This window comes from Panicum virgatum, chromosome 9N (genome assembly GCF_016808335.1).
Source record: "Panicum virgatum strain AP13 chromosome 9N, P.virgatum_v5, whole genome shotgun sequence".
In the NCBI taxonomy this organism is placed as follows: Eukaryota; Viridiplantae; Streptophyta; class Magnoliopsida; order Poales; family Poaceae; genus Panicum; species Panicum virgatum.
This window is the reverse complement of record NC_053153.1, coordinates 23446172-23517758: the sequence shown is the minus strand read 5'-3', so window position 1 is coordinate 23517758 and position 71587 is coordinate 23446172. Positions and strand designations below refer to the sequence as shown.

At 49.4% G+C, this 71587-nt stretch overlaps 2 protein-coding genes and 1 pseudogene across 4 annotated transcripts; 1 reads left to right on the top strand and 2 right to left on the bottom strand.

Moving 5' to 3' along the window:
• Positions 1-31242: 31242 nt before the first annotated feature.
• On the bottom strand, positions 31243-35505 carry LOC120692496. The gene is made up of 8 exons (XM_039975814.1): positions 35487-35505; positions 35191-35246; positions 34698-34761; positions 33792-33918; positions 33342-33508; positions 32438-32732; positions 31771-31934; positions 31243-31673 (listed from the first exon to the last, which is right to left on the bottom strand). The coding sequence occupies exons 3-8, from the start codon at positions 34723-34725 to the stop codon at positions 31516-31518; spliced, it is 939 nt and encodes a 312-aa protein (XP_039831748.1). The 5' UTR covers positions 34726-34761; positions 35191-35246; positions 35487-35505; the 3' UTR covers positions 31243-31515.
• A 13858-nt stretch (positions 35506-49363) lies between these two features.
• On the top strand, positions 49364-52803 carry LOC120691294. 3 transcript variants are annotated; one of them, XM_039974340.1, is made up of 4 exons: positions 49364-50698; positions 50792-50970; positions 51242-51431; positions 52242-52710. In XM_039974340.1, exons 1-4 carry the CDS (start codon positions 49447-49449, stop codon positions 52367-52369), a joined length of 1749 nt encoding a protein of 582 aa, XP_039830274.1. In that variant the 5' UTR covers positions 49364-49446; the 3' UTR covers positions 52370-52710. The 3 variants fall into 3 exon arrangements, with proteins under 3 accessions (XP_039830274.1, XP_039830273.1, XP_039830272.1); XM_039974339.1 differs by having other exon boundaries at positions 49365-50258; positions 50301-50970; XM_039974338.1 differs by having other exon boundaries at positions 49442-50970; positions 52242-52803.
• Positions 52804-54236: 1433 nt separating this feature from the next.
• Positions 54237-67015, bottom strand: LOC120688868 (annotated as a pseudogene).
• Positions 67016-71587: the final 4572 nt, after the last annotated feature.

The window sequence follows — 71587 nt, the reverse complement described above, 5'->3', positions numbered from 1 at the left end:
GCAAGAACACCCGGGCGGGCGAGTACATGCCAATTCCCCTCACCAAGGACAACAAGGGATGGCATTCCTCATGGTTCTATGTTAAGAACCATGGGGACGCTCCCCTCCCCGCTTATTCTGGCCGATTCCTGACGGACAAGCCGCCAGTGTGGGAGTACGGCCCGAAAAGAAAGGGAGAAGCTCTCTGGCTTTCTGGCCACCATCAAGCTCCTGAAGAATCAGGGCTTGACTGGCGCCGGCATGGTGGGCGCCTACCACAAGCGGCGGGTCGGGCCCATAATGGCGCGAGCACTCGCGTTGGATGAGATGAGACCCGACGCGCCGGTGGAGGCGGTCGCCCGGACGGTGATGGCGGTCGGTGAGATCAGTGACGCCGAGGTCACCCAACGGCTCCGAGAGGCCTTCGACAAGCCGTACCCCGTGTTCCCCGTCCCCGGCCATCCGGCGATGCGCCCGGAATTGGGGTTCGCCCGATTCGTAAGTGCTCTTCCTTTGGGTCTTCCTTTTTTTTTTGCTCGTCAAACCTCTTGGCTGTGGGACTCCCGCCTGACGCTCATAGGACAGATACGACTTCCGCCTCTCCAGCGCCCCCTTCGCCCGGGGATGCGACCCGGCGGGCGATAAACCGTACCGCCGCCGAGAAGAGGAAGAAGAAGAAAGATGCCAAATGGGATTGGAATCTTGCTCAGCAGGACCGCCGGGCGGAACGCGAGTGGCGCAAAAGCGCGGCGAGCAGGTGGACAGTGATGTCGAGTCCCCCGAGGAGCCCGATTGGAGTGCTGATGACGGCAGCAACGACGACGACGACGACCATGACCGTGAGGAGCTTATTGATTGGGTTCTTCTGTCGCAGGAGGAGGGAGAAGGGAGCGGCGCTGGAGACTTGCCGGCGCCCCCGGACGTGGGGGTGATCGCGGTCCCCCTCCGTCACAGGGCGTGACTGCCTATTCAGGCGGTCCGATCGTCGACTCGCCCGCCGGCGCGGGGGTAGGAGGTGTGCCGCTCACGGGGATCACCACGACCGGCCCGCCTTCAGCCTCTGAGGTCGGACGCAGAGCTTCGCCCTCCCCAACGTCCTCTACGGCCGCCGCGGTCCTCGGGGCGCCGCAAGGTTTGTGGCCTCCGCCCAGCGTGCTGGGCAAGCGCCAGGGGGAGGTCGGATCTTCAACGGCTGAGCCTAAGCCGAGGAAGCCCCGCCCGACCGCAGCGCGGTGAGTGACTTGCCGCTCAGTTTTCTTTGGAATGACTTCGATTTGCTTATCCTTTGTTGGTTCCGTTTATTTCCAGCCCATTGAGCAGGCTCGACCCTCTGTCGGCGGCGCCCCAGAAGATCGTGAGGGTGCACCGGCGTCAAGCCCAGGGAGATACGTCCCTGGCGGGTACGTCGTCGGTGCGCACCGTGTCGTCAGAGATGGTGACACGCGAGGCGCCTCAGCGCACGGCCTCCGCTACCACAGAAATCGCGACGACCGCCGGAGACGCATTAGTCGCGCCGAGAGGAGGGGCATCCTTCGTCGGTTCAGGCCCAGGGGCCCAGCTGTCGCGGACGAAAACGGACCCTCCTGCCGGCACGTCAAGCGCGTCACAATCCGCCGAAGCGTCACTCCCGGGTGCAGAAGGCACGGTGTCGCACCCTCGGAGCGCTCCCACAACCGCTCGGAGGCCACCGCCGTCGGCATAGGTGGAGATCTCCGGGCGCCGCGCCGCGAGGAGCTCGTCGGTCGAGCCGCTGTCAGGGCCGGGCTACCGCGTCGTGGGCTCGTCCTGGGGGACCATAAACGCGCAGACCTCGGCTGACGGAGGGCTTGCTCGGGGCGCGGTGATGCTCGCCATTGCCCAATCGTAGGAGCTCTGTAGGCAACTGCATGAAGTTGTGGCTCTCGCCCTCACGGTATGTGTTCTGCCTGCTTGTGATGTCGCTCTTCTCCCTGCACGCCCGAGATTCATGTTGATATTGCTCGCAGGCCCGCAACCTGGAGTATGAATCTTCGTCCAGGAGGCTCCAGGAGGTGACGTCACGGGTAATTGTCGTGCACCGGTCCCTCGACGACGCGAACACCCAAGCGCGGGCTGACGCGGAGGAGGCGGAAAGGCTTCGAGGCCAACTGCGGTCGGCTGCAGAGGCCCGCGGTGCAGGAACGCGACGCGGCCAAGGGCGAACGCGAGGCCACGGTCCGGGAACGCGACGCAGCGGTTTAAGGTCTCGACGCCGCCACCAAGTCTGTCGAGGGCGCGAGGCGAGAGCGCGACGCAGCACGCGGGGAGCTCCAAGGCAAAACTCTTACCTTGCTCCCTTTGTTCAAGTAGGGGTTTGGTCTTGGGGATCCGATCCCTGTTCCTCGCCCTTGCCGCTCTTCGCAGGTGCCCGCGATGAGGCAGCCAAGCTGCGCCAAGAGCTCGCCGAGGCTGTGGATTTGCAGAAGAAGATCGAGGCGGCATTGACGGCCGAAGCAGAACGGCTCCGCACCGTCATCGATAGCTTGAATGGCACGGTGAAGCAGCTCCGAGGCGCGGAGGACCAGGCATCGTTCCGCGCGGTACACTCTGCATTCTCCATCGCACGGAACTACTACGACAATATCCGCTTCGACCTGGTGAGCGAGGGGTACCCCGACGGCTACACCGACGAGCAGCTGGAGCAATTTGACGCCGAGGTAGAGCCGTTTGCCCGGGCCCTTGCAGAGAAATTGAAACTTTGATTAGTATCGTTGACAGCAGTATTGAACAGAAACTTGCGTACATACAATTGGTTTTGTAATAGCTTTAAGTTTGTCGTTTTTATTTGGGAAAAGGTGGGATTTTTTGTGCGGCCGCCCAGGGTCGCTAAGTTGAGGGGGTCTGGCCATAACGGGAGCAGCGCCCTACGGCCAAGAGTGAGCGAGCGTTGTAGCCTCGGTGGCGTTAGCTACGCAATCCGACCCTTGGCGAACTCGTTTAAAAAATGCCGTTTAAAAAAGTCTTTCGAACCAAAATAAAGAAGGAATCATATAGTCATATTCCTTTTCCTTTTTATCAAAATGGGTTTTGCAAATGTGACATTGCTGATGCAACCTTTCCTTAATCCTTATACTTATTTTCCCTCTCCTTTCTTGACTTGCCGTTTGTATAACGCTCTGTTTCATAGTTTTAGATCTGCACCGATATTGTAGTTATGATTTTTTTCATGAATATTTTTCATGCAGAATTGTATCTCTATGATAAATTTCGTGTTCAATGTTTCCAACCTATGAAAATAACCATGACAAATTCTTAATGTTTTTTAACATAGGGCATCATGTTCTCTATCCACTCACAAAATTTGAACTTCAAGTTCAAAGAATACACGGAGAAATAAAAAGGAGCAATCTTAGTAGGGACAGATTGGACCAATTGAAATTGTCAGAGGAGTAAATTGCGCCTAAATTTTGCTCAAGGGTTTAAGCGGATAAAGTGAACTGGTAAGGGGAGTAAAATGGACTCTATTTAATAGCCATAAAATTTTTATGAAACCTTCTCTGAGAATGGCATGATATACAACTATACTTTCCTATCAAAGGCAAAGGTATAAAACCATTTGCGGTTCGATTTTGCAGTCCAAAATCTAGTCAGCTGTTTATGTTCCATAGCTGTTGTGTTAGGTTCATCTCGTGGCCTGAGAAGAAATACTACTCAGCCAGGCCCTTGCTGACATTCTCTCTCTTGTGGTCTTCCACGCTCGTCCGCTAGGCGCTGAATTTGGAGTAGATTCGATTTAATTTTCTAGAGTTCGGGTATAAATAGTTCGTTCACCACAGTGTGTGAATTGAACCGAAGATGCGCACAGTTCGACATGATGACGAACCTGCGGGTGTACAAGATAGAGTGCGGGTGTCTGATTTGAGTATGAAGGAAGGTATGGCTGGAATATGATTAGATTGATTAGGGTGCAAAGCACGAGTACATGTACATATAGACAAAGATGTCTAGGTATATGAAAATATCCTATCAGGGGATCCTTGCCTATCCTAATCAACAGATGAAATCCCAGGGGGGTGCACCTAGATAGTGCGGGCGCCCCAACCCTAAAGGCCAATATGGCCGGCACAACCAAAGGCCCATGGGCCAGCTTATACAACTCTCTAACATGCCCCCGCAGTCTGACCGTCGGTAGCACGAACGTTCAGACTGGACCTGAACTCCAAAAACACTGATGACGGAAGTCCCTTGGTGAAGATGTCGGCGTACTGAGACGATGTCGGAACATGCATGACGCGGACATCACCAATAGCAACACACTCCCACACGATGTGAAGATCGATCTCAATGTGTTTGGTGCGCTGATGCTGAATCGGGTTGGAGGACATGTAGACGGCGCTGATGTTGTCGCAGTAGACCAACGAAGCACGCCGAGGAGGTGCATGAAGCTCAATGAGAAGCTGGCGCAGCCAAGTGGCTTCTGCAATGCCATTAGCCACTGCGCGATGCTCAGCTTCGGCACTGGACTTGGAGACTGTATTCTGCCGCTTCGACGACCAGGAAACCAGGTTGTTCCCGAGAAAAACCGCATAACCCAATGTGGATTTGCGAGTATCCGGACAGCCTACCCAGTCGGCATCGGAGTACACAGTCAGCTCACTCTGCGAAGACGGTCGAAGGAGAAGCCCCAGGTGAAGTGTCCCTCTGATGTAGCGCAGGATACGCTTTTAATGCAGCAAGGTGTGGCTCGCGCGGATCATGCATATGCAAGCAAACCTGCTGAACAGCGTAAGCGATATCCGGCCTGGTGAAGGTGAGGTACTGCAAGGCACCTGCAAGACTCCGGAACTCAGAGGCGTCCTGAACCGGTGGACCATCAGCCGCCAGCTTGGGGTTGGTGTCCACAGGAGTGGAGCACGGATTGCACTCAGCCATACCAGCATGATCCAGAATGTCAACCATATACTGCCGCTGAGAAAGAAGAAGGCCCGAACCACAACGCTGGACGTGCATCCCCAAGAAGTGGTGAAGCTCACCCAGATCGGTCATGCTGAACTCCTGCTGCAAAGCCTGAATGGTGCGCTGAAGAATAGCTGATGAGAAAGCTATGAGAACGATGTCATCAACATATAGTAGCAAGTAGATCGTGTCGGTGCCGCGGTGTCGGGTACCACGATTAGGGACACCCTAATCGGGGTACTAAGATCGCTTTTAAACACAAACACATGTTAAGACGACTGGGCCCACGAAGGCCTCCTTCCAATCTGAAAGAAAGGAAAGGACTCAACAAAGCCCAGCATGCGGCCCATTCGCACCCCTCTCGGGCCCACGGGACGATCTCTGCCTCGCTCGAGGGCTCCTATCGAGACCCTCGATTGCGCCCCGTATCTCCGCCTCGCTCGAGGGTAGCGGAGCTACCCTCGAGCAAGCAACACACCTCCGCCTCACTCGAGGGTAGCGGAACTACCCTCGAGCATGCGACTCACCTCCGCCTCGCTCGAGGCCACCCCTCGGCATAAGGACAAACGGCCCCGCCGCTCAACCGCTTGCCGTACGGGGGAATTAAAAGCCGACCACTCCTCCACGGCGCCCAGGACAGATGGTGTCAGACCGCCATTCCTCATGATGGCTGCGACCGGAGTCCCATCCGCCGACTTCGGTCACTGCTCAACACTGTCCCCGTTACTATTCTGCCAACTCCGGTTGACCGGACTCCACCTCATCATACGCATGGCCCCGGACTCGCCTCCTGCTTGGGAAAGGACCCGGCGATGCCACGTACCCCTCCTCGAGGGATGCTCAGCACACGCAACTGAAGTCCCGGACCTCCCCCCTCGAGGGGTCCGGGACCTCCACGTGTCTCCCGGACCTCCTAGAGTGTACGCCAGCACTCCGTCCAGGGGGTCCGGGACTGCCGCGTGCCTCGCCACCGCTGGGGCACGCAGGACCCTGACATGCAGGGCCCACGGAATGTCATATCTGGAGGCCCATACACCCTACAATGACGACCACGCCACCTGCAGGGGCTGGCAGCACGCCGGCACGATCTCCGCGGGACCAAGGACGATATCCAGGATGACTGCCACGCTTGACGCCATGCCACACAGTGTACTTCCTACAGTGTTCGGTCACTGTACCCCCGCGATTCAGGGAAAAACTACGACTTTCACGCTCCCACTCATGTACACCGCCCCTCCTTGTGACTATAAAAGGAGGAGGCGGGCTTCCTTTAAACTTACGACTAGCGGAACGGACTGGCTGACTCCCTTCTCGGACGCTTCTGGACATCAGCTACCGCGGTCACCTACACTCACGATCATCGCCATACCCGACTCTTTTTCTAGCAGAGACCTGGGAGCTTCCCTCCCTCTCTCGACTCGCTTGTACCCCCTACTACAAGCACTCTGGGTGCAAGATAATACAGTACCCTCGCACACCCCCCTTTGCTGGACGTACGGCCCCGCGGCCGGAACCAGGATAAACCGTGCGTTACTGTGTTGCCTCTTGCATCATCATCTGGGACGAGGAAACACGCAGCATTTACTAGTTGGGATCTAGGCCCCCCGGGTCTGGACGCCGACAGTTGGCGCGCCAGGTAGGGGCTCTGTTGCGTGACACTTTTCTCTCTTGTTTCCTCTTGAATCTACAGGGATGGCGGGCAGATCCAACCCATACCCTATGGGTGTTTCGAGTCCGCTCCTAGCGAGACACGTGATCTGGTTCGGGAGTCTCGAGTTCAGAGCAACCGGCAACGGTTACCTCATACAGCTCCTCTCGCCCAGACGCAACCTCGTCGCTCCGACACCACCAGCCCAGCGCAACAGGCGTTCGGGCCACCGTTTGCGACAAGCACGCGGGGAGCGGCGCCGTGCGGCACGCCATAGCTCCCCCATGTGGGTTGAGGCTGGCATGTCACAACTCAGCATCATGGCCAACAGGGCCACCGCTTCGTCATCACGTGCCTCGGCGTCATCTGCGCCGGCACCGTCACCTGCTGCAGCACTAGTGCCTCCCAGGGGGGCTTGACCTCGCCGTTGCCCTTCCCCTTCGGGATGCGCAACGCTACCGTCTGTGCCTCGTCAACCAGCGCTAACTTCACCAAGTATGAGGATCTGTCGGGTCATCATCTTCTGTCGATCTGCAGCCTCATCGCATCGAATCCTGACGCATCCTACCCCGAGATGGTGAGCTCAATCGCCAACGACGTCAACTTCTTCATGAACAACTTCACGGCCGAGGAGGCCGAGGACTACTCCGGGGTTTGCAACCTTGATGCTCTCCGCTCGTTCCAGCTGGCGACGGCTTATTGCCTCACCTGCTCCGAAGACTCCAGCGAGGGGGATTACAATCCTTCCCGGGAGTGCCTCATGGTCCAGCTCGCGGACGGGCAAGACGACAACGCTCCGGGTGATGACGGGAACGGTGGGGCAGATGCGCAGGTGATCCAACCGGTGGTGCCGCCTGCAGCCCCCTCTTCTTCGTCAAGCTCGGCGGCGCGGCAAGCACAGCTGGCACAGCTCAAGGAACTTCAAGCCAAGCTCGACGAGCAGCGTTGGCAGACCCAGGAGCTGCGCACCGCACTCAAGCAGCAGCGTACCGCGCGTGGTGCACATGCCCAGGCGGCGGGACTTGTTGCCCGGGAGCGCATCCTGACCGACGACAACGTCGACAAACAGCCAGAACTGAAGACGGCCGGCGAAAAACTCGTCGCTGCGGCCTATCTACTCCAAGCTATGCCCGAGCCATCGACGCCTTCGGGCCGCAACCTGCGCCGCGAGGCACAGGAGCTCATCGAGCAAGCTGCCGTACAGCAGGCCGAGAGTTCTGCGTCTTGTATGCGCTCGAAAGCCCCGGAGCAGCCTGACGGGACTGCGCACCAGGACCGCGTGGTTTCTGTGCACACACCACCAGCAGGGAAGGGCAAGGCAGCCATAGCGCCCGGTGCGAAGGCACCCTCAGTGCACGAGCGAATCGGGAGAGTTCCCTAAGGGAGCGAATCCGTGACACGCGCGGGCATGCCGGCGACGGCGACGCCCGCTGCATCATTGATGGCAGAAGATACACCCCTCGACGGGGTGGACGTTTCGACCCCGAGCACGACAGGGGTGAGTCACCGGAGCCTCCGGGCACTCGGGTGTTCAGCCGGGAGATCCGGACTGCATCTTTTCCCCCGCGCTTTCGACAACCCAACACCCTCGTCAAGTACTCGGGCGAGACCGACCCTGCAGTCTGGCTCAACGACTACAGTCTAGCGTGCCAGCTAGGTGGCGCGACGGAGGACGCGGTCATCATCCACAACCTTCCCCTTCACCTTGCTGACGCCACACGAATGTGGCTCGAGCATTTGCCCGCGGATCAGATCCACAACTGGGCCGACTTGGTCCAGATCTTCGTGGGCAATTTCTAGGGCACATACGTGCGCCCTGGGAACTCCTGGGACCTCAAAGGGTGTTGTCAGAAGCCCAACGAGTCCCTGCGCGACTACGTGCGGCGCTTCTCCAAGCGATGCACCGAGCTCCCTAGCGTCACCCACGTCGAGGTCATCAACGCCTTCCTCGAGGGTACGACATGCAGGAACCTAGTGCACGAGCTTGCGAGAAGCCGACCCGCCAATACCAATGAGTTGTTCGATGCCGCAACCAACTACGTGCGCCGGCGAGGAGGCTGTTGGTGCCATCTTCGACGACAAGCCGAGCAAGCGCAAGGACGATGCGCCCGCGGGGGAGGAAGGGAAAGAAGCTGGCCCCACCGAACCAGCACAGGTCGGGGCGGGCAGAGGACTCCTAGTAGGCCTTCGCTGCCGCCCCAGACCGCAAAGGACCTCAAGGCCCCCCTCGAGGCGGTGGTGGCCAGTTCGATGACATGCTTAAGAAGCCGTGCCCTTACCACAAGGGCCCGGTTAATCATACCCTCGAGCAGTGCGAGATGCTCAAGAAATACTACAACCGTGTCGCGCAACGCGACGAAGAAAAGAAGAAGGATGCGGGCGACAGGTTGAGATGACGAGTTCCCCCTAGTGGAAAACACCTTCTTCATCTTTGGAGGAGCAACAACGAACATGACTTCTCGGCAGCGCAAGCGCGAGCGCCGGGAAGTTTTCTCCGTCACCAAGGCCACGCCATCCTACCTCGACTGGTCGAAGGACACCATTTCCTTTGGCCACGAGGACCACCCCGACCATGTCCCGCACCCAGGACGATATCCGCTCGTTGTCGATCCCATCATCGGCAACACCCGCTTCTCCAAGGTGCTCATGGACGGAGGCAGCAGCCTAAACATCATGTACGCCCACACCTTGGAGCTCATGGGGATTGGACTGGACAAGCTTCACCCCAGCAAGTCGCCATTTCATGGCGTTGCGCCGGGGAAGCGCGTCCAACCCCTCGGCCAGATCGATCTGCCTGTCTGCTTCGGCACGACAGCTAACTTCCGCAAGGAAGTACTCGCCTTTGAGGTGGTGGGGTTCCGGGGATCCTATCATGCCATACTTGGTCGTCCCTGCTACGCCAAGTTCATGGCCGTCCCCAACTACACCTACCTCAAGCTGAAGATGCCGGGTCCAAAGGGCGTCATCACCATCGGCTCTTCGTTCGAGCACGCCTACGAGTGCGACGTCGAGTGCGTTGAGCGCGCGGAGGCTCAAGCGGAGGACGAGGCCCTCGCAGCCACCCTCGACAAAATGGCAAGCGAGGCCTTGGACTCCACGCACCGACACGCCGGGAGCTTCGAACCCGCCGAGGGTATCAAGAAGGTGCCCCTTGACCCGAGCCACCCCCACGACAAGGTGTTGCAGATCAGCGCCACCCTCGACGGCAAATAGGAAGTGGTGCTCGTCGATTTTCTCCGCGCCAACGCTGATATATTCATGTGGAGCCCCTCGGACATGCCTGGCATACCCAGGAAGGTCGCCGAGCACTCCCTTGATGTCCGACCCGACTCCAAGCCGATGAAGCAGCGCCTGCAACGCTTCGATGAGCTCAAACGCCGAGCGATCGGCGAGGAGTTGCAGAAATTTCTGGCGGCCGGATTCATCAAGGAGGTATTCCATCCCGAATGGCTAGATAATCCCGTATTAGTGAAGAAAAAGAATGGAAACTTGAGGATGTGCGTAGATTATACTAGTTTAAATAAGACATGTCCGAAGGTTCCCTTTCCTTTGCCACGAATTGATCAGATTGTAGATTCTACTGCGGGGTGCGAACTTCTATCCTTTCTTGATGCTTACTCCGGTTACCACCAAATCAAGATGAAAGAGTCCGACCAGCTCGCGACTTCTTTTATCACACCTTTCGGCATGTACTGCTACGTTACGATGCCCTTTGGCCTCAGAAACGCCGGAGCCACATACCAGTGGTGTATGCTCCACGTTTTCGGAGGCCATCTCGGGCGGAACGTAGAGGCATATGTCGACGATATCGTTGTAAAAACCAGGAAGGCGGACGACCTGGTTGCCGATCTCAGGATCACATTCGATTTCCTACGGGCCAAAGGGGTAAAACTCAACCCCGAGAAATGCGTGTTCGGGGTGCCTCGAGGCATGCTCTTGGGTTTCATTGTCTCCCAGCGGGGCATCGAACCCAACCCTGACAAAGTCTCGGCCATCACTCGGATGGGACCGATCCGAGACCTAAAGGGGGTACAGAGGGTTACGGGATGCCTAGCATCTCTTAGCTGATTCATCTCGCGCCTCGGCGAGAAAGGCTTACCCCTGTATCGACTCTTGAGGAAAACCGAGCGTTTCACATGGACCCCCGAAGCCCAAGAAGCCCTCGAAAGGCTGAAGGCATCGCTCACTCACGCTCCCATTCTCACACCACCCACAGACGGCGAGCCCCTCTATCTGTACATTGCTGCGACGACCCAAGTGGTCAGCGCGGTGATCGTGATCGAAAGACAAGAGGAGGGCCATGCGCAATGACCCAAGTATACCCAACGGCCGGTATACTACATCAGCGAAGAGTTGTCTGAAACTAAGACACGCTATCCGCAGATTCAGAAGCTGCTCTACGCAGTGGTTCTGGCTCGGCGCAAGCTGCGCCACTACTTCGAGGCCCACCCCGTCACCGTGGTCTCGTCTTTTCCTTTGGGAGAGATAGCCCGCAACCAGGAGGCCGAGGGTAGAATTGCCAAATGGTCTGTGGAGCTGATGGCAGAGACTCTCACCTACGCCCCCCGCAAAGCAATCAAGTCCCAAATCTTGGCTGACTTCGTGGCTGAATGGACGGACATTCAGCTACCCCCACCGCAAATCCAGGCCGAATGCTGGACTATGTACTTCGACGGGTCCGTGATGAAGACCGGCGCTGGAGCCGGCCTCCTCTTCATCTCACCCCTCGGAGAACACATGCGGTACGTGATACATTTGCATTTCCCTGCGTCTAATAATATGGCGGAATATGAGGCCCTCCTCAGTGGCCTCCGCATCGCCATCGAGCTCGGCGTCAAATGCCTCGACGTGCGTGGTGACTCTCAACTCGTCATCGATCAAGTGATGAAAGAGTCTAGCTGCCACGACCCGAAGATGGAGGCGTACTGCAATGCAGTGCGCCACCTCGAAGACAAATTCGACGGCCTAGAGCTCAATCATGTCCCGCGCAAGTACAACGAGGATGCCGACGAGCTAGCTAAGATCGCGTCGGGGCGGACCACCGTTCCCCCCGAACATCTTCGCTCGCGACATCACCGAGCCCTCCGTTGCATTGAAGGATCCAACGGAGCCGGGCCTCTCGACCGCCGGGCCCTCCGACGGGAACCCGCCGGCGGGCGAGGCCGAGCCCATGGACATTGACTTCGGGACTACCTCTAGGGACGAGGCCGAAGCAATGGAAGTCGACGAGGCCCCCACTTCGCAAAATTGGCGCGTCTAGTACCTGGACTGGATGATTCGAGGGGTCCTACCCTCGAACCGCGCTCAGGCGCGGCGCCTGGCCAGGCGGGCCAAGTCCTTCATTCTAATAGACAGAGAGATATACAAACGCAGTCCCTCGGGAGTCTTGCAGCGATGCATCCCCATCCCCGAGGGCAAGGAGCTGATCCGCGACATTCACGTTGGCGTCTGCGGCCATCCCTAGTGGGTAACGCGTTTCGGCAAGGTTTCTACTGGACCACCGCAGTCGCCGACACCACCGATGTCGTGCGGACCTGCGAGGGCTGCCAGTTCTACGCTCGAAAAACACATCTCCCGGCCCATGCTCTGCAGACCATCCCCATCACGTGGCCATTTGCCGTGTGGGGACTGGACCTCGTCGGTCCGCTGCAGAAGGCACCCGGAGGCTTCACCCACTTGCTGGTGGCGGTCGACAAATTCTCCAAGTGGATCGAGGCTCGACCCATCGGCAAGATCAAATCCGAGCAAGCGGTTTTATTCTTCACCGACATCATCTTCAGGTTCGGGGTCCCGAATTCGATCATCGCTGACAACAGCACCCAGTTCACAGGCAAGAAGTTCTTGGCGTTCTGCGACGATTTCCACATACATGTGGACTAGTCGGCTGTGGCGCACCCACAGACGAACGGGCAAGTGGAACGTGCCAATGGCATGATCCTCCAAGGACTGAAGCCGAGAATCTTCAACATGCTGAACAAATTTGGCCGAAGATGGCTCTCGGAGCTACCCTCGGTCATTTGGAGCCTGAGGACGACCCCAAGCAGAGCCACGGGCTTTACACCATTCTTCCTCGTCTATGGCACCGAGGCCATGCTCCCCACTGACCTGGAGTACGGGTCGCCAAGGCTCAAGGCATACCAAGAGCAACAAAACCAGCGAGCTCGCGAAGACTCGCTGGATCAAGTGGACGAGGCTCGAGACGTGGCACTCCTACACTCCGCGCGCTACCAGCAGTCCCTACGAAGGTATCAATCGCAGAGGGTCCGGCGCCGAGACCTCGACGAAGGGGACTTGGTGCTGAGGCTTCGACAGGACAGCAGGGGCTGCCACAAGCTCTCACCGCCATGGGAAGGCCCGTACATCATCGCCGAGGTGCTCAAACCCGGCACGTACAAGTTGGCGAACGACAAAGGCGAAGTCTTCACCAACGCTTGGAACATACAACAGCTACGTCGCTTCTATCCCTAGAACTCTAAGCCATTTGTACATCGTTTGTACTCGCATCTTAGATTTCCCAAAGTAATAAAGAAGTACGCTTTACTTGTTTATTTTTGGGAACCTTCTGGACCCTCGAAGGCTCGGATACGCACGACCACTGAGGTACGCCTGGCTTTACCCTCGGCAAAGCCAAGCCTCCCTCGGGGGCTACTACGGGGGGAACCCCCGAACGTCCCCAAAAATCGCCAATGGTTTTCCGAAATATTTCCGTCTCGCCCCTAAGTTTCTCGTATCCTTGGAAAAAACGGACGCGAGGCGTAAGCTACTAAGGTACGGGGCCGGCCGAGTCGTGGGGTCGCCTATGCCTCCGGGATACGGCACCCCCCTCACCACCCCACGCCTACGTTGCTTATGAACGCGAATTTCCTCGCAGAAGTTTAGCTAAGTCGAATACGAGAACACAGAAATAAAGTAAAGAAAACATAGGCTCGAATTCACAAGGCCTCAATGGGCCACACAGTCGATTCAACGAAAACAAGTTTCTTATATTCATAAACATGATTACAAAGTACGATTACAACGAATGCTAATCTATTACATGGGCTTCGAGGCCCAGATTTCCTACAGGCTTCCATCCCCCCTTGAGGGTCTTCAGTGGCGTCGAATTCGGTGATGGGAGGGATGTCTGCTTCGAGCTTCTCGGCGAGGATGGTGGCGAACTCCTCCGCGGCTGCGTCGGCTTCGTCCATGATGGCCGACGCGGCGTCCGCATCAGCGTCATCGGGAATCACGTACCCCAACGACACCCCCTGGAGATCCATGAGGTAGTGTGTCGAGGCCACGGCGAGGGCCCGCAGGACACCGAGGCGGAAGGTGCTCTTGGCATGCTCGGCAATCCGACCGCCTAGCGCTCGCAGGCGGCTGATCACCGAACTGCCCGAGACGGCACCCTCCCCCTCGAGCTCTTAACACATGCTCACGACGGTTTGCTCCAGCTTGGCGAACGCCACCTACATCACCATGAGTGCTGTGTGGACCGCTTCCTTCGCCGCGGACTCGTCCGCCACCTTCTGCCTCAGCTCTGAGCAAAGGAAATCAATGTAAGCTACGAAAAAAAACAAACCAACGAAAATTCGAAGGTACTCACCCATGATACTTTTCTGCGCCCCTTCCCTCTGGACTCAAGCGGCCTCTTTGAGCGAGGACAAGGAGTCTTCCTTCTCCTTGAGGGCAGTCCCCACATTCCGGAGGGCCACCTCCTTCTCCTCGAGGGCCTCGCCCTTTTCCCGGAGGGTCCCGGTGAGCGCGACCACAGTCACCTCCTTATGGAGGAGCTCGGTCTCCTGCTGCTCGAGCGATGTCCTGAGGCACCGCAGCTCAGCACTCTGCACCTCGGCTTCCCGAGCCTTCACCTCGAGCGCTGTCCGGAGGCGTTGCAGCTCGGCAGCCTGCGTTTCGGCCTCCCGAGCCTTCTGCTCTGCCGCGGCCCTCTGGACATCCCGCTCACCGGTAACCCGCGCCAGATCCACCTCCAGCGCCTGCTGACGCGCTCCCAGATCCGCCATCTTAGTGTTAGCCTCGATGTTCTTGAGCACTAGCTCGGCGTTGTGCTGCCCGAGCTGGCTCATCTGGGAGTACAGCCGGGTCATCTCGGCGCTCTTCTCGCACGAGATTTCCCTCAGCCGCTGCAAGTGAAAGGGTGTGGGTAAAAGCATGTTAAAGCCGAAATTGGATCCGAGCAATTTTCAGGGCAAAGCATTTACCTAGCTGACCTGGTAATCCGTCCCCTGATGGAGCTGGAACGCGCGGTCGAGGGCTTCTAGGATCTCGCGGCCAACGTTGAGCTGCGCATTCCAGGCCTCCTCCTCCTCTTGCTCTTTACGGAGGAACTCCGAGGGGAGACCGGACGGGACAATTGCTTCGTGATGAGGCCCCTCGGACGTCCCCGCCTCGAGCACATCTGCGCCGGCCGATGCGAACTCGGCGATGTGCACGGCGGCGCTTGCCGCAGCAGCGGGCTCGATGTCCATCAAGTCCCCGTACTCCTCGCTGCTGTCCGGCAGCTCCACCACCGCCACCACCCTCCCTTACGCCGTTGGCGCCGGCACCACCGTGACGATACCCTCGTCCCTGGCCTCGGTGGGCTCTGAGACGGGGGCTCCTTCCACCACTGGCGTGGCTTGCGCCGTCCCCTCCTCTGCGATGCCCTCGGCCTCGGCCCTCGGGGGCTCGAGGATGAGGGCCTCCTTCTCCACATGGTCAGCGGGGCGCTTCTGCGCCCCCCCCACCAGCTTCTCCTTCTGTAACTGCCCGGGCGGCGCCGTCCGCGCCGCCCCGGCCGATCTCCTCGGTGTCGTCAGCCTGAGCGGCTGCTTCAGCACCGCTCTGGCCGGCGTCGCCCTCCTCCCCCTGTGCCCGAGCTTGCTAGGCCGCCTGGGCCCCTCGAGCCATAGCCTCCCGTAGCTTCGGGGCCGCCGCCACGAGGTCCACGGCAGGCAGGGGCTGCGGCACCGTGTGCGGTGTGCTATGTGCCCCGGTCTTGAGGGCCTTAGCTGGGGCAAGCTGCACCGCATCCTTGGCGACGGCCCCGAGGCTGGAAGTCGAGGAACAAAGGGTGAGGACAACGGGATCGAAAAATCGATCAAACACGCAACAGAAACAAGACCCAAAGTTTACTCACCCGGATCGAGCACTCATGCTCCGCTTCCTCATGGCGCTTCTTCGGGCCCGAGGCACCGCGCCGCCCCTCGAAGACTGTCTCGAGGGCGCCCCCCTCATGTTGGCCTGGTGACTCGAGGCTGCCAGCACGGACGACTCCGCGCCCGCCGCAGCCTCATCGCCACGGATCAGCACCTGGGGCGCGGGCGTCTCCTCACCGGATACCGGAGGGGACGACTCACGCTCCACACCCTCGAGGGAGGGGCACGCCGATGAATCTGCCACGGCCCTTGTCTCTTCCGGCGCCGCCGGCGCCCAATCGTCATCCTCCCACTGGTAGGCCGAAGGGGGGCTCGCACCAGCTGCCGTCCCGTCGCCCCCCCCAGAGCGTGGTCCTCGGCATCCGAGGCCACTTCCTCCTCCTCGTCCGTGGACTCAGGCGTGGCAGGCCGCGGCTTCCCCTCCGAGCGTGCAATCTTGCACGCCTTGTCGTGCCTCGCCTTCCGCTTCCTCTTCCTCTCGACCTTTGCCTCCGCCGCGTCCTTCCGCCTTTTCATCTTCTCCGCGTGATGGCGGTTGATTTGGCATTCTTCCGGGACCGGGGGCTTCGAGGTGCCGCACCTCAACCCCTGCAAAGCATGCCCGAGTTGGAATCAGGAAAAGGGGCTACACAAGACACAACGGATTCGGAATCAAAACTTACCAGAGAAATGTACCCCGCCTCGGGGCGCATCTTGATTCTCCAAAGATCCTCGGGATCGTGGGGGAACTCCGCCACCACATACTTTGCCCTCTGTGCGGCGGTGGTGCGGGAAAGCAGCTTGTACGATGTCATAAAGCCTTCAACCTGGCTCCCGGGGTTGAGCTGGAAGATCGGCAGGGCCCTTTCCACGAGAGGGATCACCCTCTGCCGATGGAAGTTTACGATGACGGCCGCTGTCATCAACCCCTTCCTTGCCAGATGCGCCAGCGCGTCGGTGAGGACTTCGAGCTTCGCTTGTTGCGCTGGGGGCGACACCCCCAGTCCCATTTCGGTGGTTGCTCCCGGAGCACCCTGTTGGTAAACACCGGGAGCGCGCCGCGGTAGTTCCGAAGGTAGAACCACCCTCGGCTCCACCCGGCGTTGTTCGTCGTCATCTTGCGGGAGATGTAGAGGTTCTTCCGGGTCGGGCGGACGTGGAGCGTCAGGCCACCGGTGCGCGCGAACGGCTTCGGTTGGCCCCGCGCGTTCTCGACGAAGAGTTTGCCGTGGAACAGGTGGATCCAGAGATCCCAGTGCACTTCTATCCCGAGGTACCCCTCACAGACGGCGACGAAGACCACGGCCTGCGAGATGGAGTTGGGGCTAAAGTTGTGCAGCTCCGCTCCATAATAATCGCACAGCGCCAGCATAAACCTGCTGACAGGGACGCCGAAACCTCGTTCATGAAGACACACGAAGCTCACGACGTAGCCTTGCGGGGGCTTCGGCTCGGTCTCGTCCGGACGTGGGGAAATCCACGCCGGCGCCCCCGAGTCGGAGTTCCGCGGCAGCAGCCGGTCGGCGACCAACTGCTCCAGAATCGCCACGGTGGCGGAGGACTTCCCCCACGACAAGGGCTCCTGGATGTCTGACATCTCTTCAACTTGAGGAGGGATGTGGGAATGAGGGCTCCGGGATGGCTAAGGTATGCTCTCACTCTCCTTCCTCTTCCTCCTTTCGCTCTTGGCTGCGGGCTCAGGATGCATGGGAGGCGGAGAAGGCAAAGAGAGGCGAAGGCAAATGGCCAGGTGAGCCCAAAGCAACCGCTTCCCTTTCGTTTTTTATTCACCGCGACGGATGGGTCCGCGGCCACAGCCCGAATCGACCGCATTGAATGCGGTTGATTACGCTGTCACTGACGCCTGGGGCCCCGTGACCGCGGAGTCTCCCACGCGCACACATAGCAATAACTGCGGCACAGTAATTGGCGGGCGCGGCGCGACTGTCGTACTATCACATCCGTCAGCCACTGCCCACGCCGCTTCGTCTGCCCGAGGCTGCCGCCTGAAAAGGCGCGCACACACCGCACCGCACGAATCGGGCCACGTCGCCCACCACCAGCGGAAGACCCGCGCGCGTGACTCGAGACACTGCGTCGTTTTCGAATCAAGACGGAATATTCCTTCGGGGGTCCCTTTACCCTCGAAGGAATCGCATTTCGAGGCCTCACTGATCAGGGGTTCGAAGCTTGGCCCTTCGGAGGTTCGACAGGCGCCCTAGATCACCAGAGTCAGGGACTGCAGGGATGTGCCGTACAAGCCATCCTTGAACACGGAGTTCGAGATATCCTACAAAGTGTTCAAGGCCAGTCGAGGGTGACTAGAAGGGGGATCCCATCGAGGGAGAGCATCGAGCCCTCGGACCCTATCGAATGGGTCCGAGCCCCGCCTAGCGAACCTTCGCAAGCTTTTATGTGACGTGTCCATGGACCACGAGCCGACCCTTATCGAATGGGGCACAGACGTCCACTTGAACAACCCGCTAACAACTCACCGAAGCAGCCATAGCTCGCGACCCGGGCATGGGTAGCATGGTGCGCTTCACCCCTCTTCCCTGTGGAAGGGCGACGAGGGTCGTAATCAAAGTCGAGAGTTCCCCTGAATGCCTTCCCCCGGGCCTAGGCTCAGGGGCTCCTCGCACACCATGGTTCAAAACCGCACCCTCGGATAAGTCGACGACCGTCAATTGTGAAGCTCCGCATGTATAACCAAATCCCCCGCTGTTAACGTACGCTCCCCTGATGGTTAAGCTGAGCGCCGGGTCGCTGTTTCAGCACGGGAATGCCGAGGGCGGCTGAAAGAGTGCCGTTGCCGGCTGAAAAAGATGCTGGACGGCCATCCCGGTGAGGCAACCCAGTGGAAAAACATTTATAGCCCTTGGACGAGCACAAACTCTCCTCCAAGGCCTCGGGGGCTACACCTGCGGGTGCGCTGATGCGCCCCCGCGAAGGAGACTTCACACATATTCGAGGGCTGCAACCCTCTGTGCATCCCTATTCCCTCGATCATCCTCCCCGAAAGGGAGAAAGGGAACTTTATTGCTCAATGCAAACAAAGATTACAAAGGGTTACCGGCGCGAAGCCATCGAAAGATACAAACACGTTGCCACCTACGTGGCAATTTTCCCTGTCTTGGGGAGGAGCGAGTGATGAAGAAAGGCACCGAGCCCCTGGCTGAAGCAACGGCCAGGCTACTAGGGATGCGAGGAGCAGCCCCCAGGCCGCACGGGTCCAGCGGGATGCTCTCCTCGCAAGCTTTCTTCTAGCGTCTCCTCCACCAAAGACCACGTGGGGGGTCGAGCTGGCGGACAGCGCCCTCCGCACCGTCTCCCCGAGAGCAACCTTGTTGCCAGGGGGCGATGCGAAGAACAGCCGCAGGACCTGGCGCCAACGCCATGGTCAAGCGTCTCCATCCCCCTTCAGGCTAGGGGACATCGCAGGAGCAGGACCCCATGGGCCCAATGCTCTTCGGTGGATCCCACTTAAGCTGAGGGATGGTGCGCACGCCCTCTCCAGTCTTCCCCCACCACTTGCAAGCATTCTTCTAGCACCAAAGCCTAAAAAAGCCAGGCCACCCCGTCTGGGGGCCGGACATGAGAGGCAAAGTAAAACATTACAAAATTTGGGCAAGGCTAGAAGAAAGAGCAGGGAGGTTGGAGAGGAAAGGGAACTCCACGACCCCTATTTATAGCTGCGCCAGGCTCCAAGCTTTAGGCCTGTCAATGGGCAAGGGTTTGGACTGCCCGTGACGACGCGACCCTCCACGAAAGAAAGATGCCTTCGGTCACCGCGCCGAGACGCGACCGAACGAAATAAAGCGGAGCTGAGCCCTTGGACGCTAAGCGGTGCAGCGTCGGCTCAGGCCGACTGCCCTCGAACGGCGCGCCGCAAAGCAACCAGGAAGGCCGGGGCCAAGGCCCTACGCGTGGGACAGCGCAACGAAAGCACCAGCTGCCAAGCAGCGGGCGCCATCGTCGCCTTGGCCCCCCTCAGCGCACGGACACATCTTGTCCTTGAAACAAACAAACAAAGAGGCGCGCGCCTCGAAGTACACCTCCTACGGGCGCTGAGGCACGACCGGCGTTTTGTCACATCCGCCGTGCTGGCGCTCAGGCGTGTCTGGCGGGTGCGTGGCATTGACTGATAACGTCAAGGGGGAAATCGCCGAATCACCCTTTGGCCGAATCCTTTGACTCGACCAAAGTCTCGGGGGCTACTGTTGGGTACCACGATTAGGGACACCCTAATCGGGGTACTAAGATCGCTTTTAAACGCAAACACATGTTAAGACGACTGGGCCCCCGAAGACCCACGGCCTCCTTCCAATCTGAAAGAAAGGAAAGGACTCAACAAAGCCCAGCATGCGGCCCATTCGCACCCCTCTCGGGCCCGCGGGACGATCTCCGCCTCGTTCGAGGGCTCCTATCGAGACCCTCGATTGCACCCTGCCTAGCACCAGCGCCTCCGTCGCCACTGCGTCTGCCGCGCCCACCACAGGCGCACCCACCGCTGCAGCGTTGGGCACTGCTGAGCCTGGTGACGGTGCACCCGTGACCACCGCATCGGGCACCACCGGGCTGGCAGAAGTCGCTGCACCCAAGGATCCCGCACCCGCCATTGCCGCCGCTATCGCCGCCAAGGCCGCGGTTGCCTGGGCATCAACCGACGAGCCGGCGATGGTGGAAGGGATGCTTGGGCGAGGAGCTCTGGCAAAACAAAGAAAATGAGCCTTTAGCATAAGCGGAGCAATGAGAATAAGAGGCGTGATTAGAATAACACTAACCCTGAAGCGCCGGGTGTCCAGCGTCCTCGGAGGCCCGACGTCCGTTTTTGCTGCTGCTGCTCCCGCGCCTGCGGCGCAACCCGTGGCTGCTCCCGCCGCTACTGCTGCTCCTGTGGCTGCGACGCAGGTGCAACCCGTGACTGCTCCTGTTGCTGCTGCTGCCGCTCCATTGGCTGTTGCTGCTGCTGTTGCTGCCGGCGGGAGGTATCTCTTGGCTGCGATGGCGGCGGCACGACAGCTCCGGAGGTCCCGCGAAGACCGGATGCCCGGGAACTACCCTGGCCTGCGTCCTCGGCGGACCTCTGACGCTTCGCGGCGGGCTCCGTGACTGGGGTCCCGTTGCCCCTGAGTAGCCTGCGCCAGCCCGTCTCCCCCGACGACGCGCCGGAGCTGCTCCGGCCTGGCTGGGACCGCTCGCCACGGCGCTTCCAGCCACGGCCTGCTTGCCCTTGGCGGTGAGACCGGACCCCACAACGTCCGGCGCATCTTGATTCCCGGACGCACCAGGGATCCGGATCCCACGGTTCGGGTCGCCTCCGGTCTGGCGTGCGGCCAGCCCGCCGTCGTCGAGAGTCGGTAGGGTGGCCAGCACCGCGGTCCTGAGGCGTGAGTCCTTGCAGAGGGGGACGACAGCCTGGGGAAGAATCAGCTGCTCTGGGATAAAGGCATCCCCCGTCACCGCCCGCACCAGGACCTCCAAGGCTTCCTGGGTCAGGTCGCTCCCCTCCCCTCGGTGGGTCCTGCTGCAGTCGTTGAGGCCGGTGAAGTTCCAAGCAGGGCGCGGCCTCTGTTTCAGGGGGGCGATCCGGCGCTTCAAGAAGTCCCCGAGCACGTGCAGCGAGGTGAGGCCGCTCTCCGCAAGCGACCTGATCTTGCCCAGTACGGAGTCGAAATCCGGCTGCAGGATCGGCTTGGCCCTCCAGGATGCACGATCGGTGGCGGGTCCCTCGGTCGGCAGGGCGAGGCACTCGTTGGCTTCGGTGGTGGCGATCACCCAATCCCTGCGCCACTCCTCCCACTTCCCGCCAGTAAGGCCGGGAATGTAAGGCGTCGGCAGGTCACTCCTCACCAGGAAATAGTACCCCCCCCCACTTCGTCCTTGCTCCTTCCGGACTTCACCAGGACGAAGAAATGGCGGAAAAGGATGATGCAAGGCCGCACCCCCACGAACATCTCGCACAGGTGCACGAAGATGGCCGTCAAGAGGATGGAGTGCGGTGTAAGGTGCTGAAGCTGGAGGCCGAAGTCTTCCAGCAGCAGTAGCAGGAACGAAGAGATCGGCAGCCCCACGCCGGTGGAAATGTGCAAGGTGAATAGCACAAATTCCCCGGCGTGGAGGTTGCCGAGGGAAACCGAGCCTGCTCGGATCCCCCAGCCAGTCTCCTGTGGGCTCCACCCTAGCAAGCGGCGCACCGTATTCAACTCTTCCTCGGTCTGGAACCGGCGGGGACGAACAAGGGATGCCATCTCTCTACGGGGAGCAAGGAGCAAGGAAAGCTCAAAGGCAAGGGGGGGCAAAGGTTGGAAGAGAGAAGGTGAATGCGGGAAAGTAACCGCGGTATAAGGTTCGCCCCATTATAAAGCCTGACTCAACCGGCGCGCCCCGGAACCGTCGCTGGAACCCAAGCGACGCCCGCACCTGGTGTTAACCGCCGGCCCATGACAAGGGGGCCCAGGCCCATCTGTCAGGGAGAGCGGGTAACCAACAAAGGTGTGAAAAGGCGGGATCTGAACCGTCGCCCGCGCGCGAAGCGAGGCGGAAGCTGAGCTGACGTGCGCGTATTAAGCGCTGGCGTGGCCGAGCTTTTCGGGAACTGCGCCGGTGATAAATGTGCCTTTTACTCCGGCCGCAACAATGCCGAGCGTCGCGCGCGTGACTAGGTTAACCACTGTGCGTGGGGGCCATGAGTCAGTAAGCCGCTGCGATGCGATGAGGCAGCAAACAACCTGATGCAGCAAACAACCCGATGCAGAGCCAAATCGCAGTAGTGGCCCCACCTGCGGGTTCGTACCCCCCCCCCCCGAGGTGGGCCCGGGGGCCACTGTCGGTACCCTGTAACAGGGATACCCACTCTTACTGCGGCAAGGCAGAACCCGCGTAGTTATCCGTAACTGCGCGCAGAAGACGGAGTAGCCAGGCCCCACGGGTCAGGCTCTTTCCTCACCAGGCCAATGGCCCCGAACCCGTTCCCCGCCTGGGATGGGTCCGGAGACGCCACGTATCCCTAAGGAAGGAAAGCTCCGAGCTGACAGCCGAGGCCTCGGACCCCCCATAGGGGTCCGGGACCTCCTACGCCCATCCGGACCTCCCTTACTGCGTGGGGGTCTGGAGCCGCCACGTGTCCCAGAGGCACAGGCACGGGCTCGTGCGCGAGCCTTCCGCTGGAAGACTCGCCCATCACCGCAATTAATGCGGATGGTTGAGGCATGCTCTGTCGTCGCAGCACGCGGGACAGCCTTTAACAGGCCTCACTATGCACCGCGTATTACCAAGGTACACATTGTAGCCGCCGGTGCCGCACCCGCTCAGAGCCCACCTGCCGCATTAATTGGATACGACGGCGCGTCACTTTCCCATCATGCCGCCTACGCCGCAAGCTACGCGGCCCGTTCAGCTACGTGGCGGGCAATGCCGCTGGCTATACCTGGCGCCGTTCCGACAAGACAGCGCCTGGACACGCTGAACAGGGAACTCCAGGGGCAGACAATGGGATCCAGGAGAGAGATCTCCTTCGCCTGCGATGCCATAATTGTGAACAGTATGTTATCTTGTACTACATCGTTGGGCCCACCTGTCGGGGTCCCAACAGCCATGTACGCGTCCCCTTGAGATATAAAAGGGAGACGCTCGCTGTACACAACAAAGGCTCTCCAGACACACACAAGCTCTCGCGGACTCTCTCGAGGCAAGGCAGTACAACACACAGTGGACGTAGGGTACTACGCTCCGGCGGCCCGAACCACTCTAATCCCGCTGTGTTCATCGTGTTCTTGAGGGAGATCGAACTAGGACTAGCTAACCCCCGAGTACACACCCTCTGGGCTTAGGCGGGTGCCTTCCGCCACCCGGCTGTGGTTTGCAGCACCACGACATTTGGAGCTACCCTCGAGCAAGCAACGCACCTCCGCCTCGCTCGAGACCACCCCTCGGCATAAGGACAAACGGCCCCGCCGCTCAACCGCTTGCCGTGCGGGGGAATTAAAAGCCGACCACTCCTCCACGGCGCCCAGGACAGATGGTGTCAGACTGCCATTCCTCATGATGGCTGCGACCGGAGTCCCATCCGCTGACTTCGGTCACTGCTCCACCATCCCGGACGCTGTGGCGGCACTGTGTAACCTACGATGCAGGACAAGACGTGCTCAGCACTGTCCCCGTTACTTTTCTGCCAACTCCGGTTGACCGGACTCCACCTCATCATACGCATGGCCCCGGACCCGCCACCTGCTTGGGAAAGGACCCGGCGATGCCACGTACCCCTCCTCGAGGGATGCTCAGCACACGCAACTGAAGTCCCGGACCTCCCCCCTCGAGGGATTCGGGATATCCACGTGTCTCCCGGACCTCCTAGAGTGCACGCCAGCACTCCGTCCAGGGGGTCCGGGACCGCCGCGTGCCTCACCACCGCTGGGGCACGCAGGACCCTGACCTGCAGGGTCCACAGAACGCCATATCTGGAGGCCTGTACACCCTATAGTGACGACCACGCCGCCTGCAGGGGCTGGCAGGACGCCGGCACAATCTCCGCGGGACCAAGGACGATATCCAGGACGACTGCCACGCCTGACGCCATGCCCCACAGTGTACTTCCTACAGTGTTCGGTCACTGTACCCCCGCGATTCAGGGGAAAACTACGACTTCCGCGCTCCCACTCATGTACACCGCCCCTCCTTGTGACTATAAAAGGAGGAGGCGGGCTTCCTTTAAACGGACGACTGGCGGAACGGACTGGCTGACTCCCTTCTCGGACGCTTCTGGACATCAGCTACCGCGGTCACCTACACTCACGATCATCGCCATACCAGACTCTTCTTCTAGCAGAGACCTGGGAGTTTCCCTCCCTCTCTCGACTAGCTTGTACCCCCTACTACAAGCACTCCGGGTGCAAGATAATACAGTGCCCTCGCACACCCCCCTTTGCTGGACGTACGGCCCCGCGGCCGGAACCAGGATAAACCGTGCGTTACTGTGTTGCCTCTTGCATCATCATTTGGGACGAGGAAACACGCAGCATTTACTAGTTGGGATCCAGGCCCCCCGGGTCGGGACGCCGACACGCGGCGGTAGACAAACAGGGAGGTGTCTGACTTGGCCTCGACGAAACCCAGACTGAGCAGGTATGCTGCAAAGCGACTATACCACGCACGAGGAGCCTACTTCAACCCATAAAGAGATCTGTTGAGCCGACAGACAAAATCGGGGTGAGAGGTGTCCTCGAAACCAGCTGGCTGAGCACAGTAGACCGTCTCCGAGAGCGTGCCATGGAGGAAGGTGTTCTTCACGTCGAGCTGGTGGATGGGCCACTATCGAGACAGCGCCAAGGAGAGGACGGTGCGAACGGTCGCAGGCTTCACCACAGGGCTAAATGTCTCATCAAAGTCCACACCTGGGCACTGAGTGAACCCCCGCAGGACCCAGCGAGCCTTGTACCGTTCCAGTGAACCATCGGCCTTGAGCTTGTGATTGAAGATCCACTTCCCAATGACCACATTGGCACGCGGCGGGCGAGGAACCAGATCCTAGATGTGATTCCTCATGAGGGCAGCATGCTCTTCTTCCATAGCCGCCCACCAATTGGGGTAGGGTTGTAACACCCCGGGTGTTAATTTTGTGCTTAAATTGCTAATCATGAGCCTAAACTTGTCAATTGTGTTAATTGCACATGCATTGCTACACTTTAAACTTCATGTCATCACATGCATTCAAAACTAAGTTAATGTTTTTGCAAATTTTTGCTAATTGTATGTGTTAACCAATATTTTGAAAACAATGTGTACAAGTGTTTTAGGCAAAAAAAATTTAACCATGTTTGAGGCTTGTTAATAATTTATTTTGTCTAAACACTCAACTTTTGGCCAATGTAAAACTTGTACTACAAAGTTTATTTGGTGTGTTTTGTTTTGAGTGAAAACCTTATTTAGTAGTTCAAAACTGCAGTCAAAATAGGGTCAAACCTCTGTTTTGAAAGGTTTAAATTTTAAATCTAAGCTGAGCTTTAAGCCCCGTTTTCTCCTAAATCCAAAGCTTAAATCAATGTTTGCCCAACATCAAAGTTGTAGATCTCTTCTTCTTCTACAACTTTTGTTTTGGTCGAATTTCAAGTTCCAATATGAAATTTGGAGTTATAGATAGTCAAAATCGGCTCAAATTTAGTTGAAATTGTTCACTGTGCTACTGGCTCCCTCTCCTGTTCGCCGTACTTGCCCATGCCGACGGCACAGTCCGGCGAGCCGACTCCACGCGTCAATCATCGCGACGCATCCCTCAGCGTGACCTCGCCTTACCCATCCTCAGCACCAATCCCGTTCCCCTCCCTTTCTTCCTACTCGAGCTTGGGACGAGCTGAGACGAGCAGAGCCACGCCGCTGGCGCCCTGCCCATCCCCGGCCGCACCTCCTCTGTTTCCTCCCACGGATGCCTGGCCAACCTCATCCTCCATCTCCACCGTGCAGCACCGGGTCCGGTCGAGCTGCTTCCTGGCCGAATCGGCCCCTTCACTGTTGGCCGCCGTGGAAGCTTGGTTCGGAGCTTCGACCGCCGTCGATCCACTCCCTCTGGTCATCCTCCGCCCGGATCGAGCATGTGGTGAGCGCCCCTGCACCCTCCTCATCCTCCCCGACCCCTTCCTTGACCTCCACCGACCACCCCCTCGTCGGTAGCTGAGCTGCAGGACCACCTCCACCACTGCTCCGCCGCCGGCGCCCTCCCGACCACCTCCGACCCCGGCTCTTGCCTCAAACCGGCCCTAGGTGAGCCCCTTGCGCTTCCCCACCACACCCCTGCAGCCAGCATGGCCTCCTCTTGCCGGACCCGAGCTCCTAGAGTGCTTCCTCTGCCCCAAATCACATGAGGGACCACATGCAGCAATTCAAGCAAGTGCAGGGGGTTTTCTGCAATGTCATAGACTCATAGGAATATGTTTTAGGGACCAAATCGCTTGAAAATTTTGAAAATCTATAGAAAATAGTAAAAAAAATGCTAAAAATGCAAAACCAGTTTTATTAGGTTCATCTTTTTATTCTCTATATGATAGAACCATGAAATATGTTGTTTGATAACTTTTTCTGTGCAGTTTTAATTATGCAAGTTAAATGCTTTTGTATTTTGTTAATTTCATAAATGGAGTTAGGAGCATGCTAAAAATATAAAACCAATTGGGTTAGCTTTGTTTTGATATGCAGTACTTAGGAAAAATATTAAACCTGCTCTTTTGTTAAGGTTTCTGTGATGCATTGTTTTAATCATGTTTAATGCTTGTTTATTTTGTATCTGCAGTTCTGGTTGTCTAAAAATTATGAAATTTATGCGGTAGCTTACTCTTTGCATGCCTAGTTCACTGTAAAAAATTTCATGACCAGAATCTATGTGCATGTTTTTAGATCTTTTTTTGTTCAGTTTGCCTTGTTAAAGCTAAGTTAAATACTTTCAGTTGCCAATAATTGTTGGTAAATTTTTGCTGCATGCTTGATCAATACTTAAGCTGCTGGTAAAGTTTTGCTACCAGGTTATGGTTGCAAGTTATGTTTTCTCATTTGTTCGGTCTCTAGCTACAGGTTTCCTTTTATTGTTGTTGCTAAGAAATGTTTTCTAGCATGTGTAATTTCAGCAAATCGTTTTGTTCATGTGTAAACCGTACTAAATTAATTAGGACTAGAATGTTGGTGTTTTATAAAACTTGCTTATGTTGGCTTGTTAAGCTAAATGATCTTAGTGTGCTCTCATGCTTGCTTGCTAGTTAATGTTTTTCTGCATCTTTAAATTCAGCAGCTAAATTCTTATTCCTGTGTAAATGATGGCAACCCTTTTAGGACCAGAATATGGTTTGAGTGTATTCACCTCGCTTATGTTTGCTTGTTAAGTTAAATGAAATCTATAGTTAATCTCTCTTGATTTATAGTATTGATTGACTTTTCTAGTAATGCTTTTTGTAGGAAACACTTTAGGCTAAAATAAGCCTCGAATCGTTTTTCGTGTGAGCCTTGTTTGTTGTGGTTACTCAAATGTTTGCCAGTCATGTCTTTCTCTTTAATCGCATTGCATTGCATCATCCGCACCCATGTAATTGTGACCATATGATTGCCTTGTATGCCTTTTAAATGCATCGTGTGTTGTCTTCCTTAAGTTCATGCATTTGCATCGTTGCATATCATCTAGATACGCTAGAAGTGCGACACGTGGAACCGGAGGGCAATATTGAACCGAGCCAGGAGATGGTGGATGGGTAGACCAATCGGAAGACGGAAGGACTGACTGGAGTGCATGCTTGGACTGGGATGATGTCAAGCCGGTGCAAGACTGCAAGCTAACTAACTGACTTTGTGTCAAACCCCAGGCAAGCCCCGGAGCATAACCCCTACTTTCAGTATTCAATATTATTATCTAAGTATTGTGCATTTATGTTCTAGGAGTTGTATGAAACCCTAGTATGCATGTCTCTCCCTAGGTACCTATGAATCTATACTACTATTCAGGTGTCGTTAGAAATGCTTTGCTAAGTAGGAAATCGGTAGAAGTCGAGTGATTCCTGTCACTCGCGAGATATAGGTCTTGTTACTTGTGGAAGAGTTGCTGGAGAATGAATCAATGAGGAAAGAAAATGGAGACCAGGCGGAGATGAAATTGCTTATGGATATGGAATGGATGGAAAGTGAGACTCCGCCTGTGTCGGTTAAGGACCGCACCGTTGTTGGCAGTGTTGATTGAGGATTGAACAGTACTAACTACATACCGGAAGTAGGAGGTAGTCGAAACCGATAAGCTGTAGACCTGATTTACAACGATACTTTGAATTGCGACCTGCTACTCTGGGCATGGGATGATGGCGGGTGTTGGATTGTGTGTCGCCTCCGGGTTCTCTGGGAGTTCGCCGCGAGGGGCCCTTCACTCGGGTTTTGGCAGGCGTGGTTCAAATGTCGTGGTAATATGAGAACAGTTGACATGTGTGGTCCAGTGTGGCTTGCATGTGTCGTGTGAGTTAGGTCCACCTTGCAAGGTTAAATCGAATCGATTCACCGTGACTCGCGGATATGAGAGCCTTGATCTCTTTGTCACATCGTAGTAAGAATTGGAATGAGAATGGAAGGATGATGACATGAATATGATGATGTTATTGTTGGAGGCTTAATGTAGTCCACCATGCTTGTTCTAGATGTTGGTGCAAATCTAGTTGGCATTTGTACATTATTAAACTTGAGCTAAAATATTGAAAGTAAGGATCCACTATTAGTAACTTTTTAGCAAAATAACCAGAGCCAAAAAGATTTGGATGTCTAGGAGTCGGCTAAGTATACTCAAGGTTTGTTGTTACCCTATTTTCAGGTATCTGCTGCTGGTTGAAGCTAACTAAGATTCATGTCGGTGGGCTCGATGTGACATCCTCACGCCTTCGTAGATATCATTGTTTTCAAACTGAGCTTTTATTTAAATTCTGCTGCATGTTGAACTCTGATAATTACTTCAAACCTTTTTGTAAAGCTATGCTTGATATTTTAAATTTGAAACCTCTATCTGCTTGTGATCATCTTTGCTCGTCGTCGTGCGAGACTTGATTAATGATTAAGATGATAGTTAGCACACTTAAGCCGGTTTAATTTGGGCCTTCCAGCCTGCGCCTGTGCTGCCTGGGCCGCCTGGAGGGCCTGCGCCAGTGCCTGGGCCGCTTGGAGGGCCTGCAGTTGCTGGAGCTGGGCCTGCTGCGCCTACTGAGTGAGCAGGGCCGCGGGGGAGGCGCCGCCTGCTATGGTCGTGGGCCAGGCCACATCTGGATGCCCCCGGTCCACAGATTGTGGAAGGTGGGCCAGGGCATGGTGGGAGTGGCCTGCGTGGCGCCGCCGTTGCTACCGCTGCCGCTGCTGGAGCCGCCAGACTTCGGCTGGCGGTTGTTGCGTTTGCTGAAGGGCCTGGTCTTGGAGTTGGCGCCACCAGACCCGCCCCCGGGGGCCACTGCCGCCCCCGGAGCCGCCGGAACGCTGCTGCGGGGTGGGTACTGGGGCCAGGGTTATTAAAACGATAAAATGATGAAACGAATAGAGGGTAGATTTTAACGAAACGATGGACGTTTTATCGTTTAAACGGACGTTTTAACGTTTAAACGTCGATTTCACAAGAATGTTTTCTCGTGAAAACGTCGTTTTCACGATGTTTAAACGTCGTTTTAATAACCAGGTGTTGGCCGGCGGCTGCAGCAAGGAGGGCAGTGGAGGGATCCGGATCGGAGGTGCCCACGGTGATCTCCTCGAGCAGGAGGTCGTTCTTGGCCTCCAAGAACGTGGGGAAGGGGCGCCCACGATGGATTTGGCGGCCGATGGCGGTGTACTTGGCGTTGAGGCCACGTACGAGGTTGAGGACGCGAGTCTGGTCAGAGACGGGCTCGCCCAGGTTGCCGAGCTAGTCGGCCATGGTCTTGAGGCGCCTGCAGTAATCTGAAATAGACAGATCACCTTGCTTGAAGCCGCGGAACTGGGCGTCAAGGAGGAGAGCGCGCGTCTCCTGGTTGTCGAGGAACTGAGACTCGACGGCAGCCCAGACGGTGTGGGCGGAGGCGTCGGGCGTCATGACGGTCTCGATGAGGTCGTTGGAGATCGTCCCGTAGATTCATGACCGGACGACGCAATCCATGCGCGCCCAGTCAGGGTAGGTGGCCGGGGGGTCGTCGAGGACGTGGTCCTGCAAGGAGAACTTGCCGAGGACGAGCAGGAACTGCTCATGCCACCTGGTGTAGTTGCCGGCGGCGACATCGAGGACGACGGGGACAATGCTCCGGATGTTCTGAACCGCAACAGCCTGGGCGTGCAGGTTCAGAACGGCGGCCGCTTCGTGAAGCTGCATGGCGCCGTGGACGTCGTGGACAGACTTGTCGTCGTCCTTGTGCGGCGGCGGGGCGGGGGGTGGATCGACGGCGTCGGCCACGGCGCGCTCCTTGGCAGCAAGGAGGAGCGCCTGGCGAAGGCGCTCAGCGAAGGCGTCACGTTCCTTGGCCGCGGCGTCCGCGAGCTTCTCGGCCTCGGCTGCTCGCGCTAGGGCATCAGCCCTAGCCTTGGCGTGGGCAGCCTTACGCTCCTCCTCCGTCTTGGGGGAGGGAGGCTCGGAGTGGGATCCAGCCATGGAAGTGGCTGCTGCGGCGGGGAACGCCGGAGCAGGGGGTGCGGCTGGTGATCAGCACGCGATAGGGTTGAGTGGAAGCGAGGTCGGGGGTGACCCGGTCTCTTGATACCATGAAGAAAGGTATGGCTAGAATAGGATTAGATTGATTAGGGTGCAAAGCACGAGTACATGTACATATAGGCAAGGATGCCTAGGTATATGGAAATATCCTATCAGGGGATCCTTGCCTATCCTAATCAACAGATGAAATCCCGGGGGGGGGGGCGCACCTAGACAGTGCGGGCGCCCCAACCCTAAAGGCCAATATGGCCGGCACAACCAAAGGCCCATGGGCCAGCCTATACAACTCTCTAACAGAGTAGAACTTTTAGGAACACGCCAAATAGCACTTGGAATCCGACATGAATGTCAGAATCTGACTCGGCAAAAAGAATTAGGACACATGTGTATAGGCATCACTGACTACTACACATGTGCCACGCCAAAACAAAGTGATATATAACAGGAACTCAACATGTACGGAACACAAACCAAGATACTCAAATCATCCATTTTGAGCTATTGTCTGCCACTAAGGTACACATAGTGCACCCAACCTTCTAGAGTTTCTCAACCTAGAGCTCATCAGTTCATAAACATGCATAATAAGATCACAATGCAGCCATTTATACCAGCATAGACACCATAATAATTAATAATTGTTCCAAGTGTGCAAAAGCATTGTTCCTTTCAGAGGTCATCAAAAAGGTCTAGCCGTCATTGGATGACCCAATGATAGTGGCATCTGCCTTCAGAATGCAGTTTGATCCCACAAGATAGCCTCTGGATGGGTCCATGAGTGTCTTCAGTGGAATGAAGTTGGACCATCCCCAGCCACTCTTGGCTTTGGTTGCAAACACGAAGCGACCTACGATAGATTGTCACAAAGTAAGGTAATATCCAAACAGAAGCAATCACTAGTTAATTGATTTCATGAGGCCAGTAGATATTATGGAGAGCTGAACCTGTAACTGTGTAGTGTTTCCCATGCTTCTGGTCCAGGATGGATATAGTCAGTTCAATCATCATTTCAGACTCGAGAGGGAGCTCCTTCTGACCATGCAGGTATAAGTACAGGGAAAGCGAATTGGTGCTATATTTGTCACCAAGTGGATACATGTTGATGTGCCTGAAATGGAACAAAATCAATCTGTTATAACCATTCATAATTGACAGGTAAGAAAAGGAAAAGAAGAAAGTATAATCCTGGCTCCTTGAAAAGGTGATATTGTTGGCAGCCATGTGCCCATGTCAAGTGACAGTTAAACAAGATTAAGCTTCCAGAAAGAGTAGAATTAATAGGCTGGAATGAATCACTGGTTGTTCAAAACATACTAGTACCAGAGTTGCTCATCTCCAAACACAGATAACACTCTAGATCATCTAAATGGGATATGAAATATGAAAATGTTTGTAAGAACAAGGGAGCTTCTGTTGATGAAGAAACCCACACATAATTCTAGTACAATAGAATATCCACTGATAATGTTGGTGGCATAAATAATTACTTGTACTTCTGAACAAACACCACCTGAGTTGAATGCTACTTGCACACTGAAAACTGACTGAAATGACTAATGGCATATGCATATTATATGAATGAATTACACCAGAATAAAAATAGATGGATACCATTTTTGTCCGCCAACATCAAATGCAGGAGAAAAGACTGGGAGTTTCATGTCAAGGAAGTTGTTCATGGTCCAGGTGTATGTTCCTTTGATGAATCCCTTCTTCTGGAGGAAGATGTTCTGAACTGTGATAGGCTTTGGAATCACAATAGGCTTATTCACATTCGCCTTTAATATCCTCACACCAAAGACACAGCTATCATCAACCAGAAAATCAGATGATTTTAGTAGTTCTTCAAGAGGAATCAAGCATTTTGTCTCTGAGTGCGTCTGCTTGGCTTGAAAGTTGTAGCTAGCTGCTCATAGATAAAGGTAGCAGTATGAGAAATATACTCCTATAAATTTGTAAGGTACAAATTGCCCGAGCACAATACAACCTGCTTCTACCCTAGTTGATCATTTTTTTTCTCGAACACGTAGGAGAGCTGCGTATCTTTGATTAAGAAGAGATAAAAGGTCCAATAAGAAAAAAAAACAGCACAGCACCTAGGACCACAGGTGGGGGAGTTGGCCCAAAAACAAAACTATTAGATGAAACTAACATGAAAATAGTTTATCACTTTAATTATTTTTGAAAAGCAAATAAACATGTATGCAAGGCTAGCATTTGTGAAGTGCAATCCATATCGTCAAAATAGTAAGAGTGGCATGTCTATGTTCTTCGAAATATTGATCAAACAAGAATACAATATCAAGTGAACGAAATAGTATGAAAATTTAAAGACAATGTGACAAGTATTAGATCATATATCAAACTCTACACACAGTTGAAAAGGTAAATTACTATATGATGCTCAGAGGTTCCAAGTTCTGAGAGATACTGCTGAAGCTTATAAAGCACAGAGGAATAAGAAGTCGCAGTTTAGTCAAATGATTGTACTTGAAACTATAAGTTCAGGAACTACCTTTACATCCACGATAAGTCCCTTTTGAATGGTTGTACATTGACAACTCGAAAACTGCACTCAAGATGCAACCTGGCTTTAAGATGTTTTGGTTTACGCAAAGGCATAGAGCAATGTATGGAATCTCATCACCAGACTTTTTATGCACTGGGATCACTTGCAGGAACCTGTTAAATGAATTAATGAGCAGATCAACAACTCAGACTAGAAGTCAAGAGTGAAGAAAACGAAAGGCTTTTCTTCGGGAATGTGATTGCTTTTAACTTCACTAGAACAGCATTTGTGACTACCTGACAGTCTAATTAACATTATTTTCAAGAATAATCTAATTGTTCTAATTAATATTTTTGATAGGCAGCTTTTTTTATCTCCCCAAACAAATCAAATGAGATTTTGAGTGATGTGTCATGCCTGCTAGATATAGATTCATTTTGGGATTATGATACATACCAACTGTATCCACAGCAGTGAAAAGGAGCAGAATTAGCTGATACAGCCCCCCTATCAAGTAAAGCTGAGAAACCGTAAAACTTCCATTTGAAAGCTGGATCATGGGTCTTTCTCAGCCGTGCAGGAGCTGAAATTGTTACAAGAACAATTAAGCACAGTTTGAGGAAGATAGTGGGGAATGAAGAGATTACACGCTATAAGCAGATTAGGGTGCATGATTGCAACGACAAATAAACAAACACAAAATAGAAACCTCATGAAAGGAAACGGAGCATAATAGTTCTGTATAATCTATACAGAGGGAATAATATGTCATTCTACTTCCAACTGTTTAGATAAAAATATCTAGCAGAGTTACTTATGACAAATGGCTCCTGATAATTGGTTACTTGACCAAACAGGAGTAAAACTGTAAAAACCAGTGGAATTCTGCTTTTGCATATCTTAGCACATAATACACACACCACTCTTTCTGCACACTCCATTGATAAGAGGGCAACTTAGAAAGTCAAGCAGTTTATTTTCTTAGCAGCGATGAATCAGTTTATTTTCACAGTAAATCTTCGAAGCAGTAGCACATAATACATGCCGCTAATCATATTCTACATAGACATACTGCAACGTGGGTCACACAATATCATAACAGGTGGTGGTAGCTGGTAGCTTGCAGAGCATCAAATCAAAAATCAACTGTCAACTGGAATGAAATTTTGGAGATGGACAGTTCATTTTTGCCCAATATTTGTTTATTAAGGGATTATCTCGATTTCAACGACAATAAGGTCATAATAATGAGGGATCTGAATCCAAATACAAACCAACCAACGCCACTAAGTTAAAGTAGCAATCAGCATGCTAATAGAATAATTTAATCCACAAGCAAAATAAGTTCGATTGAATCCTTACTAGCGCTTGCAACGCAAGAGTTGCCCATGGTAGAGAGAGACCACTTCCTCTGCTCAGGAGTCCTCTGCACGTGAAACCAATCATGAAGCCGTAAGCAAACGATGCAGAATCAAGAACCAAGATGTTACCACAGACACAAGAATTTCACACAAGAGAGAAGAGAGGCCGGGAGGTAAAACCCCAATCTACAAACAAAGAGGCAGCGCAAAACTTCAAAAGAAACGAACTTTACTCTCGAAAACGAACGAACTTTACGCTCTTGCCAAGAAAGCTAAGAACTCACGACGCAGAAAACCCTCAAACAACTCAGGAACACTGGATCGGGCTACACCAGAAACCGATCAAGCCCCTTCCTTCCGTTTCCCCTCCATATGTACTTTTAGAGATCATGATTGCGTAACAAGCTAAACCAAAGGAGCAGACTTCGATACGAATCGAGAGAAAGAATCGAAGAGGAACGGAGGGGGATCTGGGAGGGATTGAGCGGACGTACCTCCAATGCCTTCCGCGGCCGCAGTGGCGAGATGGGGTTTTGGAGGCGTGCAGAACCTGTAGAGGGAATAGAGAGTCGTGGCCGGAATATATAGAGTACGTTGTTTAGGTAGTCTCCCTTACGGATAAGACAAACTGAAATTATACAATCTAATCTATTAGATATTCCAATATACTCTAACAGAATCAAGCGAGGGGGCATTAGAGCAACAGACTCGCTAAATTGGTTGGGCTAGGTAAAAAAGAAATTCTGCAAAAAACTGAATCCAACAGATATTTTCAGATATTTTATCTTACTCGGTATTCCCTGGCTCTCACTAACCAAAATTGCTCACTATCCCCTCGTGCCCGTGCATCCTGCGCCCTCCCCCTCCTCTTTCCCGTTGCCTCGTGCGCTCTCGCGCTGCCTGACCCCTCCCGCCAGTACGCCTATGCCCCTCCCACCGGTGCGCCCTTGGTGCGCCCTCGCCCCCACTGGTGACCCCACGCCACGCGAAGGGTCGGTACACCCTAGCGCTATGACGAGGCCGCACTCGACGTCGATGGTTACCTAATAATGGATAAATGAAAAAGAAAAAATATATGAAGAGACTAATTTTACTAGTTTGTTGGAGTATATATCCAAGTGCAGAGAGAAAATATTGGCTAAATAGATAATTAAATAAGAATATAGAGAATAAGATTTGGCTAGATACCTTGAAAGGGAACAACTAGGGGTAAAAATATAATTTCCGCGTGAAATCGTCTAGCCGAAGGACACATGGCCAAATGTTGTTGGATGTTGGCAGCTAATCAAAAAAGTTCAAGTGAACTAAAAGTTAGAAAGGTCACGGTGGTGGCAGCCGAAAGAAGTGAAAAGAAACTGTAAATGAGATGCACGACACAAAAGTTATTAGTCTTTGTGAACTCGTTTAAAAAAAAGTCTTTCGAACCAAAATAAAGAAGGAACCATATAGTCATCTTCCTTTTCCTTTTTATCAAAATAGGTTTTGCAAATGTGACATTGCTGATGCGACCTCTCCTTAATCCTCATACTTATTTTCCCTCTCCTTTCTTGACCTGCCATTTAGTTTATAAAAAAAATCTAATTTACTCCCTTCAACTATAGCCAAAGTTTGAATAACCTCCTAAACTATAATTTGGTTCAATTTACCCCCCTAAACTATACAATTTAGTTTATTTTAACCCCCATATACAATTTGACTTTTTTTTATTTCTCCATACACAAGTTGAATTTTAATTTTAAATTTTGCAGGATAGAAGTGGACATCACAATGTATATTAAAATTTTTTGCTATAGTTTATTTGTCATAATTTTATATAATTTTGTACTACAATGATTAATTTATTATCAAATATCCTAATCTATCAAAATAATAATAAAAAATTATGATATATTTTTCTAAGATGTGCGATGATGTGTACTATCATCTTGTAAAATGTTAGCTTAAAACTCCACCTATGTATGAAGAAATGAAAAAGACAAATTATATTAGGGGATAATTTGAACCAAAAGCCATAGTTTGGGGTGTAAAATGAACCAAAATATAGTTTAGGGGATTATCCAAACTTTGTCTATAGTTTAGGAGAGTAAATTAGACTTTTTCTGTTTATAATGCTCTGTTTCATTGTTTTAGATCTGCACCGATATTGCAGTTATGCATCATACATTCATACCTTTATTACCTTACCTCAATTTCCACGAGCTCCCGATTGCTTCAAGGACTTTCGACTCACTGATTGTCATGCACGAGTGAACCAGAAACGCCTCACCAATCCATAAGCCATCTAGCAATCAGCAGATATTGCTTGCCTACTTTCTCGTGAGCTTGGAACGGCATGGCGTGCGTGCAGCGTGCACGTTGGTGTTGGGTCTCAAACAGGCAAGGCGTCATGTGCAAGCCAGCATCTACACCGGAAACTGCTTCGGGAGGAAGGCGCACGATCTTCTTCAATTCTCCGGGTAATTCTTTCGAAGAACACAGTTTCAGAAATAGTAAGAAGACGTGTCTGGTCTTTGGAAGAAGAACTGGAAAAAGCTCACGCGTACGCGGAAGTTCTTGCGCATTTTTCGCAGACAGAATTTTGTACAAATTTTTGAAAGAAAATTTGAAGTTTTGCAAAACAGTGAACTTGGATGGCGACTTTTGACAGATTGTGGCAAAAAGGGCGGCCTTCTCAGAAAGTGATAGGGCTCATGCATTCATATCGTCTTCATGTGACCTGCGAGTTCATCTCAGTGGAAGTGGGGTCATGGTCCTGCAGTGTGGACAAGCTCTTGTTTCTATTTTCGGAACAAAGGTAGCAGTCTCGGAGGGGATGCCAAATTCCTCAGTGAAATTGAGTGCACATGCTTTCTGTTTCATCTGCTCCATCTTTTTGGTGTTTGCTTAATTAGCTCTCGCTGACTTATCAATCCGTGCTCCCACATGGTCTAATTAGAATTAGTATAAAATAAAGATTATAGCTAATAATTATGATTATTCATCTTACGTCCTCTTTCATCTATTAAATATTATAACACATACTCTAAAATACTTGGGTGAGAGATCAGAAGTGCTTTAGGATGGCGAGGTCTGGTTGAGTATCTTGTTTTATGGGACAGCTTGGTTACCTTTGAACTCAACGGTACATCTGAAGTTCGAAGCTTCAGGTACATACTCCACTAGATCAGCTTACATGAATTTCTTTGCTAGTTCCATCACCTTCGAACCTTGGAAACAGCTCTGGAAAGCTTGGGCATCCAGCAAATGCAAAACTTTCATGTGGTTGGCAATTAGAAATCGCTGCTGGACTGCACATCGACTGCAAAAAAGAGGCCTCCCCCATCCGGAGCGTTGTCATCTTTGCGACCAAGAAGGCGAGTGTGTTCAGCACATTCTTACCTCTTGTGTTTTATTTTAGTTTGCCATCTTGCAACCTCTGAATTTATCCCGCCTAAGTCCCAACAACAACATTGCATCCTTTCGCGAGTGGTGGAGAAGGTCTTGGAAGAAACTAAAGAAGCATTGCATTCTCGAAGCTTGGATTTTGTGGAAACACAGGAATTTATGTGTCTTTGTGGGATTGGCCCTGAATCTGCAGCGAGCTCTTCAAGCTTTCGAGAAGAAGTCCCTTCTTTAGGATCTCACTAGGGCTAAAGGGCTTGCTGCCTTGAACCCCGGAAGGTTGGTTGAGCAAGTGTAGACTGCAGTAGTCGCTGTTTGGTTAGGTCTTAGCTTCAATTTCTTTGTAACAATTTCTTTTATCGGTTTCTACAGCCCTACCCTTGGTCCAAGGAGAGGTGCTGGATTGTAAATTGGACTAAACTCTTTTCCTCTTAATACAAAGATATACAGTTTTCCTGCATGTTCGCAAAAAAAGATAGCACGATTCAAGAATATTTTTTTTGATACGAACACGATTCAAGAGTTGAAAAAGAGTTGCCCATGCCTCTAGCATTTCCTCTTCCCAGGAATTCTCTGCAGGTGAGATAACTAGATAAGTCACTCATGCCGCAAGCCATATCAACTAGGCCGCTCTAAGCACCAATGGAAAAAAAAAAAACCTTCTTTCCAATAAAGCCAAGAACCAGCATTGCAAACATCCGAAAATCCTCAAATAACCCAGGGAGGCGGGATACCAAGATCGCACGATCGACAGCACATGAATGGACATTCTCGCTGCGACCTTTTCCATTTCTGATGCTGCAGTTCAGAGTGCATTATCGCAGAACAAGCTCTACCAAAGCAACGGAATTTCTTTTTTTTAAGAGAAAAAGCAACGGAATTTCCTACCGATCGGAAAAAGAAACGGCCAGGAAAACCAGGATTCAAGGGGATTGACAGTTCTGTTGCTAGCAGTAGCAGGAATGCACTTGAGGTCTCCCTGTCCCTGGTGCCGTACAGCCGTGGTGCGTGGTGAGAAAAAAGAGGGGTAAAATGACAGTTCCGCGTGATACTACGGAGTATGTGTATGTATCTGGAGACACGTGGCAAAGCTATTGGATGCGGAGGATAAATTTGAGAAGCAGGGTAAAATAAGGAAGATTAATTTCAAAGCAGCAAAGAAAAAGTTCAGAGTGGAAAAAAATCAGAACAGAACATACGTAGGGTAAAATGACGGTTGCAGATCGAGATGAGTCTCCATACGGATCCAAAATCTTATTTAGTTCTCTAAGAGCATCTCCAAGAATTCCTAATCCCACTTCCCCATCCTTGTTTTTTGAAAAAAAAAAATTCTCTCTAATAATTCCCCATTCTAATTCCTTATCCTCTAACAATTGCCAAATTCTCATCTCCCGTGCGTAAAAATGCGCACGCTTGGCTGCCTCCCGATCCCTCTTCCCGCGGCGTTTTTTTTTTTTGACTCGCTCCTCCTCACCCTCGGCGATGGACATGGGGTCATGGCGACGGCGACGGCGACAGCTGCGGCGGCCTGCCCGAGGCTCTGGCCGCGGAGGTGGGCCACGATGAGGGCGTTCACCTGCAGGAGCAGCTTGGCCTCCTCCACGGCCTCGTCCATTGATTCGTTATGGGCCACGATGAAGGCGTTCATCTGCTGCAGCAGCTTGGACTCCTGCACGGCCTCGTCCATTGATTTGTTCTCGTCACTTCGATTCCCCTCCGACCCCGCTCTAGAGGCTGACCCAAATCTGATGCCTTTCCTTCGTTCTAGCATTTGGGGACGGACGCCGCCATGGCTGTCTACGCAAGGGACTAAACAGGGGGCGAAGCCAGAAAAAAATTTATGAGGAGCTGAAAAAAAAACACTACAACATGGCACCACTAGGACACTTCACAAATGACAAATATAATAGTTTGAAGTAGTTTTATATTAAAACATCGATGGACAATGAAAATCACAAAATACATCATGAAAAATAAATGATGCGGTTTACCCATACCGAAAAGCCAAATTACGAAACTAATAGACGCCGCGCATGACGGTGACACACATTCACACTTAGCCTAACTTCTACCATGCGCAAACATTGTGGTTATTAAAAGTATCCTTAGTTTTCTTCCAATTCACATAACTTTGATGTGCAAAGACCGAACTACCAAACTTTTGAGGCTTTGCTGAATTAAAGAAGAGATAGCAATACAAGCAATAAGCTGCGCTCTTGTACTCGCTATACTCTAGCCAATCAAATTCATCAAGCCAAGTCTTCTGAAAAGATTTAAATTCGCCACTCATCCATTTACAAGGAAATATGAAATCACAAGGTTGAGTTGAACCATTCAAAGCATATGCCCTCTTTACTTGATCTCTAATTTCAGGTTGATAATCATCAATTGGTTTGTGCTTTCCAGGATCCCCAATTAAGTCCGAATGACTAAACTCTGCTCTAGATTTCTTTGGTTGAGATGTGCTCTCATTAGTATGTGGAGTTGAAGCACTTGAACTTGAAAAGTATGTGTGTATGGTTCTTTTCGACATTCTGAAATCTGTCGTACCAATCAAATATTGAATCATTGAAAATAGAAATTGAATCACAGATTCACAGACAATGAGACAAAAAACTAAACAAGGATTTAACTGAAGTTGATCACCTAGTTTCAGCACTGCCTAATTTCTTGCCTCTGCCTCTCCAAACTCCAGCTCTCCTGCTATGCTAGCGCACTACTCGGTACCTCGGTGCAGCTGTAGGCCCTGCAGCACCGCTGCCGTGCCGCGCGCCATGCCTGGCCGCGGGGTGCGGGCCGCGGGCCGCCTGCCGCTCGCCGAGGCCTGCCGCTCGCCGCGCCTGGCCGCGGGGCGCGGGCCGCTCGCCGCGCTTGGCCCTGGCCGGCTGACCGCCTACCCCTGCCGTCGCCCGTAGTGCGCCGCCCCTGCCTGGCCGCCGCCAGCCGCCGCGCTCGATGGCCCTGGCCGGATGGATGCAGTTGGATGGATAAGGTTTGCTTGCTCTAACCCATGCCTTGTGGCTCTTTTTTTCATTTTTATATTTTAAAAAAACAAAATTTCAAAAATATAGGTCGAATAGGAAATTTTTCAAAAATAGGTGTCTGTCGCCCCTCTAATGGGCTAAGGGGCGACAGGGTGCCTGTCGCCCATCCAGTGGGCCACAGGACCTAAATATTACATTTAGGTCCTGACACTCAGGGCACATTAAACAGTGAATTTGTAAAATTGATATAAAATCGTAGAAAAATCGAAAAAATGCAAACTCAACTGTTCTGGATTCTATGAAATAATATCTACAACTTTTGTTACATAAAGTTTTTCATTTGATCAATGTATCTAAATCAAGAAAAATAGTTCTTGTACCTAGAAAAATCTGAAATAATTCATTTGGTCTAGTTGTGCTTATCTAAAATTTACCAAAAATTTTTTATAGCTCTTAGGAAATATAATAATGGTACTCTTCTAATACTCAGTATAGCAGCATGGATAAATAACCCATTTAAACTAGACATATTGCAAGATCTAATTTAAAAACTTATACTAGAAATGTTTTCTGGTCCTACTAATTTTGTACAAGCCTATGCTCACTATATGCAACACTCTGGCCAAAGATGACATGCATCCAAAGGATTGATCTTGAGATTTAAATAAAAGTGCATTAAAGTGGTATTTAAAATAGAGCAAGATACATTGATCAAATAAAAAACTTTATGTAACAAAAGTTTTAGATCTTGTTTCATAGAATCCAGAACAGTTGAGTTTGTATTTTTTTTGGTTTTTCTACGATTTTATATCGATTTTACAAGTTCACTGTTTAATGCGCCCTGGGCGTCAGGACCTAAATATAAATTTTTTTTTACATTTAGGTCCTGTCACCCACTGGATGGGCGACAGGCACCCTGTCGCCCATTAGGGGGCGACAGGCACCCATTTTTGAAAATTTTCCTATTCGGCATATATTTTTGAAAATTTGTTTTTTTAAATATAAAAATGAAAAAAAGCCCTGCCTTGTGTTTGTGCGTTTGGGCCTTGGGCCTTGGACAGTTCAGCAACTAGGCACTCCGCACTTGGGCTTAAGTGACTGGAATTTTTAGTGGGCCGGGGCTAACTCGTGAGGCTCCTTGGACTAAAAATCCATGGAGGGGCTCCAAGGGGCTCCATGGCTCCGGTGGCGGTAGGGGGGGGGGGGTCGAGCCCCCCTGACCCACCGCTGGATCCGCCCCTGGGACTAAAGGTCCACAATTTAGATTATTGGAAAGAAAAATGAAGAATTATTGGAGATGAACACATTTTTCCTTCCTCATATTTATTTGGAGAGTTTGCAACAAGGTATAAAATCGCGGGCTAAGACGTTTAGCGGAAGCTCTTCCAAAAAGCTAAGAGAGCTATAGCAAAAACTATAGCGGAGCTATCCATTTAGCGGTTTGCAAAAAAAATATGCATAATGTGGCCAATAACATCAGTAATGCAACTAATTTCAGCAAATTTTTCATAGCCATACATCCATAATACATATAAAATTAGAAGCATCATTGGTCTAACATTCTAAAATAGACTCAACACGTCTCTTGACTGCCTAACTGTGCCCGTGATGCTTTGTCTATGGTCCACCCTAGTTATATTGATTCTTTATTTCTTTTGGCTACATCTTTAGCGGAAGTAGCGTACATTTATTATCACTAAATCCTATAAAAAACCCATATAGCGGACATAGCGGACAAATATTGTATAACGTAGCAGGAGATCTCTTAAAAAGCTAATAGCGGATAATAGCGAGCTATTAGCGGGCTATTTTGTACCTTGGTTTGCAAACATCAAGTTTTAGAGAGAGAATATAAAAAATTGTTGGAGATGCTCTAAGATAATTTCCCAAAATCATTTTATGTGCCAGGCCGGACTGCCTAACACAGAAAGGCCCGCAAAAATATCTCTCCGTCCTGCGATTTTTTCTTTTTTATATTTAAAAAAAATCAAATTTCAAAAATATATGTCTGTTTCGAAAAATTTCGAAAATACCCCGGTCGCCCACCCAAGGGGCGACAGGACCTGTTTGTAATTTTTTTCTTCCAATTTGCAAATAGGTCCCTGGCCGGGGGCGTGCGGGTGCAGGGGGGCCTGTCGCCCCCCCCCCCCTCGGGCGACTGGGGGTGCCCCGCCCACAGGCGCGCAGGGGGGGCCTGTCGCCCCCCCTCGGGCGACCGGGTGTGCCCCCTCTATATAAGCCATTGACCCACATTCCCTCCTTATTTGAATCCAAAAATTCCACCAAAAATCCAGAAAAAAAGAGAGGGGGTGAGGAGAAGGAAAGCAGCGAAGCTCCGACGGATTGTGCACTTGTGATCTGCATGTAAGTACATTTAACTTATGTATTTTTTCATTGGTATTGTAGAGTAATTTAATTTAATTATTGCTATAATAGAACCATTTAAGGAGGAGTTTAATGATACTTTAGTTATGTAGTAGTAAGTTAGTTTAGAAAATTAGTACTATGCGTTTATTATTACAATTGCAGTACTATTAGAGACGTGTTTATAAATTAATTACGATTTAGAATAGAATTTCGCATATGCAGTATAGAATTTGAGTGTCATCACGTAGTTATGAATACTTATATGTTGTAGTTGAAATCCATACTTAGTTTTTACGGATTATTCAATAAGGTAGTGAAGTAAAGATTATAACTCGATAAGTATTCCGTGATATACAGATATGTCGAGCAAGATGTAGTTTCAAGTATTTTTTGGTGACTACAATATTTTGTATGGGACAAATGGAGTAGACCTTTCTGCCTTTAAGTGCACATCTAGCGCCATAGATAAACCTCTGGAGATGAGTTTTGGTTCCATATATAAGTGGCTGCAGCGTGGGTTCTGTGTTGATCCGGAGACACAGGTGATGACCGTCCAGTCTCTTGTTAATTGGGAGGTAGAAAGTGACTTATGGGAATTGATTATGATACACATCACTGATGACTGACAGAAGTACATGCAAGCAGCTCTAGAGCGTGGGTGGCCTCTGGCCATTCTTGTTCAAACATGGGAGAAGACACAAAATAAAATCCAACATGGTGCAGATCAAGCAACTCCGAATATTCGAAGAGAGACAAACTATGTTGAGCAAGATGAGTCAGAAGAGATAGAGAACCAAAACATCGGACCAGATGGCCTTGGTGATGAGGGAGAGAGGATACATAGCATTGTGGACGAGATGGAGGCAGAAGACCAAACCGCAATGGAGATGGAAGAATATGAGGGCTCATCTGATGACGAGCAGTACTCATTGCCAAAAGAGTGGAAGGAGTATGGTTTTGGTAATCATGTCGCATAAGACGTACGAAATCAGGAGTGGGAGTACAGAGGGAATGAGGTAGTGCAAGGTGCAACATATCCAAACATTGAAGCCGTAAAAGATGCTGTGAGACTATGAGCAATATCATTGAAATGAGAATTTAGAGTCGTAAAGTCTGGCAGTAAAGAATATGAGGTGAAGTATGTGAATGATGGATGTCCATGGCGAGTACATGCATTCAAGGGAAAATGGAAGTCGAACTGGAAATGTTCCATTGTGACAGAGCACACTTATTTGCTGTCAGAAGTTCTTCCCTCGCATCGCAATATATCATGCGACTTTGTTGCAAAGCAAATATATGGGTTGATTATGGACAACCTAAATTATGAGCCAAAAATGATTGTTCGACACATTGAGCAGACTTACCAGTACACTATTAGTTATTTGAAGGCATGGCGGCCTAAACAAAGGATGTTCGAGATGCGGTTCGGCACATACGAGGCATCTTATGATAACCTACCTCGTATGTTATCCCAGGTTGCTGCTAGAAATCCTGAAAGCTTTTATGACACATACCTCGTACCAGCCGTGACTAGGGGGCAAAGCATTCTGCAACGAGCCTTCTTTTGCCTAGGTACCTGTGTTAGGGCATTTCAGTGTTGTTTTCCGGTGATCTGCATTGATAGCACATTTCTGACTGGAAGGTATAAAGGTCAGATACTCACCGCAATCAGGGTAAATTGCAACAACCAAATAGTTCCGCTCGCATTTGCATTTATTGAGAATGAGAACTTAGACAGTTGGTATTGGTTCCTTGAACGAGTGAAGGTTCATGTTGTTGCTGCACGTCCAGATGTGTGCCTTATTAGTGATAGGCATGCAGGTCTGCTACAATCAATACTGAAATTACAACGTGGAACTGCGACAACGCCTCCATTGTGGCCCGATGTCCAAAACAGGTGGTGCATTAGGCATATGGGTGCAAACTTCTATGACCACTTCAAGAACAAGGATCTTAAGAACATGTTTAAGAGGTTATGCACCCAAAATCAACAGAGAAAAGTCAATGCATTATGGCAGATGCTTGATCAGTTGACTGCAGAGCTAGTGAAGGTAAGGGCATCAGGAACAAGCACGAGTCAGGCTGCAGAGGCTAGGGATTCAATTGAGAAGCCATTTTCACACTGGATTCGAGGTGCACCTAAAAAGAAATGGTCATTCCTTTATGATACCAACGGAATACAGGTATGGTATTCAGACAACGAACCATGCAGAGTGTTTCAATATGGTTATGCGTTCTTGTCGTGCCTTTCCTCTTGTGGGAATTGTTGAGTTCATCATGTATGGGTCCATGAAGTATTTCAGAGAGCGTTAAATGGCTGCAAGCATAAACATCAGCAACCCCCAAATTCAGTTTTGCACAAGAGTGACACAATATATGCAACAGAAGATTGAAAAGGCCAAACTGCACCGCGTCATATCGACAGGTACAATGGAGCATAGATTTGAGGTTCTATGCAAGGATAGAACTAGTTGTGGTATCCGTAGAGATAGGGTGGTACAAGAGAGTTTGATTACAGTAGATGGCAAAGCCTTCTGCTCCTGCATGAAGCCTAAGTTATTGCATTTGTCATGCTCGCATCTCATTGTGGCATGTGCAGAGTCTGGGTTGCAGCCAAGACTATTTGTTTCACCTTACTTCAGCAAGGAAGCAGCTGTATCCACCTGGGGACATGAGGTATACGGGATTGGAATAGTGGGACCTTTCATTCAGAATAATGAGAATAAGATGTTTATTCCTGATCCAGCCACTAAGAAAGGCAAAGGCCGCCGTCAGACACGTCGTATTCGGAATGGTATGGACGAGTCCGAAGCAAGCAAGGCACAAAAGCGTTGCAGCCAATGTGGAGCATTGGGTCACGGCTACAAGAAGTGTCCTCAGAATGCACTTCACGATGCTGCTGACGTCGGTCCTTCCGGAAATCCCAGAGATGGAGCACCTCCTACGTTCAGACGACCATCGGTGATAATTGCTCGTGGAAGGCACTCGGTGTCATGATCCACCAGTGTGCAGTTTGTACCTATATACTAATCGTGCGTGGAGTTTGTATCGAACATATCTGTAATATGTAGTAATCGTGCGTACAGTTTGTATGGAACATATCTGTAATGTATAAATATCGTGCGTGGAGTTTGTATCGAACCTATCTGTAATGTATAAATATCGTGCGTCCAGTTTGTATGGAACATATATGTACTTATGTGTTCTTATATATTTTTAAATGCAGGTATGGAGATGGACTCCTTGCTAGACCCAGTTATCGACTCGAGCCATAGGTCTTTCTTTGCAGCAGTTGAGCACCGAGTGCAGTATGAAGACAGCCACGGGTCGTCCTTGGCCTCGTCGTCGTTCCCGTGTCCGGCGACCGTGCACGGGCCGACGTCGCAGTACTACACAACTGCAGGTAACGTAGATATCTCTTTAAAATTAGATCAAGTATTGCTACATATTCACTAATATCACAAACAGGATACGATCCAGCTACTGCGTTCGGCCATACTGAAATGTTTAGAGGGGCACCACCAGTTGGCGGACCGTATCCAGGGATGGTACCGGGGCCACAGATACCGGCCTACACAGGTTAGTTTATGTTTCGTATTTCGGTTTCTACATGTCATGACGAAAGACACGAGCGTACGCTAACATCCGCATTTTATGCGTAGGATTTTACCCCGATGCGGGCGCCGGACCTTCTTCCTCCTTTCGACCTGGTACAAAACACTCTCTCAATACACTCACTAATTTACCACGCAACATATGTTGGTTTACGTTTATATGTTACGCAGGGTTTGTTTCGAGTATGTTCATTCCAGATAACGAGGGCGTCACCTTAGACGAACTCGACAGCTTGACTCCAGACTCACCTGGCGCGCACGGTGACCCCGATGTCTTGGGGTATTCACAGCTAGGAGGAGCACCACTTGGGATCTCTCAGCAGCAGACACCGCAGCCCCTTTTGCGTCCTGAGCGACAGGTGAGGTCTCCGGATCGTCACACCTACTCCGAGGGCCATGTCCGTGCCCAGCAGAGGGCTAAGAGGGTCCGATGCCCTAGGGGTGGTTAGATATATCCGATGTTTGTATCTCTGATGTTTATTTGTAATGAGATAGCTGTGGACCGCTTATTTGTACACTTCAACGTTCGCCTCTGATCACTCTCGTATTTTCCATTACATACGATAGATGATATGTTTATGCTTCGCTGCTCCATTAAGACTAACTACGATTCAAACTCGACATTATGTACATGTCCAGTGAATGCAAGTTAGGTACGAGACATACATACAAGAATAATACAACATTAACAATACTAAATGCGAATACATCTTGAACTGATGAACATCATATGTTATAGATTATGGCATGAAATCATCTATGTCGTCATCCCAGTTGACAGATGGTGGTGCTGCAGGTGGTGTAGTATGGCTCGACGAACATCTTGTCTTTCCCTTTCTCTCTTTTCTGGATCTACGTTCAAGTACAGGGGGAGGAACATTATGTGTTGGAGGCCATGGTTTGGGGGACATAAAGTCATGCATGTCGTCATCCCATTTAACACAAGTTGGTGTTTGAGGTGCTGCAGCATGACTTGACGAACCTCTTCCCTTTCCCTTTCTCTCTTTTCTGGATCTAGGTTCATGTATAGGGAGAGGAACATCATGTGTTGGAGGCCATGATTTGGGGGGCATGAAGTCATCCATGTCGTCATTCAAGTTAACACAACTTGGTGCTTGAGGTACTGCAGCATGACTTGACGAACCTCCGGTCATCTGTTTTTGTGGAGGCCAAGTACTATCACCCGAAGATCTTCTCCACCTCCTTCGCCTAGTTTGCGGCATAAGTCCACCGAAGATACATACCAATTTACGGAAATTTGGTATCGATTTGTTAATCAACTCCGTGTCCTCGAGGTAATCCTAGCATATAATTAAACAACAATGTTACTGTTTCAAACATATGGATTCCAAATGACGGACGGGATTAGAACTGAATGAGAGTTACCTTAATGTGCATCTCATACACCTCTGGCCGCATCCATATCTTACAAGAACTTTGTAAGAATCCAATGATATTAGGATGATTCGCTAGTTCACATACTCTCATGTATATTTTTCGACGTTCTAGCAGGTATCCCTTCACATCTTGCGTTGTAATACCTCGAAATAATGTGAAATCTTTAAACTCTACTACTTTGGACAACACCATCTCTATCGCACCATCTGCTAACGGATCCAACTTCTTACTAATAACAAGATGGGTCATGATATCAAGTATTATACTAGATTTTTCTTCGGTCCATGGAAATCCTCCACAATTGGAGGCAGCCTTGCCTTATGCTGCAATATCAATAAGGTACTGTCATAATTCTATTCTAATTCATAATTAATTTAAAAACAAGTCTGTAATAGTACTGAAATTGTAATACTAAACGAGTGTTCTAGAGCATCAAATCTAATTCAGCTAATCCGCTAATTAAATTAAATTGTTATACAATATCAACGGATTCATACGGAAGTTACCGATAGATCACAAGTGCGGAATTCGGCAGAGCTTCGCCGCTTTTCTTCTCCTCACCCCTCTTTTTTTTTGAATTTTTGGGCTCAAATGAGAAGGGAATGGAGGCCAGGGCTTATATAGGGTGGGAGACCCCTATCGCCCGTGGAGGGGCGACAGGCCCCTGTCGCCCGTGGAGGGGCGACAGGCCCCCCACCCCCGGCCAGGGATCTCTTTGCAAATTCAAAAAAAATTATATTGAGGTCCTGTCGCCCGTTGCTTGGGCAACAGGACCCCTGTCGTCCCTGGGCCGGGCGACCGGGGTCAGTTTCGAAATTTTTCGAAACGGACATATATTTTTGAAAATTTTTTAATATAAAAAAGAAAAAGATGCTCTCCGTCCTAGCCCTATCTGATAATCCTCGGCCCAACCCACGGCCCGCCGAACCTTCGCCACGGTTCCACCCGCTTCCCGAGGATCGCCGCGAAACCCAGCACCGGCCGTCCACACCCCCACCCGAACGAAATGCTCCTCCGCCACGGCCTCCCCTCCCCTCTCCCTCGCCGTCGCGCCCCGCTCCGCCGCCTCGCCATGTCCTCCACCTCGGCCACCCCTCCCTCAACCTCCGCCTCCGCGGCCGCCGAGTACCACTGCCGCACCAAGCACAGCCTCACCGCCGGCTACGCGCGCGGCCCGGGCCGCCTCGACTGGGCCAATCAGCCCAACCCCTTCCTCCGCTTCGCCCCCGCGCCCCAGCTCCCGCTCCCCAATCCGCCTCCCCACGCGCTCTCCGCCGGCCCCATCCCCTACCCTGCCCTCTTCCACTCCCCGCCCCCGCCACCGCCGCCAGAGCCGCTCACCGTCGACTCCCTCTCCGCGCTCCTCTTCCACTCCCTCGCGCTCTCCGCCTGGAAGTCCACGGGCCTCTCCACCTGGTCGCTCCGCGTCAACCCCAGCAGCGGCAACCTGCACCCCACCGAGGCGCACATCCTCTTCCCGCACCCGCGGGAGCCCGGCCGGCTCGCCGTCGCCCATTACGCCCCCCGCGACCACCTCCTGGAGGTCCGCGCCATGGCGCCCGCTGGCGAATGCGGCGCGATTCTGCCCGCGCCGGCGACGGCGGTCTTGGCGCTCTCCTCGGTGTTCTGGCGGGAGGCGTGGAAGTATGGGGAGCGGGCGTTTCGGTACTGCAACCACGACGTGGGCCACGCGCTCGCGGCGGTGGCGGTAGCTGCAGCGGCGCTGGGGTGGGACGCGAAGGTGCTTGACGGGTTGTCGTACGAGGATCTTGGGAGGCTGGTTGGAGTGGACAAGGGGAGCCTGGCTGCAACGCCTGAGGAGCTGCCCAACAGAGTGGTAAAGGGTAAGGCGCCTTGGGTGGAGCGGCAGCACCCAGATTGCACCGTCCTGCTATTCCCAGCTGGGTCCGAGCCTGAGGTGGACTATGGCAGGATGAGTGATGCACTGAGGAGGTTTGATGGGCTGGATTGGGTGGGGAAGGCGAATGCGCTTAGTAAGGATCATGTGGTGTGGGATGTGATATACCGCACTGCTGAAGAAGTGAAGAAGCATGGCCCTGCGCCTGAGGAACGCTTCGTTGTGATGCCATGGCGGAAAAGCCCAGCTATGTCGGAAGGTCTGTACAAGCAATTAACTGTGCAGGAGGTGGTGCGACGTCGGAGAAGTGCGGTGGACATGGACGGGGTGCATGTGATGGGGAGGGACATGTTTTATCAGATGCTGCTGCACTGCCTCCCATCAGGGGAGGCTGACTCAGGTGAGCGGCAGGGGAAGCAGTGTGCTCTTCCATTCCGTGTATTACCATGGGATGCAGAGGTCCATGCCGCATTGTTTGTGCATCGCATCACAGGGCTGCCAAAAGGTCTGTATTTCCTGGTAAGGAACGAGGAGCATTTTGGTGCATTGCAGCGTGCCATGAGGCAGGACTTCGAGTGGGTTCGACCAGAAGGCTGCCCTGATGGCCTCCCACTCTACAGACTTATGAAAGGGGATTGCCAAAGGTTGGCAATGCAGATCTCATGCTTTCAGGTATATGAATATGGCAAATGGCATTGTTTCTGGTTAATCAGTTATAAACTATATTTGATTGGCTGCTTAACGTGTTTCCTTATGAATTTATCAATGTTTATTTATGCTTAGATCCAGACATTCTGCCTTAAGTTATGTTGTTCGTCCTGATATGTTAAATATTTGAACCCAATTTCAAAGTTTCTCCGTTCAATTTGGCATTTGACCATGCAACCTATTCCAGTACATGCAGAAATTTCACTAGTTATCTGCTTTTGGTATTTTTATGCAGGAAATTGCTTCACATGGATGTTTTAGCCTTGGGATGATTGCTAGATTCGAGCCTGTATTGCATGACAAAGGTGAATGGATGTATCCTCGTTTGTTTTGGGAGACTGGCGTTCTCGGCCAAGTGCTTTACCTTGAGGCCCATGCTGTTGGAATATCTGCCACAGGGATTGGCTGTTACTTTGATGATGCTGGTAAGTTCTGCAATAATCCTCTGCTAGCTTACATTAGCTGAAACAGGGAGCGTTTCCAAACTATAAGAACATTTAACACCATTACATTCCTTTCTGCTTGTTGTATAAAAAAATAGAGAGAAAACCCTGCTGTGTTGTTCACAACAGAGGGGAACAAAGCCCAATCGTTCTGTTTTGTTTTGCAGTTTATGTGCACTTAAAAGATATGATGATTGGCGCATAGGATGCTCAGGACTCTATTGAATAATATACATGCTATGCTAAAACGAGGCAAAATTTTTTGATGAGCACAAGCCAATTCAATGTTATCTAATCGGTCCATTGTCTTCTCTTGTCTTTAGAAAATTGGCAATGCATGACTCAAATCTTTATTGCAAAAAATTAGCTGTTGAAGTTGAACAATGTATTATTCATTTTGTCCTGTTGTAGCAGCTATTGTACTATTCATTAAGCCAGCTGGGACAACACAACTTGAAAAAATAGAATGATCCTTAGAATACTGTTACCGTTTTTTGCCATAATGTCTCGGCTGTTTCTTTCCCCAAATCCATGTAGGAGAATAAGACATCTTCAGCAGCATGTCGCTCAGTTTTGATGCCCAAGTTGATTGTTCTGCTTGTGATCATGAATCACAAGATTACTTCTGACTTATATTTGGTTTCTCTTAATTACAATCCACGGTGATATCCAAATAATATTCTTCATATTTCTATTCACTTTGCAGTATTCATGATACTTTAACTCTCCATTTGTCTTTTAGCTTAAGCATTATTCAGTAACAGCTTCTAATTTGGTAGAATTTCTGTGCAGTTCATGAGGTACTTGGCTTAAAAGATTTGGAGTTCCAAAGCTTGTACCATTTCACAGTGGGTAGTCCTGTGCTTGACAAGAGGATAATGAGTCTTCCAGCATATCCGGGTCCTGGAATCGATGCATGATTTCCGCTTTGGTGGTACATCCACACATCAATTAGTGAACTGAGGAACCTGACCATGTGGGAGTACAATTGTGCTGTAGTAGCATGCTATACTATCTCTGCATACACCGGTTCTACCCTCTCTTATTTCTGTAGTGGTGAGCCGGGTTGATTTTATGCTGATATGGTATGTTGGAATGCTCCATCGTGTTTTAGTGCACGTTCTAGTCTTCAACCAGGTATATAGTTTTGTCTGTCCACAGATTAACAAGAATAATGTAGGTTTTGTACTTTTGTCTGTCCACAGATCAACAAGAATGTAGGATATCCTTTTGAGCCTATGCAATCAGAAGTTCAAATTTCTGTATGTCCCATTGGTTCCTGCACTTGTCACTTCTGTTCACCTGTCCAAAGTAACTGCATCTGTAATCAGAATTTGCCTGCTTGATTCGTTCACTCATGTTCTTTTGATGTCTTCTTCGAAGCGAATCTGCCTATACCTTTTACTCGTTTTCTAACACCTTGACCAAAGAGGCCGCAGTTGCTAAAAAATTCCACAGCCTCCGTAGAGGTGTAGACGCAACCGAGTCGCAAAGTGGCATAGTAAAAAAATCCTAACATCAATGTCGTAGTTCTGGTTTATGTCATTGCCGTCTCATTTCCCATGCAAAGGTTCGTATGCCGCATCTGAACGTAGCCGCTACATGTACGATGATTTGCCCCTTCCCTTGTTCGCCATTCCGGGCATGATGCGTCTGAACGTTGTGGTTGGCGTCTGGATATCAGTCGTTGGCTCGTTGCCTGCTTGTCCCAGACACCATGGAAAGTTTGGTCAGAGCTGACGGCAGAGCAAGCAACAAGGATGGCATATTGGTGGCAGGGATTTTTGGGCAGTACTCTAGTGTAATTAATGGTAAGTTCACAGCCTCTTTTCTAATACATTCCAAGTTAAAATGAAACTCCCGCAAGAGATTGGTAGGCAAAAAGGACTAATCGTCTGCAACTGGATGAAGTATGACAACAATTTATATTTAGGTTGCAATCGATCGACGAGGCTTGTGATCATGTACAATGCAGAGAAAATAACTCGCCGTCAGTAAAGATAATGTATAGGCACTGCGTGGGATGCAATCGAAGCAATTGTCAGCAGGTAAAATTGCAGCCATGAAGGTCAGAGATGGTGGTGCCAACACATTCTATTCCTATAGGACAAGATCCTTATTATTCCATACCTACAAAAGATAGATAGAGGAAAACAGTGATGTGTGCTACTGCTGACGGTCCTTGTAACAAAAAAATTAATCAGCCATCGGGTTAATTATGAGTCGGAGAAAGAATGCTAATAACTACGTTCAGACACGGTCAACTGCGAGATCTATCAAGCTAAGCGTCCCATCTCTGCTCCTGACCTCCTCCGATAATGTTGGGGTCCACACAGATAATCAGATGCCGTCTCAATGTGTCATTGGGGCATTGAAGCCTCAATCAAACTAATTTATGTTAGAATCAAACCTGTCATCAGTTCTCACCAACTGCTACAAACTATGTTTGTGTACTGCACATATGCGAATGATACGCCGCTACGGCATGCCATGATAGTACATAGAGTGCAGGTACAATACAACTGGTCAACTAATTTTCCATGCATCACTTCTTCCTCTTTTGAATCTACTACCTCCATCTCAAAATATAGCAACTTTTAGATCAAACTCAAACATATTTGACCAATAATATATTAAAAAATAATTACTTTTAATAGAAAAAGTTACATAATACAATAGGTGGTTTCGTTATGAGTAAACTAATATTACTTTTATAACCCCAGCCCACCACTACACATCATTACCTATCACCATGATTCATCAACTGTCTGAGACAGAGTAAGAGTCTTTCCATTCTTCAACCTACTAACCCTTCCACTCTCCCACTAATACATTCAAGCATGATGTTATCACCAACAATTGGTAATACTTCAATTGAGATAGTACTCGAGAGTAGCTAATATTATCAATCTTTATGATTTTTTTAACATCTACAGTCAAAGTTTATAAGATTTGACATCGAGAAAATTTAAAAATAACTATATTCTGGGATAGAGGTAGTAGAAAACACATCTGCGGTGTAGGAATCTGGAAAGTTCGTTTCCCCATCACAAATGCTATCAGAAATTCAGAATTCGAGATTACCAACTGGTCACCTACGGCACCTGCAAACAGGACATGCAACCCGTGCGGGAATGTCTATGGCTTAAGCTGTGTTTCCCATCTCCACTCCCATCATCTTCAGCAGAAACAAAGAAACACACGTACGCGCACGTACTGATGTACTCTACCCAGTCTTGGAGGACCCAACGATTGTGAGTTTGGCTTCAATGCAGCACTTGCTTTTGATCAGATACCCATTGGACGCATCCTTGAAATCCTCCAGTGAAATGAACTTCTCCGTTCCACAGTAACAATTCTTCGAGGTGAACCGGCCTAAATTTCCATGCAAGACAAGTTTTAAATACGTGATAATGGGTTAGCATCTGGACTCCTGTTGATCGAGCAAACTTCTGGCAAAATACAAACCAGTTAAATGGCGATGCTTGCCACCACCCTCCTGGTCTATGATGGATATGGTATATTCGACCAGGCATCCAGAGTCTTTGGGGAGATCGTTTTGCGTGCTCATGTTCAGGTACAAGGAGAGGTGCTTCTCATCATGAGATGGATACATACTTATAAACCTGCAAGTTCGGCAGCATCACACATGCATGCACCATTCAGTTGATGATGTATTAAACTACATTTGTCAATTACATGTGCGATGCAGTAATTTCCATAAAACCATGCTTGAAAAAGGTAAGGAGAATGCAGATCGAAATAACATCCAGTCGACCAGTCATGTCTAGCATTTCAAAGCTCGTGATCCTATCTTGACCCGATGGATGGTGTTGACGCAGAATTGGCCAACACATAAGTGCTAGAACGCGCAGGATCGCAACGATCAGAACCAGACAAAGCTCACCGGCGACCGGTCTACCGGTCAGACCGGTCGCACCAACCGGTCAGACGCAAAGAGGCTTCGCGAAGACCTAAAACCACGAGCTCGTGAGAGATCCCGTCGGAGCTCGCAGATCTAGAGTTGTCTTGAGGTCGGCAGACCACCCAAGACGCCCTTGAACGTCGTAGAGATGAGCAAAGAACAATACGAGATTGGAAAAGCTAGGGTTTGGAGAAAAATAGAAAAATTGTAAATTGATTGATTCGATTGGGTAGAATGACCTCAATCGGTCGTGGCCTTTATATTTATAGGCCGGGGAGGACGTACCCCTTCCAAATCGAATTACAAACGGACTCTACAAATCAAATCTAACCTGATTCGGATTACACAGGACCAGACCGGTCTGACCGGTCGGCCTTCGACATTGCCAATTTTGGCTGCCAACAGATGGATATTGATTAACCTAAACAATTGGACAGCATAGAAGTTCTGTGATTCAGTCGATGATGTAAACGGGTGCAACTCTCAATCCCTCTTTAAAAAAGGGTAACTATAGTAGTCTCTAGCTTTTAATGAGCAAATTGAAATGAACTGAAGTAGCTTTAATGAAACCAGCAAGCCTAAAAGGGTATTAAAATTCAGATGAAATCACCAGTTATATCCACCAATTTCGAAATCTGGAGATTGGCCTGGATTCTTCAGAGCAAAGAAGTCTTGAATGTTCCAAGTATAAGTTTTGGCCTCGTTGAAGGTGTTCATCTTCTGGACAAAGAGTGTTTCTGATAGCAGGTTCGCTTTTGCAATGACAACTTTGATGAACTTGACACCAAAGACACAGGTGTCACCCGCGAAGAATCCAGAGGACTGTTTCTTCAGTATCTCGAGGGGGATCATGCATGCTACCCGAGCGCTTATGCTTCTAGTCTCGAAATTGTGCTTCACTGCACACCAAAAAAAAAATCCAAAGCATGAGTACTTCTTTGTTAACTGTATATAGAATTACATATAGGGTGTAGTGTTATAACTGGTTGTTTTGGCCCATATGGCCTGCATGGCTCATATCTATAAACTCATATTCTGTAAACTCTAGTTCTTAATAGAATATTCTACACAGTTCAATTCCCCCTTTTCCTATCATGGGGGTATTTAACTATTTGCTATCCTTACAGATTGGGTCTGCTCGTTTGTCATCCTTCCAAACAAAATAAATTTTTTTCCACCGTTCTCTACCCGAATCTAATATTTTGCCATTTTGTCCGACGTGACTCACCTTACCAGCATATAATAAGGCACATGCGAAATGACCCAGTGCGCCCCTGCTCCCTTAACTCAATATACGGTGCTCCCTCCCTCCTTCTGACCAGTGGGACCCACACTTCTTCCACCTTATCTTCTTCCTCCTCAAGCCGAACCCACTTCTTCCATCTCCGCTTCTTCTTCATCTTCTTAAGAGCCGATCCCGCACACCTGGATGGGCACACCCCTCATACCCCCTATATATCATGCCATCGAGCCAGGCTGCTCCCGCCGGCCACCCTAATCCTGCCTTCGGCAGCTCTAATCCTGCCGCCGGCCGCCTTTGCAGCCTATGTAGGCGGCTTTTCCTCCGTCCACCCACCCGATTCACCTGTCAATTTTGTCGCCGTTTGTCCGACGGCGTCGCATCGCTGCCTTTTACGCGAGCGCTGCCCGCCATTAGTGCCCGCTGAGCGTTGCCCCCGCCGTGTGGTCCCGTCAGGCAGATTCGTCGAGCTGGGCGGCTCCCATCTGCGTCCTGCCCTGTCCGCGTCGTCCCTTCCTCGCCTACTGTCCGCTGCTTGAGGGTGTCTTCATCACTTCTGCCATTTGTATTGGACATGGCATCTTCTGGTACACCTCTGGCGTCTGTTTCTTTTGGTGCATCTGCATTGGACATCAAACTCAATGGCCAGAACTATCGGGCAGTGGGCTTTCTCACTCAAAATATTACTCAAGTATGTTGGTTTTGCTTTGTTGATGATCAAAATTGGCAAACTGTGCAGACCGGTCAGACCGATATGCACAAACCAGTCTGACCGGTCAAGATATTTGATCACCGTGGGAAACTTTCAATTGCTTCAAGCAATGGCTTTGGATCGCCCTAATTGTGATCATTCTCCCGACACATCCAGCAGAGCGAAGCAGCGTTCCATTCTTTTTGGAGGTGACTTTATCAAATGCAAATTTGACTTCACCATTGCATAGCTCTCGTCGAGACGATCAAAATGCATATGTAAAACGTCCAATTTGGAGCTCGGATGAGAGAGTTATGGCTTCTGGAAGATTTGACACAAGGTCGGACCGGTCCGGTAGACTGGTCCAAGCTACACAGTCCGAATTTGGAGTTATACTTTGACACGAGATTTGTATAAATTTGAACTCCTAATAGGGCAAGACCTTCCCTCCCTATAAATATAAAGGGCCACGGCCGATTGAGGTTTATCAATCGATCAAATACAATAACTTTTATCTTTTTACTTTCTCTTATCCTAGCTTTTCCAATCTACTACTTGTTGTTCCTCCTTCGTCTCTACGTCGATTGAGGCGTTCTAGGTGGCCTGCCGATCTAGAACAACCCTACGTGTGCTTGTCCCGACGGGTCTTACCGGGCTAACATTTGTAGATTCGTCGTCGATCTTGCCGGCGGCGACCGGTCTGACCGCTCCGTGAAACTGGTCTGACCGGTCCACGCAGGAGTTGCTGCATCGAGCTCCTCCTCGTGCTGCACATTTGAGTGCGTACGTGTGTTGATCCCAAAAGACGTCAACATACTTTTTGGCGACTCCGCTAGGGATAGAATCAATCGGCTACCATGGCCGGTAAAATTCCTAAACCTAGTGATGTTGATGCCGCCAACATCTCAAGGCCAACTGTTTAGCAACTCTCGGCCGAACATCAGATGACTCTTGATAACATCCAAAAGAAGATCAGAGAAGAGAAGGAGAAGGAGATCCAGAAGCTGGAGGAAGAAGCCATGAAGCAATACATCTCGCACTTCTCCATCAATCGACAAGGGAAGGTCACAAAGGATGTCGCCTTCGACGCTTCACAGTTCGAGTTAAAATTCAATGAGAACGAACAGTCTGTTCTTAATTCAGAAATAGCTAATGCTATAGATGATGTTGTTTCTTCTCATGTGAATAATAAGTTAGATTCTGTGGGTCAAAATTTTCATAGTATGTTTGATGATCGGTTTAGCCGAATAGAATCACATCTTGGTATGAAGCCTATTGGTAGTGATAAAAATGCGTCTACATCTAATACCGATAAGGCAATGGTTGATTCGGCAAATGACAGAATTCCAACTAATAATGCTTTAGTGACTATTTACAGCTAATTAGCATAACCGAATTAATTATAATTCAGCACTTCATGCAAACGTGTTGTATGGGGCAGCAAGTTCTTTGCAACATTCTACACCGCCGAACTTTGCTCAACCTTATGGTACACCTAATGTAAATCGGCTTAGGGCCGATGATTTTGGATCTGGCAGCACTAAAGATGAAGTAATAAAATTTTTTAGACAAACTTTTGGTATAGATCTGAAAGATAGATGCCGATCATATCAAAGACCATACCCTGATGAGTACGAGTATGTTGCATATCCACAGGGTTTTAAAATTCCTGAATTTGTTAAATTCATAAGTGATGATAGTAAAACTACATTGGAGCATATAGCCCAATTTATTATACAATATGGTGAAGCTAGTACTAGTGATATTTATAAATTGAGGTTATTTCCTTTATCTCTATCGTGTGCTGTGTCTACTTGGTTTATTTCATTGGCACCCAATTCAGTTCGCACATAGGCCGATTTAGAGCAAAAATTCCATGATTATTTCTTTAATGGTGAAACTGAATTGAAATTGTCACATCTTACATCGGTTAAGAAAAAGATACATGAAGATGTTGCTGAATATATTAGAAGATTTAGAGATATTAGAAACCGATGCTTTAGTTTGACAATTTCTGATAGAGATTTGGCTGATCTAGCTTTTGCTGGTTTACTTGATTTTCATAAAGAAAAGTTAGATGGACAAGAATTTTTAGATGTTATTCAGGTTCTGCAAAAGGCTCTGACTAATGAAAGCCAAGCTAAAGAGACTAGAAGTTTGCAAAAGTCCAATGAAAAGCCTAATTGTCCTGTTTATATTCTTGGTTGTGAATCAAATTGTTCGAACGATGAAGGCAAGGATGTTTATGATGCTGAATTTGCTTGGCCTTCTAATGATAAACCTTGCACTTGCGGTTTTCTCAAGCATTTTCAGAAAAATCGGCAAGATAATATTAAGTTTACTTTTGATGTATCCAAATGTGATCACATATTCGATGAATTAAATAAATTGGGATACATTAAATTGTCTCATGCTATTCCGCCGCTTGAGGAACTAAAGCAGCATGCTTATTGCAAATGGCACAATTCATTTTCTCATGCAACCAATGATTGCAATGGTTAGAAGACAAATTCAATTGGCCGTTAATGAAGGTTGATTTGTTGTTCCACAAATGCAAGTTGATAGTAATCTTTTCTCTATGCATACTGTTGAATTACATAATCCTAAGGTTTTAATTCGGCCGAATCAGCCGAATCAACAAAAAGGAAGAATTCAATCATTGGTGAACCAAGATCTAAACCTCCGAGACAGAACAAAGGAATTGCAGAGAAAAAGTCCCCTGAAGCTTCATCAGAAAATTCAACACTCGGGGGCAAGAACAGAAGAAGGGCGCCAGGTCTTCTCAGACCGGTCTGACCGGTCCCTCTGGGAGCTCTCGGAAAAATTCTAGAAACAGCAAAAAGAAAAGGCAGAGTTTCAAGGAACTCCTGCCCAAGTATGAAGAGAAAGGAACTACTCAGAAACAGAAGGAGCAACCAGATCAAGCTAAGGATACAAAACTATCGTCAAAGTCTCGTGAGCAATCGATTTTGTCATCAGCTTGAAGAAAAAGCAAGATATGACCGATAAATTTTATTTCCCTTAGAACAAAATATGGCTGATGCATGTTTATCATCGTCCTTAGACAATTTTGGTCCAATGACTTATTTTTTTGGCATGCAAGTATTACCAAAAAACAGGGAGCACATATTGATGACCAAAATTGGCACACTGTGCAGATCGGTCAGACCGGTATGCACAAACCGGTCTGACCGGTCAAGGTGACTTTTCAAAATGCAAATTTGACTTCACTATTGCGTAGCTCTCGTCGAGACGATCAAAATGCATATGTGAAATATCCAATTTGGAGCTCGGATGAGAGAGTTATGCCTTCTGAAAGATTTGACATTGGGTCGGACCGGTCAGACCGGTCCGGTAGACTGGTCTGACCAGTACAAACTGCACAGTCTGAATTTGGAGTTATATTTTGGCACGGGATTTGTATAAATTTGAATTCCTAATAGGGCAAGACCTCCCCTCCCTATAAATATAAATGGTCACGGCTGATTGAGGTTTATCCAATCGATCAAATACAATACTTTTATCTTTTTTATTTATCTTGTCCTAGCTTTTCCAATCTACTACTTGTTTTTCCTCCTTCGTCTCTACGTCAATTGAGGGCGTTCTAGGTGGCCTGCCGATTCTAGAACAACCCTACGTGCGCCTGCCCCGACGGGTCTTACCGGGCTAATTTTCGTAGATTCGTCATCGATCTTGCCGGCGGCCGGTCTGACCACTCCGTGAAACCGCTCTGACTGCTCCGTGAAACCAGTTTGACTGATTCACTTAGGAGGTGCTGCAGCGAGCTCCTCCTCGTGCCGCACGTTCTAAACTTCTAATGCGTCCGTGTGTTGATCCCAAAAGACGTGCCACACGTTCTAAACTTCTAATGCGTCCGTGTGTTGATCCCAAAAGACGTCAACAGCTTTACACACTAATAATCCACCAGCTGAAACTGATAGCGATGCCAAAGTTTGGAGGCTGAATAATGATCAAGTGATGGCAGCAATATGCATGAGTATCGGGTTTGCTTGCTCCCCATCGCGCGAGAGCGTTTCCCGCGTACTGTCGCTCATTCGTGGCATGTGGCCCAACCAGCGACTCCTTGGCGCGCGGGCACTCTAAGCGGAGAGGGTGCGGCTTCCTGCTGCATGCGGCTTCAATCCATGGTGTCCATAAATAATGTCTATTCTTCCATGTCAGTAAGACACCAACTCTAAAAACCATATCTCCAAGACTCCAACCCATAGTTTCCTAACTAGGATTTGTGTGGGCTCGTAGTGAATTCTCTTCCCCCTTTCTCTAATCTCCCATCTCCGTCCGTTCTCCTCTCCCTTTCTCTCGCAACATTGACTCTGACTGGGCACGCATGAACGGCGGCGGGGCCCTCTTCGTGCGCGACCTCGCCGCGGCGGGCTGACAGAGGTGGAGAGCTAGACGGGGCACGCGGTTGTGCCCGGGGCTGCGCCTGTGAGCCGCACGCACATCACGCGGCAAGCCCATACAGTGGCGAACTCGCGTCGGCAAGCAGGATCGAATACCTCCAACGACGCGAGAACGCTAATGTGGGCAGAACCAGCTCGATTCTTTGAGTAGAGAAGAGCTCGATCCCTGGAAAAGTTCAGCGATTCACGGGAGTATAAGCTGGATTCGCGAGCTGGTGCACCAAGCAGTCTTGCAGGTGCTTCATGGCGGCGGGTCCATGTCAGGTTGCTTCGGGTGCAGCAAATCCATGAGCTTGCCTTGTACTTTCAACTAAATCCCAATCTCACATCAATTTTCCATGGTTTGAATTGGACTAAGCCGTGCTAGGCAGCTCAAAAAATTGATAATTGCTTTCTCTATGTTCTGTGCTCTTTTAGATTTGGAGGCATTCGTGCTCTTGCTGGCAACTTGCCGGCGGCGAGTTTGTAGCTATAACTATCGGAAACCGCAAATATGCCGGGTGCCATGAGATTTGCCGAGTGCCAGAACTTGGGCACTCGGCAAAGAGGCCGTTTGCCGAGTGCCGACCCTGCAGCACTCGGCAAACACATCGCACACTGTACAAACATTCTTTGCCGAGTGCCGCCTGGGAACGGTCTTCGCCGAGTGCAAAAGCAATAGCACTCGACGAAGATTGGCCTTTTGTCGAGTGTCAGTGGCCCGGCACTTGGCGAAGTTTAAAACTTTGCCGAGTGTCGGCTTCCCGGCACTTGGCTGCCGAGTGTCAGACGGCCGGCACTCGGCGAAGTTTTCTTCTTTGCCGAGTGCTTTTCCGTCTGGCACTCGACGAAACCGTCATCACCGTAATCGCCTGTGGAGACTTTGCCGAGTATTGTTTGGCTCTCAATGAAAGCTTTGTCGAGTTCCCGAAAAAAAACACTCGGCAAAGTCGTCTTCGCTGTCACTAGGTTTGCCGAGTGACCTTTGCCGAGTGTTATCGGCAAAGCCTTCGCCGAGTGTTTCTGGCACTCGGCAAAACACTCGGATACGGTAGTGTATATGTGGCGGCACAGTCAGTCTGCGCGAGCATGACGCCGCAGTCAGTCAGAGCGAGCATGATAAAGAGCTCCCCGATGAGCACGCCAGTGAGCTCCGGCGGGTAGCCATGACGCGCGCTACTTCGGGCTCAAGGCGGGTGGGGTCCAAAGCTGGTGGAGAAGAAATGTCCACAGTCCCAACGCACCACTCGACCGTTTCCTGTATGCGACACGGTGTCTACGGTTTTTCTCCTCTCTCCTCGTTAATTTGGTTGTTATATTAGATTTTTGCTTATGTGGCAGCACAATTTATTCTATTGGTATCAACTGAGGTGGAAGGTTGGGATTAGCCTAACAACTGGTGTGGCACACCGAAAAGCAGTTGAATGCGAGATTCGCTCGCTTGTCTTGTCAGCTCTTCCTGTGGATTCATGCCTTCCTTTGGATAGGTAGCATCCTTTGGATAGGTAGCAAAAATGTACCGGTGGCTGAACAGTGACCCATGGATGCTTGTAGCCCCAATGTCAGCTGCTTTGGCTTAAGAAGTAAGAATAATGGACTAACATCTGGGAAAGGCAAGCGCTGCGCGTGCACTCTTTCCTCCGACCACGCCCCCTTTGTTGCCTCTGGATCGCGCTGGATGGTGCTCCTGATGAATGTGCGACCGGAAATTTCTGTACCGATTGACACCGTTTCATGATTTTTTGTTTTATGATATTGCTTTTGACTATTTCTGTTTTTTAAAAAAATATAAAAATTATTATTTCAATTAATTTTATAGTCGTTTGTCATCATATTTAATTTTGTTAGTTTCATAAATACGGGAAAATCTCGTACCGACCGCCACCATTTTCCGAATTATGATACCGATTCCGACAATTTCCGACCATAGAGCACAGACCCAAAGGACAGAGACAGAGCTGCGGCTAGAGCATCTACCATGAAAAAAAAGAGAGGATAGACTGGTAGATGTGTCCTGGACTCCCTTGCTTGGTAGTCTGTAGCGAGGGATGATGGTTCCCTGTTTTTATTGTAAATTCTGTTTGATAGTAATTAGGAGTACTAAACATAGACTAATGATAGAACAAATTCCATAACCTCTAGATTTTTTCACGAGGTATGCATGAAGAGCTTACCGCTTTAGAGCATACTGGTAATTGGGAGATTGTTCCTTTGCTTGCACATGCTGTCCCCATTACTTGTAAGTGGGTGTATAAGATTAAAACTAGAGCTGATGGTTCAGTGGAAAGATACAAACCTCGTCTTGTAGCTCGTGGTTTTTAGCAAGTTTATGGGTGTGACTATGAAGAAACTTTTGCTCCTATTCCTCATGCGACAGCAATCCGTACTCTTATTGTTGTGGTTGCAATTTGCTCCTGGACCATATCTCAAATTGATGTCAAAAATGCTTTTCTTCATGTTGATTTACATGATGAAGTTTATATGCAGCCACCGCCAGGCTTGACAGTTCCCTCTGGATATGTTTGTCGCCTTCGTCGCACATCATATGGTCTAAAATATAGGCACCTCGAGCTTGGTTTGAGCTATTTACTTCTGTTATTACCACTGCTGGTTTCACTCCAAGTAATCATGATCCGGCTCTCTTTATTCATGTCTCTGAGCGCGGTCGCACTCTGCTGTTGCTATATGTGGATGATATGTCAATCACAAGTTCAAGACTTTATCACCTTTGTGAAATGTGAAGGAACATCTTACTGGACAGTTCATGATGTCTTAGCTGGGACCTCTAAGCTATTTCTAGGAATTGATATCACCCACATAGATGATGACCATTATCTCTCTCAGCATGAGTACATTCAATACTTGCTTGCTCATTCAGGTCTCACTGACACTAAAAGTCTGCAGCTACTCCCATAGCATGGAGTTACATCTTCAACTGCAGCCCACTAATGGTGTTTTTCTTGAGGATTCATCTCGATATCGCCATGTGGTTGGTAGCCTTGTTTACCTTACTGCCACCAGATCGGATATTACAAATGTTGTGCGCATTCTTATTCAATTTGTGAGTGTGCAAACTTCTGTTCACTATGCCCATTTGCTTCATGTATCTACTGGGGACACCATCATGACGATTGTTTTATCCTAAATCAAATCAGCCTCAACTTCATGCTTATTCGGATGCGACATGGGCTAGTGACCATGTTGATCGTCGTTCTACAACAGGCTACTGCATTTTCTCCAATTGCATGGAAGTCCAAAAGACAAACTACAGTTTCACGGTCAAGTGCAAAAATAGAACTTAGAGCTCTAGCAACAACTACAGAAATTATTTGGCTTCGCTGATTGTTGGCTGATTTTGGAATCCTATGTTCTGATCCTACTCCTCTTCAATGTGAGGGTACAAGTGCCATCAAAATTGCCAAAAAACCAGTGAAGCATGAGCTCACCAAACACATTGGTGTTGATGCATCCTTTACAAGATATCATTGTCAACAATTGATAATTGATATTCAATATGTTCCTTCTGAGCTTCAAGTGGTAGATTTCTTTACTAAAGCTGCATCTTTTTCATCTTCACAAACTCAGTGTGTCAGACATAGAATCTTTTCAGCCACCTTCAGTGTATATGGATAGGGAATAGTGCTGTAGTTGGTTCTTTTGGCTCATGTGACATGTATGGCCCGTATGGCCATATCTCATCTATATTCTATAAACCCTAGTCCTTAATGGAATTCTACACAGTTCAATCCTTCTTCTTCCTAACATTCTTTTCTTCAGAAATAGAGATTTTACTAAAATAAATAATGGCTTTGAAATAAAATACTCATAAATTTAAAAAAAAATACTCATTAATGAGAACATAAACATTCGCAGAGACAAATGCAAATAAAGGTTGCAAATTATAGCCAACAGCTTAATTGGGAATATTTTAAGTCCATGTATGCAAAGCATTCCAGCTATTGTTATCAGGTGCAATTTGCTACTTTACCTTGATGCTCATGGTGCTTTCCATAGACCTGGTCATATATCACGAACTTGAAACAAGCCTCTACGATGGTGTTGGGTTTCACTGAACGTTTTCACAGCTCAAGCCTCAGAGAGACATAATCATTTTCATCTCCACTCTTTCTGTCCCTCAGATTCAGCATTAAGTACCTGCAAAAAAATTAAGACAGAGCAATTAGGATCTGTTCATCGATGGCCATGTCTTCTCTTTTGATTCTTACAGAAACCTTTGATAGGCCTGCTACATGCTGGTGGAGATGTTAGAAACAGTCATTTCTTTGTTGGTTAGACTTCTGAAGCTATTAAGTTTTTTTCATACAGGATATTAAGTTATGCTGAAGTTCTAGTTCTAAAACCACCAGATGCAACAGAAGTCAAAAAGAGCAGCTGCTATATCCATACCAATCCAGGCCTAAAATCATAAACAGTCCAGAGAGTGTCCATCCTTCACCCTTGTTGAGAAGTGAGGAGACGCCGTCAATTGTCCACTTGAAGGTTGTCTGCTCTGCAGCTGAAACGGAGGTGCCATATTGGACCACATGTTTAAAATGGGTTTGGTTTGATGGCAAGAAGCACAGATAATATGAAAGATCAACATCTAAAGGTAGTACTGCAATAGAGAGGAAAGTCCAAACAACAAGATAATTTTTTGCACGTGACAATCTATTATATTAGTACAGCTTTAGCACGATATCACTCCAGTAGCACGTGATTAAATGTTCGAGCCAAGAAACAAGCAGAAAAAGTGCAGAAGACAAAAGGAAATCCTTACAAGAAATAGCAAGGCAAGAGTTACCCATAGCTCGGCTACTTCCTCTTCCAAGAAATCCTCTGCAAGTGAGATCACTAGATAAGTCGCCATACCATAAGCAAATGATGCTGACAGCAGAGTTATGAACTTAAAAGAGTTCTTGCATATTGGAAAACAAGAACTTAAATTGTCTTTAGAGGCAGCGCTGATCTTATCCAAATAATTCCTAAATAATAAGAAAATACTCACGAGAAAAAGGATTCCAAAGGTTATTAACAAGCTCCACTAGCAAGAATCGGGTTTAACTATCAAATTGATCCCTCTAATCAAGAAAAAAAAAGCCCTAAAAAACAAGGACTTACAGAGTTCTGAGCGGTAGTGTAAATCGTAGGCAAATGGTTTCCACGGAATTTAAGTACTCTGGCACAAAACAGGAGATATGCAGATGTAGAACCCCTCTCCACAAACATACGACGCCTAAACCACAAGAAATCCCTCAGTCCCTCCAACCCTCAAGAAGCCTGCTGGGCGCACTCAGTCAGATTACCCATTGCGGAACACTAAAGGGAAGATCAAGTTCTTTCCTTATGTCCCCTCCTTCCAACTTCCACTCTAGAATACCAATAGCATCCACGACGCCCGGTCACCGCATGCACCGGATCTCCTTAATTCTAGCACTAACCAGCGCGTGTAACGTAACACCGCTCATGTAATTATCATGTATGTACACTGCCTATAAATAGGCCTCTCATTGATGAATATAATTGAGTCATTCAGTCAATCTACACCATAATCGCAGCACATATTACGCCAAAACCACGAAAGCCACCAATTTTCCATGGATAAAAAAGGGAGATGAGAAAGGCCGAGATTTATTTTTTGCGACTTAAGAAAGACCGAGATTTGGGGCGACTCGAGGCTTGGAGGCTTTGCGCAAGGTGGGGGTACCTATGCCCTGTTTGTTTCCGCTTATCTGAATCTCGATTTTCTGAGAAGCAAGATTCTAAGAGAAACCAGCTGTCTGGAGAATCGGCTGGTAATCCTGATTATTTTAAGTCGATTGTCTGAGTTGAGTGGTAAAATGTTTAAAGTGCCCCTGAGTCTGATGATATCTTATTTTGTACTGAATACAAGCAGAAACAAACTGGGCCATAATTGTAAGAATTAGCGGAAGCTAGGTAACCGTGGCTGCCTACACGGCACACGTTGGTTCTATCTGAGAAAATTTTCTATCTGACACTAAGAAAATGAGTTGTTCCTTTCTTGACACTGAAAAATTTTGCGTTCCCTACTTGACACCAAGTTCAACTTTCGTTCCCTATTTGACATTCTGTTAGATTTTCCATCCAAAAATCGTTAAACACCTTGTGAAAAGATGGTTTTGCCCCTGTAGGGTCCACCACCCTTCTCCCTCCTTTTTTTCAAAAAGAACTCATCCTACTTTTAAAGAAAGCATATAAGGTTTGGTACAAACACACACGCGATACAACTCACAACTGGCTAGCCAGAAAAGTTCAAGGAGGACGCAACATCGTAAACAATAAAAAAAAGAACAACTACCCCTACAACCCTTCTTCTCGGTCCGCCCGAGTCTGAAGACGTTCATGTGATGCTTGATCGAAGTCCTTTATCCATGTTTTCAACACCTCGCGCTAACCTTCAAGCCTGTCAGCTTTTGTAGTCCAATCCATTGTTGTATGAGAGGGACAATGCAAAGTATAATGTCACCATATGTCTTATGAGTTTCTTCACAATATGCATTTTGTTTCGCACTGTCCACAATGCCCACCAGACAATGGCAAAAGAGAAGAGCTTAGCATTATAACAATCGCAACCAAGAGGAATCCACCCCCTGTAAACTTCCTGCAAGCTTTTTCAAGGTTTTGTCCCACCCTAACGCTTCTTTGAAACAAGCCCACACAAATTTGGAAACAACACAATCAAAGAAAATGTTATTAACCGTTTCAGAGACCCCACTGAGAGGGCAATTTACCTCCCCTTTCCATCGTTTCCTATTAGGAGCCACCCCTGTTTGTAATCTATCATATGTGGCCTGCCACACAAAAACTTTTAGCTTCAGCAGCATTTTGCTTTGCCAAAGTTTTTGATCCCTCTTGTCTACCACACCCCCCAAACATGAGAAATTTGTACATGGATTTAGCTACGAACCTCGCTTTTCCTTCAAATTTCCAAACTGCTCTATCAGGTTGGTTGGTCAACTGCACATTATCCAGTCTAGACAGCGGATCTCCCCACTCAACCAGCTCAACAGGTCCAAAAGTTCTCTTAAAATAAATATACCCTTCCTCCCCATCCAAACACTCATTCACCATAATATTTAGGTGTCTACTAGCGTCCAAACATCCAATGTGAAATTTCTCATCGGACGTTCCATTGCAACATTGAGAATTAATAGCTATAACATTAGTAACCATCGCTCGCAGCAGTAAAATATGTATTTGAATTGATTTCATCATCCGATTCTAGAAAATAAAAGTTCTTTCACACGGGCAGGTGAAAATTCTCAGTTCCAGGCTAGAGAGAGCATTTTGGACGGAATTCTGATATTCCATACCCATCAGCTCTGCCACGCTGCCCGGAAGAAATGCACGGCAACAGCCTTCCATTGCCAAATTCCTCTGGATGTGGTTGCTCTTCTTTGTTTCCTCAGCTGCAGCCTCACCCTCTTGTCCCTGCATTAATTCCCAGTATCATTCTTGGTCAGTAAACTTTCAGTTGCAAGGAAACATACCTCAGCAGCACAATTCTTGGCAGCAGGTGCCAATTATTTTGATCTAATACTTCTAGAATTAGCAGCTGATATCAATTCCCATCATAAAAAAACAGTATTACATCTGATTTACAAACATGATCCTGACAACTGACAAATCATATGAATTTTACTGCATAGATTAATTTTAACTAAAAGCAAATAAAGGTTTAGGGTTCACTCACCGATGTGTTTGAGGCCAACACTCGGCAAAACATTTTAAAAAAAAACATTTTTTTTGCTCTCTCTTTCATTTTTCATCATATTTTCAAAATCTATTCCAATATATTTTGAAAATACCTTATCACATTCACTCACCGATGCATATTTGATGGTTTAGCGAAAAATTGACCATTATTTCATGTAGTTTTAGCTCAAATTCCATTTATACAAATGCAGTTAAAAAATAAAAATTATCAACGGGTCCAAAAAATTACCTAAATTTATCATGACATGATCTTCGATGTCTATTGGCTATACAAAGAGTTTGGGAGTCAAACCACAACTCGACTGTCACTTTCACTCTAAATCACACCGGATCATTCTGAACAATCATGAAACTTCTTCGAAGATGTTTTGGGTTGTGAGCAACGTATGTAACAACTTATGCGGAACCTTCTCAATTTTTCACCACAGCCTCCACATGCGACATCTTGACGTCTTGTCCAATTTTATGATTTTTGGACTTCATTTGCTTTTTGTTGAATATAAAAACCGCTCTAGCACACGGTGAAGGTCGTGTTTCCACAACAAGAATTTTGAAATTTCTTTTAGTTTCATAGCTATGGCCTAAATGTGGGTTGAATACCATGAATATGAATTTTCTACTCATTTTTTCATATATTTGAATGACTAGCAGTTCAAATTTGACTTGATTCAAAAAATTACAGAAAATTGATCATGTTGTATGAATTAATTAGCTAAATATAGCAAATGAACTCAAAAATGCAGCAAACTTGAGCATGGAGTACCACATGTTGTATGTGGAGATCAAAAAAAGTTTGAGGTTCAAAAGAGAAAAAAATAATAATTTGCCGAGTGTCAGGAAGAGACACTCGGCAAAGAAACAACCTTTGCCGAGTGCCGGGAAGAGACACTCGGCAAAGAAAAAACCTTTGCCGAGTGCCGGGAAGAGACACTCGGCAAAGAATGATTTGCCGAGTGCCATGTATTTGCCGAGTGCCTGGCACTCAACAGAGGTGGCTTTGCCGAGTGCCGGCTCTTTGCCGAGTGATTTTTGTCTGGCCCGAGTGCTCGAGAAAAAACACTCGGCAAAGCGTGCGGCACTCGGCAAAGGGTGGGTTTCTGGTAGCGAATGTGTCGTGCATCCATGTTCAAACTGATGTGCGTGGGATATTCGGAACCAACTGGGAGGTAATTTACAGCAACACATTTTAGGTGAATCACATCATAATTGAGATGCTGAATTTACATGACGAGGGAAATTATTTTGTCAGGAAAACCCTCACATCGACAGCTTGAGATCCTGGCTGCAGATCGGTCAAGCGTGCCCGTGCCCGTGCAGGTAGCCTCATCTCTATTGTCCCCTTCCTGGCAGCATAGTCTGGACGTAATGCCTGACTCAATTTGTCTTGATCTCGACTTCTCGAGCGGGGGAGCTACGTAGGCTCCGAGGGGTGCCCGGGCACCCTACGCCGAAATAAAAACTCAATGCTAATCATGAAATTTCTACCTTATAAATTAGAGAGCTAGCAGCAGAATCATAGACAGTGCACCCCCTCGATTCAGCTCTAGCTTCGCCAACCTAGTTGACTATACAGGCGTGGACTTCAAGGTTGACAGCGTCAGCTAGAGAGCTGGGGGAGATTGTTGTGGCAATGACATGTGAGCAGAGCCATCATTGAGTGCAAATTAAAATTAATCACCCTAGTCCAATATAAAGTTTGTAGCCCAACATATACACTATGATTTAGTTCTGTTTTTAAGTGTGACAAGCTTGTTTAAACATTCAAAAATGGTCAAAATCCATGTATCCAGCCTTAAACTGAAAACCGTCAAAGTCTGAAAAGCAGCCTGAACCCACCTAGAGTCCTAGACACTAGTTTTTCTCCAAACTTTGCTCATAAAATCTCAAACATTTCTTTCTAGAACTAATATTCCTATGTTCCAAGTTGACATTCAGAGCAAGTTTTACCGTAATCTACAACACATTGGCCCTCGAAATCCATCCCAAACTTTGCAAAAAAAAACATCATTCATTGCACATCTCCGAATTTTCAGCAAAATGCATATTTTTGCCCAACATTGGAACTCTATATATTTCAGAACGTGCGTTTTTTATCCAAGTATCCTTAACAAAACATGTAGAGCTCCTTAGGGCTACAACTTTTAA

Excerpts from the sequence above, each read along its gene's own strand:
- LOC120692496 (XM_039975814.1), bottom strand. The coding sequence starts at position 34,725 with ATGGGCAACTCTTGCGTTGCAAGCGCTA. Across the intron at positions 31,935-32,437 it reads GATGTTGGCGGACAAAAATG|GCACATCAACATGTATCCAC; the intron begins GTATCCATCTAT and ends GTTCCATTTCAG. Across the intron at positions 31,674-31,770 it reads GAAACACTACACAGTTACAG|GTCGCTTCGTGTTTGCAACC; the intron begins GTTCAGCTCTCC and ends AATCTATCGTAG.
- LOC120691294 (XM_039974338.1), top strand. The coding sequence starts at position 49,447 with ATGCTCCTCCGCCACGGCCTCCCCTCCCCTCTCCCTCGCCGTCGCGCC. Across the intron at positions 50,971-51,241 it reads TGCAGATCTCATGCTTTCAG|GAAATTGCTTCACATGGATG; the intron begins GTATATGAATAT and ends ATTTTTATGCAG. Across the intron at positions 51,432-52,241 it reads CTGTTACTTTGATGATGCTG|TTCATGAGGTACTTGGCTTA; the intron begins GTAAGTTCTGCA and ends ATTTCTGTGCAG.